The following is a 72,089-nucleotide window of genomic DNA, read 5'->3' as shown; positions in this document are numbered from 1 at the left end:
TGGCAAATTTGTGATTAAGAACTGTTAGCAAACTAGAAAAAGAAGGGCACTTTCCTAGCCTAATAGTGAAATCTTAAAACACCAGCAAGTAACATATTTTTTGGTGAAGAATGCTTTCTGCCTCCCATCCCCACCCGTGATGGTCATGAAGAAGACAAGAATGCCCCCCTCACCTCTGTTATTCAATATCACACTGGAAGTTCTAGCAATACAATCTGGAGAAAAAAAGAAAAAAAGGAGAGGAGAGGAGAGGAGAGAAGAAGAGGGGAGGGGAAGGAAGGAGAGGAGAGAGGAGGGGAGGAAGGGAGGGAGGAAGGGAGGAAGGGAGGAGAAAGAAAGAAGAAAAGAGAAGAGAAAATGAAACAAAGAAGGAGAAGAAAGGAAGAAAGAAGACTTATAGATAGATACATATTACGAAATAAAACCGTTTTGGGTCACAGATAAATTGCATGTCTACATAGAACATCCCAAAGTATCTGAAAAAAAACAAAAAACAAAGAAACAAACAAAATCCCCCAACCTCCCCAAACTCCTGGAACTAATAACTAAGTGCAGCAAGGTTGAAGGATATAATTTCAATATATAAAACTAAAGTATATTTCTATGCCCTTATACATCCATACTTCTATAATCCAGCAGAGGACAGTGGCACAAATATGACAAAATGCATGTTGCCCCATAATTTGCTTTTACTGAAGAACTTTATGCATATTATGTTGTGGAGACTAATAATAATGAATGCCCATGTAACCCTTCAATTTGTCTTAAAGTACAGTATTTTATAGATTCAGCTGAATCTTTTTTCTCCCAAATCCCATTATCTTTAGTGTATCACTCTTTTATATTGAGATTTCCCATTCCCATGTTTTTAGAAATAATTGCACACATAAATGTTTATCTACAAATAACAAATTGTACTGTTCACCTGTTATAAAAATGTGTATGAATAACATACTGAATTTATTCTTCTGCAAATAGATTTTTTTACTCAACATTAGGTTAGTGAGTTTAACTGATATTTGTATAGGTAGTTTTTCTTTCTTTATTTAAATTGGTCTATAGTATTTAGTTGTGTAAGCATATTCTCTTATATGTTTCATTGTATAAGTATACTCCAAGTTATATATCTATTCCATAAATGAGTTTAAGTTTGTTCCATATTTTACTATTGGAAAGAGTGCTGCAATGGATAGTCTTTTCCATCTTATTGTGTACATGGATAAGACTTTTTCTGGAACAGTCAATCCCAGAGTATGGGCCTTAGACCAGCAGTATCAGTATCACTTGGGAACTTTTTAGCAATGGAAATACTTAGGGCTCACCCCAGCCCTCCCAAATTAGAAACTCTGGTGGTAGGGACAGGAATCTGTTTTAGCATGATCTCCAGCATGATCTGGAGGCCAAATTTGCTACCTCGTGCTTGAGAAACTATATCTAGATGTGAAATTACTGCATCAAAGCCTATGTGCATACTCATTTTATAAAATATATATTATATAGTTCACAACTTATTGGTACTGCCTTTCTTCTGTATCATCTCCAACACATTAAAAATTTCATATGTTTTATATGAAAACACTCAATGTACATGAAATGGTCTTTCTTTTAATTTATATTTCTGTTTATAAGTAAAATGGAACATTTTTCATACATGTGTTTGTCATATATGTATTTCACATTAGTTTATTGATGTTTTATGTTATATAAATCATTCATGTTATTTGTCAGATTTTTAAAAATTAATTAATTAATTAATTTATTTATTTATAGCATGAGCAAGGGAGGCAGAGAGGGAGAGGGAGAGAGAGAATCTTAAGCAGGCTCCATTCCCAGTGCAGAGCCTAAGTCCGGATTGACCTCACAATTGTGAGATCTAACCTGAGCTGAAATCAAGAGTCTGATGCTTAACCAACTGAGCCACCCAAGTGCCCCAATTTTCCCCATATATTTGTTATTGTTATTATTTTTTAATGTTTATTTATTTTTGAGAGAGTGCAAGTGGGAGAGGACCAGAGAGAGGTAGGACAGAGGATCCAAAGTGGACTCTGCACTGACAAGTTGACAGCAATGAGCCCAAGCCCGAAGTGGGGCTTGAACTCACGAACCACAAGGTCATGATCTGAGCTCAAGTTGTTGCTCAACCAACCCCGCCACCCGGATGTCCTCCCCCATATTATTAAAGCTGGGGTTTTTGTTTTTTTCTAATTGATTTATGAGATTTCTTGTATAATTTGGATGCTAATATGTTCAGTTATTTCTGTTACATAGATCTTTTCTTAATGTGCTGTCATTTCTTTTCTTAATGGCATATTTTTCTATTAAATTGAGATTCTTACTCTATCTTACACATATTCTTCGAAGCAAAAACATAAAGTTAAGGCTCTTCTGGGTATAGCTATGTTAGAATATATAGAATTATTCTCTTATTGATAAGTCTACCAATCAAGATCCCAGATGGAATGAAATGGCATATTCAAGCCGAAAATAATTTAATAAAGGATGTAGAAAAAATAACAGCATCAACAAACAACAAGGATTTCGTAACACCAGAGAACCACTAACATCAAAAAACCAGAATGGGCAGGAGAAGGGAGCAGACAGCAGAATTCAGAGATAGCAGCAGGAGTTGTGGGCTGGAGTTATGGCCTTTGAAGGACTTAACCAATCCATGGAAACCTAGCAGGGAATGAGTCTGGGGAATAAAACCTTGAGCTTTGGGGCACCTGGGTGGCTCAGTCAGTTAAGCGTCTAGCTTTGACTTGGGTCATGATCTCATGGTTCATGGGTTCGAGCCCTGTGAAGGGCTCTTTGCTGACAGCTAGCTCAGAGCTTGGAGCCTGCTTCAGATTCTGTCTTTCTTTCTCTCTTGATCCTCCCCTGCTCACGCTGTCTCTCTCTGTCTCTCAAAAGTAAATAAATAAATAAAAACATTAAAAAAACCCAACTTTGAGCTTTGCCCCTCTCTTCCTTCCCCTGACTATATAAATATGAATGGAAGAGTCTGTCAGAACGTAAGAAATCTCTGATTCAATTCATACAGATCAGCCTCCCAGGTCACCTCACAAGTAAGAAAAATGAAGCATGGCCCTGACTTCCAAAAAGCACAGTAGCTACTAGTCTTTGAATTTGTTCTTCATTATAGAAACAATGTTGCAGTAAACATTCTTGTTTATTTATACAGTATATTGATACTTTTATATTGCATGACTGATCCCCAAATTTGGGATTGTGGGGTCAAAATATACTTTTTCTGTTTTTAAAGAGATAAAACATTTCTTCCCCCAAATGTAGGAATCCATACTGTTATAAACAACACATGAAGATGTTCTAATTCTTTATGATATTTTCAATTTTGCTAACTTGAATAAAGACTGTAGACATCTCTTTTTTTAAATTTTTGGATGGTGTTGACCATTTTTTTATTGACTATACCCATTTGTCTTCCGCATTCTCGTCTTTTCTTCTGTAAAGATACTGTCTAGATACTACTTTTATTTTTAAATTGGATTTTGTCTTATAGTTTGGCAGATATGTAGATATATTATTGGCACAGTTTGATTGCCTTCAGAGTTGTGCATTTTGTCTTCTAGTTTATTGCTTTGCTTCACTTATGATGAAGAATGTATGAAAGAGGGATACTGAGAAAGGATAGGTCATGTGAATGTTTGGGAGATTTGGCCATCAGTTGGACTCCAGTTATAGGTATCGCTAAGTGGCTTGGCACAACTTTAGCCTACATTATTGGATAAAATAAAACTTTCATGTCAGTGAATGACACTGAGTCATACTCCAGCCATAGTTTAGTCTTATTCCTACAAAGATAATTTTGGACTCCTCTTGAAATGAATAATTGAAAGTGAAAAAGAAACTCACAGGAATTTTCATATATGTTGAGAGAAAAGCATTATGTTTCACAATGTAATTAATAATTGACAACTTAATATGGGAGTGTGAAGAAATTTTGTATTATTTGTGGTATAACTCTTGTTCTATTATGTTACATGCATGTTTACTGGTGTCAACAGAAGCTATTATTTATTGATGTGGGAAAAGAGACTTAAATGTCTTTACTTGTTAGGTTTTCTAGATCTGGAGGATGTTATTAAGGTCCTGAACATGCTGATCTTTTCACTCTCCAAAGGACTGAGTCACTTTATTACAAAGTATAACAATAAGGTTAGTGTAAAAAGAAATTGTGCTTAAAAACATCATAGGTAATGCATAAGTGTGAATACAATTTTTCAGAGTTAATGCACTTCCTAAGACTAAACTATATGCTCACCCTTGAGACTCCTGATAACCAGGGCAAGTCAGAAAATACAATGAATGGAAGGCACTTAACATACACTCTAGGAAGACAGTAATTTTCCCATGAGATACTTCTAAGTAAGTTTGAGATGAATGTTTTCTAGCCAGATCGAACATTTAGCACTGTCCATAAAACTATTTCCATATTTTTGTTAATTTTTAAATTTTTTTTAATGTTTACTTTTGAGAGAGAGACAGAGAGAAAAACAGAGAGAGAATGAGTGGGGGAGGGGCAGGGAGAGATGGGGATACTGAAGCAGGTTCCAGGCTCTGAGCTATCAGCACAGAGCTCAAGGCGGGGCTCAAACCCATAAGCTGTGAGATCATGATCTGAGCCAAAGTCAGACACTCAACCAACTGAGCCACCCCAGTACCCCCTCCATCTTTATTTTATGTCTCACCTCAATAAAAGTGTGAAATTATTTAAACACCCTAAAGGCCACCTTCTATTTATTTAAGGAGTGTTTGTTAGGATGCCCTCGGTTTTTTTCTGAGTTCTTATTAAGCTATCTCAGTAATATCAGCAAGGAGACAGGATTAGGTCATGTTGGACATGCATTAAGTCTCTGCTTATATATATTTTTAGAATGTATAAATAGAATAAAGCACTAAACAATAATGATATAATGTCATAAGTAAATTTTCAAATAGTTTGTATTTGTTTTAACAAAAATATGTTGCAGTTATGCTCTTTATTAGGGGGTATTTTTCAGCTTTTTCAATTATTTCAATGTTTGCATTTATAAAGATATATTTGGAAGTGTTAATTGATATTTGTTAACGGAAAACCCAATAAGCAGACAGGAAAGTGCACACACACAAATTACAGAAGAATGAATTTAAGCCTGATTTAAATTTTATGGCAGGAGGTGAAATGAAAATAAAAAGGCAAACACATATGGATGAGGTGGGAAGATTAAGCATTAGTCAGTAAAGGTGTTTATAAGCCAAAAGCAGAACAGAAACAAAGTATTTATACATAGTAGCAGCTCACTCACCACTATATTGTTAGGTATTCTTGTCTTTGGTCATTATTATCATATTTCTTGTAAAGAAAGAGACATAATAAAAGGTAACGTTATTCTTAGTTACTATATATGAAGCACTTTTATTGTTGATTTACATGTAATTGTCATATTTACCCTTCCAACATTTTTATGAAGTGGGTACTGTTATTATCCTAATTTTATACATAAGGAAATTTAGGCACAAAGAGGTTGAACCACATGTTCAAGATCACACAGGTAGTAAGTGGTAGAGTATGACTTTTAACTAAAAATATCTGACTCCAAAGCCTGGGCATTCACACTGGTTATTCACAGCACTGCACAGGTCTCTCAAGTCCCCCTTCTCAGCCAAAGATCATACTTCATCTCTTAATCATATTATTTTATTTAAATTTCACAACTTTACTAATTGATAATCACAACCTCTGGGATCAATAAACAATGAGAAAAAAAATTAGAGAAATAAACTGACATTCTCCATGATGTCTCTGTTGCATATATAACATTTTTATGACATATTACCAAGAGCTAGGAATGGGTAAGCTGATAAGACTCATAATGGGTAAATTTAATTCAGGCTCTAGTGCTTGCAAGTGTCCCAGTAAGGTCAAGGGACAACATGGGTATATCCTAGGTGACAGAAATTATGTCAAGGGTTGTCTTGCCTCAACATGAATGGACTATAAAGGAGGAAAAATAAGAAGGAAAATAAAATGTGTAATTTTCATGATTAAAAAAATAAATAGTCTGCTAACTAAATGGAAGAAACATTTAGGAGAAAAAAGTCCAGGTGAATGCATAGCGAAGAAGATAATATTGTATAATATAATTACTCTGTGGAAATGGATTTGACATGATTTCATGTGTAGATAGATGAAGTGTTATGACTAAAGTGGCTTACAATATAATTTTAAGTGATATAAACTTGATTCATTCATTCATCCAGCAATCATTTAATTGAAGGACTGTTTAGTCCCAGGCATTATTCAAAATCCTGGGGCTATAAAAAATAGCAAAAAAATACAACCCCCCCCCCAAAATAGCAAAAAAAAAGAAAAAGAAAAAAGAAATGAAAAGAGGGAATAGAAAAGGAAGCCTCACGTCTTAATTCTAGTGGTGAGAGAGGCACAATAAAAACATGTGAAAGTAGGCGTGCCTGAGTGGTTCAGTCAGTTAAGCATCCAACTTCAGTTAAGGACATGATCACACAGTTAGTGGCTTTGAGCCCCACACCGGGCTCCATGCTGACAGCTCAGAACCTGCAGCCTGCTTTGGATTCTGTGCCTTCCTCTCTCTCTACCCCTCCCCTTCATGTGCTCTATCTCTCTAGAAATAAACAAACATTTAAAAACAAATTAAAAAGTAAAACTGTGTAAGTAAAGCATCCTCATGTTAGATCATGCCCGATAATGGAAAGAAATAACATAGAAGGGTATAGGGGATGTTGAGGAGGAAACGGTATTTTCATATAAATAGGAAGTTTGGAGAAGCCATCAGCAAGGAGATTTGTGAGGAGACTTGAACTAAAGAGAGAAAGCTAGCCATCCAGAGATCTGGGGAGACCTACCCTGTAGAAAGATTACAAAGTGTGGAAGTCCTGGAATGGAAGTCAAGTATCTTTGAGGACAAAACAGGAGACTGGAATGACTGCAGTAGAATAAATTAGGGTGAAATAAGTGAGAATTGAGGCCATTCAGAAAATGAAACCCAAACCCGGGAGGGCCCTGGGGAAAAAATGGGTACGGAGCAAACCTGCAATCCTTATAGGGCAGTACATAAGGGTAGGAAAAAAGATGAGCCAATCACATATGGTGGTAAAAATGCCAATAACAAACTGTCTGGCAAATAAACTATCTGTATTTGCTAGCTAGCCAGAGCTCACTTGTCTATGGAATGCTTTCAGCGGGATATGCCTGATCTATCTAGGATTATGTATGATAAATAAACTTAGAACTGATGGCTTCATGTGACATAGTTCTAAGAAAACTGTTATGAACCTGAGAATAAAATAGAGATATTCTCATGACTCAAACAGAAATTTTTGAGTAAGTAATACATCTGCCTATTGTTACATAGAGACTTTTAGATATTACTGTGCACCAGCGCAAATCCCCATGTCCTAGACCTCCCCTTGCTTTGCCTGTGCCTCACGATTATTTTATTTTTGAAATCATCAGTAAAGCTTGATACTGCTGAAGACCTCTGATCCACATGAATCCTATTTGGCAATCTTATCTGTTGCATTATTGGAGGGACTTGCAGAAGACTACTATAGAGATTTTGGCTCTTTCTCTGAATGAGATGTCCACTTTGGAATGTTTTGAAAAACAGCATAATATACTAAGTTGAATTTCAAATGGAGAATATATCACAGAGGAGCAAATTCAGAAGCAGGGAAAGAATATTGCAACTATGGAGGCAAGAGCTGAGAGTGGTTTGGATCAGAGCTGTGGTAGGGCAGGTGGCAAAAGTGGTTGGTTTTGGGATGCAACAGCATCAAGAATGACAAGAATTACAATATAGCCTACTAGGAGAAGATGACAAGAACCATTCTTAGGTGGACAATACAATAATTCCGGAGAAGCACACAACTGTCAAGACCATCTAGTTAAATCATTAAGGTCTGAATGACAATAGGTGAGGTCCCAAAGGATAGTTAATTTCAAATTTGGATTGGTAATATTCAAATAGTTTAAATGAGCAGCAGGTATGAAGGGGAATTTTGATTTTATCATTGGCCTGGTTTATCTTTGCCCACTTGATTTTTTTGTGTGTGGAGGGATGGCATGGGGTAGGTTGATAGATATGAGCTTAAATTTCAGAGAAGCAGAATCACGTTTAGGTAAAGAGTGTTTCCTTTTACTGCTGAATGTTTCATTGTATGGATATACCATAATTTGATTATCCATTCATCTGCTGATAAACATTTATCAGACTGTCACACTTTAACATTATAAATAAAGCTGCTATGAACATTCATGTACACATTGTGTGTGTGTGTGTGTGTGTGTGTGTATGTGTGTGTGTGTGTGTGTGTCTGTGTGTGTGAGTAGACAGGTCTTTATGTTCCCCATTCAAAATAAGTGCTCTAATCTATTACTCTTTTATTGTATTGTTTTACTTAAGATGGGATTTAGTTCTTGGTAGCTGTTTTAGGTCAATTTTATGATAAACCTCTTTTTTCTTTCTTTTGTGCTGGTTTTCCCAAATGGCACGGCCTCTCCATGCAGTGGGAAAGTGCCTTCTCAGCTTATAGGTAATTTGATGATTGGATGCCGTCTTTCTCTTTGTAATGCCTTGAGTATAGGTTTTGCTTCATTTATTTTTCTTTCCTTCTTTTTCTTTCTGTCTCTCTCTCGTTCTTTCTCTCTCTTCTCTTTCTTTCCATATCTCTTTTTCTTTCTTTCTTTCTTTCTTTCTTTCTTTCTTTCTTTCTTTCTTTCTTTCTTCCTTCCTTCCTTCCTTCCTTCCTTCCTTCCTTCCTTCCTTCCTTCCTTTCTTTCCTCTCTCTCTGTCTTTCTTTCTAGAGAGGGTGCATAGAGAGGGAGAGGCATAGAGAGAGGGAGAGAGCAAATCTTAAGCAGGCTCCATGTTCAGCATCTAGCCTGACTCGAGTCTCAATCTCATGGTCAGTGACCACCTTCATGACTCTGAGATCATGACTTGAGCCTAAATCAAGAGTCTGACACATAACTGACTGAGCCACCCAGGCACCTTATCATTTATTTTTCTTAATTTCATCATTCTTGAAGAGCATGTTGGAAGATTTGAATTAAATTGTTAGCATTACTCTGGCTACCCCTATAAAGGTATAAAGAGGAATAGTATGATAGGCAGAATAATGTCCCCTCAAAGAGATTAGGTCTTAATCTCTGGAATCTGCAAATGGTCCATTATAAGGAAAAAGGGGGAGGGGAGGGTTGCAGATGTGATTAAACTAAGAATTGTGTGATGGAAAGATTGTTGTAGATTATGCAGATGGGTCCTAAATGCAATAACAAGTGTCTTTATAAGAGAAGCAAATGGAGATTTGACCACACATAGAGGAGAAGGTGATGTGGATTCAAAGCAGAAAGGGAACTGAGGATGCTGGCCTTGAATATTGGAGCCCAAGGAATGCCACGAGCTGCTAGAAGCTGGGAGAGAAAGGAATAGATCCCTCCCCCAGAGGGAGTGCATTCTTGTTGACACTTTGGCTTAACCCAGTTACACTGATTTAGAATGTCTAGCCTTCAGAACTATGAGAGGATACATTTCTGTTGTTTTCAGTCACCTAGTTGTAGTGAATTGTTACATAAACTAATATAGAGATTTTCTTGTTTAGCTTTGCCAAAGCTTGAAGACAGTAAAGTATAACTATAATGCGAAAAAGGAAAGTTAAAACCTAACTTCAGATATGTCTCTACTTCATGGCCACTAGACACGTCCATTCATGAGGCAATAGTTTTGACAATTTTTCTCCTTAGTCTACATGCTAGCATTATGTTACAGGGACTCTGTCTTACCCAACAATAGAGAGCCAACATATATCTGAGGGATGTTGAATGAATCTGTGCTTTTCTGGTATATTCTCTAACTTCTATTTCTGAAGCCCAACATTGTAACATTGATTATAGGAGCCAAAACAAAACAAAAGAAAACACCAAGTTTGCATGACAATAATCTCTCCAGAGAGGCACCCTTCTACCAGAGAAGTGAGCTATCAATAGCATCAGGTAGAATGACAAATTGACTAATCTGAAACACCTATACTTGAATTATTTTACTGACTCAGGTCTTCTTCAAGTAAATGAGTAATGAGGTGAAACAGTTTTAGGCTTAATTAATCACCCTTCACTAGGATAAAGAGTCTATCTTAAAGACAATTTTAGTTCCCACACTTAGAACTAATAAGAGGTCAGGAATATTCTAAGCTACCTCCAGAGCGGCCTGGTGCCACTATTAAAGGTATATAACTACCTCTTTCCTTTCTTTACTTTTATCATAATATAATTAGTACTTAAAGAGAAGAAGCAAATTTGGAACAAAAGCAGATAGGTATACACACACACACACACACACACACACACACACACACGTTTTCAATTCTGACAAAAATCCCAAAAACATAACAGAAAGAAACAAAAGGAAATAAATTGTGACTAACATGCAAGCAATTGATCAGTAGTTTCAAATTGCTCCTACTATGTAGGAAAATATAATCATCCAGTACTTAAAAATACTTTTCATGTGGGGTGCCTGGGTGGCTCAGTCAGTTAAGCATCTGACTTCGGCTCAGGTCATGATCTCATGATTTGTGGGTGGTTTGTGGGTTCGAGCCCCGCATCCGGCTCTGTGCTGACAACTCAGAGCCTGGAGCCTGCTTCAGATTCCGTCTCCACCTCTTTCTGCCCCTTCCCTGCTCACACTCTGTCTTTCTCTCTCTTAAATATAAATAAATCATTTAAAAAATTTTGTAAATACCTTCTATGTGGGTCACCTGTCTGGTTCACTCAGTGGACCATGTGACTCTTGATTTCAGGGTTGGGAGTTTGAGCCTCATGATAGGTGTAGAGATTACTTAAAAACAAAATCTTTAAAATAGTGAAAATACTTTCCATGTAAGTGCTATTTTAAGTATATCCTTTGATCATCACAAAAACTCTCCAAAAGAGACAAGACAGTCCATAATATGGTCATTTCATAAATGGAAAAAAAGTTAAGCTCGGAGTGTTTTGGTGACTTGCCTTTGAGTGGTATAGCTCCCTTACTATCTACATATCTAATGTCCCTTGCACTTAAGACATCTTTTTGAAACAGGTTAAATGTAGTAGTACTAACACTATGAATTCACTTGAGAAGGGAGAATATAATTCCAAAAGAATTCAAAATTAGTACCAGTGTATTGAATAATGTGTTAAAATTATCAATCCTTTTTCAATTGGGCAAAGCTATCAGTTTTGGAAAATTGATATCTTTCAAATTTGAACCTAGCCTTTGAATTTTTGATATTGTCAGAAATTATTCAATGTGAAATCATTTTGATTAGATTTTGCATATGTAAAATAATAACAATTAACGGAAGTAATATTTGCTTTGTTACTACTACAAAGCAATGCATTTTGTGAAATGATTGATTTTACTTCCAGGCCTAATACTTTTACTATAAAATGAGTATTGAGTTGCCTTTTTCATCTTTTCTCACATAACTGAAATGGATTAGAAATTAAAACTATAGAAACTATAGAAAAAAGTAAAGATTGGGTAACGGTTGAGAATCTGCAGAAAGGTTTCCATGTTTCCTCTTCGCTTAGCAAACTCTAAAAGCCAGTAGAAGAGTGTTATCTACTGTGATTTTCATCCCTGCTGCAATGCAGTGACTTTAACTGTTAATGGAGTTCTCTCTTCCTGAGCTGTGGCGTACCAGGCCAGAAAGCAGTCTTTTGCTAATCATATTGTATAATGCTGTGGTGACCTTGAATGCAATAGCACACGATTTGCTTTTTTGCCATTTCTCCCATTTTCTGTCGCCTTTCTAAACAAGTCGGAAAGGATATCGCAGCAGCTATTGTGTATGTAAAAGATGTGTAATTCTGCACATCCTTGCTTTAACAATGGAAAAAATTAATTTTTATCTTATTGTTTTTGTTTTCATTTTTCTGAGACATAAACTGTAGCTTTATCTGTGAGGCCTAGCACTAAACCAGAGAAATCCTTATCTTTTCTGAATATGAGAATATTCACCCACTTACTTATTCACTAAATCACTTATTTTCAATATATTATTCAATTATCAGTTAGTGATTGCTTACAATGTACAAAGTAGCCATCAGAGTTCTAGAAACTTAAAAGGCCAAACTATAGGTGGAGTTCTTAAGAGACTCAGTTTGTTATGAGAGGTAGATGAGGGACACTAATTCTGTTGTACAGAGTGCTATGTCAGAGGCATGTTTGGTTTGCAAAGAGAGTACCGAGAAGATTCCCACCTAACCTGAGTGTTTAAGGAAAAGTCTCTCAGAAGTAGTGGTGTTTGACATTTCCATAATGATACTGATTTTGTCCTCAACACCACATGTGGCCTATTTTATAGGCAATCTCCATTTCATGAAATTCTTTCATGAAAAAAGAGGTGATGCTCTTTGGTTTCTGTATCAAATGGATTTTTTTCTTGTCTTATGTTCATACTGTAGGATGATATGTGAGTAGAATTAATGACAGAATGAATTTCTGTCAACCTGTGCTCCCAGATGGGCTTCATAAATGAAGATAGGTGAAGGGCCCTATGTAACTATATCGTTGAAGCCACTTTATTTTTTTTGTTATATGGTAAATATGTTCTAAGCAATGACAGTTCATCATAAAATTACATTGCATTTAAAGTCCAAAGTCACTGCAAAATTATTTTAGAAACTGAAATCTAACACTTGAATTACTCGTAACACTCATTATAATGAAAATTTGGAAATTTCATAACAATTATTGTCCTTGGCTTTGAAGTTTCCTGATAAAAATCAATAACTTTTACTACAATGTACAGCCCTTTTTATTTGTCTTTGGTTTTAATATTCTGGTGCTCTCATCGTCCATCTAAAAATGTATTCCCCAGCACTTTGTTCAGTATGGTTGCTCATCTCTTCTAGAGAAGGCAAGGGAGGTAGGGTATGAACATTGCATCTTTCAGCCTCCCACACCTATAGGTATTAATGAGAGAGCTCTTGCTTCTTTTCCTTTGGTCTCTGATGATGACGTTTTCCTCATGTTGTATTCAAGTTAATTCTACCACCAATTTGGACTTTGATTCCACACCTACTTCTGGGACTTCATTATCTTAGTTTTCCCCTCTTTCTGTGCAATCTTCAAGCTCTTTCTTTTCTGACTTTTTCCCTTTAGCATGTAAAACTATTTGTATATTTTCCTTCCTAACAAAAGTTAACTATAAAAATCACTTAACCCTGAATACATGCCTCTGGCTATAACCCAGTTTCTTCCGTTGCATTCCCTCAAAGATGGTTTACTCCATTCTGGTCATGCTTTGTCCTCATCACAAAATGGCTAACACCCATGGTAACTGCCATATTACCAAACTCAATATTATAAAAATGAAACTTTCTCTTATACTTGGCTCCTTTGATCATTCTCTCCATTGGGTGTATTTTCTTTCCTTGAATCTTCACTTACTTGTTTCTAAGACAGCTTCATGTTTTTTAATTTTTTTTAATGTTTTATTTATTTTTGAGAGAGAGAGAGCATGTGAGCAGAGGAGGATCAGAGAGAGGCAGGGCACAGAAGAAACAGCTCAATGTCAATCATAAAGGCTACTGTGGTAACATCTCACCTCTTCTCTAATCTTTTAGGCCCACACATGACATCTCCTGAGCTATAAAAGTCATCTAACTGAAATGCAAATCTTACCATATCACTCCCCTTTTAAGTCAGTTGAAGACTTTACATCATCTCGAAAGTAAAGTTCTGCTTTTGCACTATTGGTGGGAATAGAAACTAGTGCAGCCACTCTGGTAAACAGTATGAATTTTCCTCAAAAAAATTAAAAATAAAACTACCTTATGACCCAGCAATTGAACTACAAGGCATTTATCCAAAGGATATCAAAAGGCTGATTCAAAGAGGCATATGCACCCCAATGTTTATATCCGCACTATCAACAATAACCAGATTATGGAAAGAGCCCAAATGTCCACTGACCATTGAATGGATAAAGAATATGTGGTATGTTTATATACAGTTGAATAATACTTGGTGGCCAAAAAGAATGATATCTTGCCATTTACAATAATGTGGATGGAACTAGGGTATATTATGCTAAGTGAGATAAGCCAGTCAGAAAAGACAACTATCATATAATTTCAGTCATTGGGGAATTTAACAAACAAAACAGATGAACATCAGGAAGGGAAGGAAAAATAAAATAAGATAAAAACAAAGAGGGAGGCAAACCATAAGAGACTCTTAATACAGAGAACAAACTTAGGGCTGCTGGAGGGGAGGTATGTGGGGGCATGGGTCAATGGGAGATGGGCATTAAGGCGGGCACTTGGTTGGGATGTGCACTGAGTGTTGTATATAAGTAATGAAACACTAAATTCTACTCCTGAAACCAATACTACACTATATGTTAAATAACTTCAATTTAAAAATAAAAAGTAAAGTTCTAACATCTTAAAAGGGAAAGTCATGTCTTTCCTGATTTGACCTTGACTCTCTGGCCTCAGATCCTTTTTTTTTTCCTTATATTTTTGACTCATAACTTTTTGTGCTCCCAGAATTTCAGTCTTTACTTATTAGTCAACCATTCTCCTGAATGATCTTATTTGCTTAGGCCTTTACCTTTTTGAAAATCACTTCATAATAACCTCAAATTCATCATGCCAAAACTGAAATGATACTTTCCCACCTAAAAATGTTTACTTTGGCTCATTTTTTTTAACCCTTATGTAAGACAAATCATTGTTATAACAAACAAATGCCTGAGTAAATGCAATACAGTCCAATACAGGTCAGTAGCAGTAGTGAGGCATTTTTCCTTGGATGTAGATTCCTTCTATCAAGGGCTATGCTCTTCCCTGGGGTCTTGGAGCACTTCTTAGAACTTTATGCATTCAAAGGAGTGAAAGCAATAACTGCAAGATTGTAGAGGTTTTTATGAGCTGGGACCAAAGATAGCAAATGATAATTCTAACTATATCCTACTGGTCAGTATAAAGTCATAAGGTCTCCTCAACCGCAATAAGGCTGGAAAATGTAGTCTATGCACGAGCCTGGGAAAAAAAGAAACGGAGTATGCTGAACACACAGTATTATCTCTGCGTGCCAAATTGTTTCTTCCTCCTTTATTTCCTAAATAAATCTCAAGTCTGTTACCTCTCCTATTCCTTACCCAGCTAAGGGTCAGATATCATTTCTCAAAAGAACCACTACAATAACCTCCAAACTGTCTTCTGGTTTAACTCTTCCTATCTATCACCCACACAGCTGCAGGAATAATCAAGGTAACATGAAAATTTTACCTATAAAATTCTTCCATTTGAATCTTTTCAGTAATTTCCCATCATGTACAGGACAGAAATAGTAACATCAGAGAATGAAAAAATAATCTCCTTGACATCTGCCTATTTCACCAGCCTCAATTCTGGCTACACATTTTCATTTTGTGCCACATTTTTCACTTCTGCCATTCTGAATATACCATGCAGTGCCTTTGCTCATTCAGTTTCCTAATCTGGAACATGTTTCATGTCCTTACTCCATAACCCTTCAGGATGAGTTAGCTGCATCTCATCAAGACTTACATAATCTCTGGTACCTCTATTAATTAGTGATTTACTTCATCACACACAACAATCTGTGCAAGAGCCTAAATAATTCATTGACCTATGAGATCTTTGAAAACAGGGGCTATGTCTTGCTCATTTCCATTCCCAGGTCTAAGAGATACTTGGCACATAGTAATCATCTATAAATATGTGTCAAATACGTAAACTGTTCCTAAGCAGAAACATACCTTGAAACTCATTCCTTTGCCTGTGTCCCTCATACCCAATTTATGTCTTGGCATTAACTTCCATTGCCCTTCCCTAGTCCACCAGCTGGAGTTTGGTTTTGTATAGCCTGATTACAAGATAATAATCATTGCTCTGTTACATTCCCCACGTTTGTGCTCCACCCAATAATATTGAATACCCTGGCACCACATGAGCTTCATATGACTCCTGGGCACTATGTTATAAGCCCAGAGAAGCCATTTAAGTTTTCTGCGATTAGTCTCTTAAGCCAAGTCAGCTTTTTGTAGCCCATAACTATCTTGTATAATAGAGTCCTGCTTATAACCTCAGCTGCAACTCTGTGCTCATTCAAGTAACTAATAATGTCTCACAAACAAAGCTGTTTCACATTCTAACAATAGATACTTAAAAGATGTGCATTTCTACCACACAGCGGGATCAAGAGTGTAACCATGATAATAGTACAAAACAATACAAAGAAATTCAATTGGAACAACAGAAGAATGTGGGCAGCAATCTAAATGGAATTTCCTGTTTTTCTCTGAATTCTAAAATCATTGGTGCCAATTACGAACTGTATTTTTAAAAGCAGCCCAACACTGAGTGGAAAGTGCACTCAATCTTCCTCCATTAAGTTTTGGTCCTACTTCAAAATGGTAGAGCCAAGGTTTCTTCTTCCAATATATTGATTGATAGCTTTGAAATTATGATTGGGGACCAAGTACATTAGTTGTACTTGTGCCTCACAAAGAGTACATCAATCTTCACTAATTAGTGCCATTGAATTAAGTTAAATTTTGAGGGAAAATGAGACACAAAAGCATAGCTTAAAGTGCCTGGATGTTTAAATAAATATTGTTTAGAGATTAAGTATTGAGAATTTTTGAAATATAACTGGATACCTTTTCTTAATATACCAAGGAAGATGAGAAAGCATTAAAATATCTGAATTTAGGGATATTTGGGGAAACTTATTTATTTTGTGTTTCGCTTTTAAGGAGACAACTTATATGTGCGGTTTTTTTTCTAATAGACAATCCCCCCCACCACACACACATAATTTCATATATATGTGGGGAGGTGTGTATGTGTACAATGTACACACTGATACCCACACACATATATATCACTTCACTTTGAAGACTTGAAAAATATATTTCCTTTGGTTATTTCAGAATAAGCATAACATAAAGATTATACTATTCCTTTTAAAATAATGAATTTAATATTTCAATGTTTGGTCAAATATAATAAATAACTCCACAAATATAATAAATAACTTTGACAAAATCTTTGCTTCATCTCAACAAGCAACAAATCCATTTCCCAGGCTATGCATTAGACTTTGGCCAGTCCTGCGACAGATTCTAATGTTGGCCATTCATCTTCTGTCAATTATCTTTATAAACACCAGTTTTTCCGGGACTTATAAATAGATCATTTAAAAACAAAATAAACCAAGGCGCATTAATTCTGTCATGTATTTTATACTAATGATAAAAAATCATTCTTGAGTTAGTTTGGGAAAGTAAATGTAAGATTCTAAAATAAAAGATCTTATTTAATGATAACTCTGTATGTTAGGAAAAGATTTTACAATGTCAGTGTTTTCAAATCTCACATTTTCCTAAGAGTTCATAAAATATCCCATCATTGTTTATTTCTGTATCCTCTAAACAGACACACACAGCAAATTATTCAAGGCACTCATCCAGAACTCAGAAAACATATACTCATGCAAATTGTAAATTGTTCCAGATTGCTCAACACAAGAGCATTTTATCCATACAATAACTAAACTAAAATTAGTGGGAGATCATAGAGCCTCTTTGAGTATTGATGGCTCCTGGGAAACAAATGAAAGGTTAAAGCAGTGCTGAACACCCAGACGTTTTATCATGAAGATGAGGATGGAGAGCAAAGTGTCTAGTTCTTCTACAACAAGGAAAAGGAGTAGTTTTTAAAAAAGGAACTGTCAAAGAACTGTGAGTATTATTATTTCACAAACATTAAATGCTTACCTACAAAGCTGCATATATTCTTCATAGTATAATCCCAGTGTTGTCTTCTCTGTCAAATGTTTCCCAGAGCTCCTAGCCCAAGGGTGAATTGGTAGTGCACTCCTGTGTATTTCCATGTCAATATTTTATGAATATGCTCCGTTAGAGCAGTTGTCACAAAATTCCACGACATCTCTCAGTCCTCATGTATTCGGCAAGGATTGTGCCTTTTGTGCCCTTATTTGCCCCTAACAAATGCCACCACCATTGCTTCAGCATGTTAGCACCATGACAAGCATGAATGAGTGTAGAACAATCTAAGAACATTAAATGTATGTCAGGCTGAGTGGTTTAATCATGGACCATGGATAATGGGGAGCCAAAAAAACCCATGTTACAAACTCAAATTCCTAGTAGGTTGCCAAGAAAGTGACAAAATGTAACAGGAAAGGGCAGGGCAGGGCAGGAAAGGAAAAGAAAGGAAAGGAAAGGAAAGGAAAGGAAAGGAAAGGAAAGGAAAGGAAAGGAAAGGAAAGAAAAGGAAGGGAAAGATTGTCTAGTATTTAAAAAAAAAGTTGTAAGATTAGCTGTAAGTTTGATGACAAACCCCGATCATAGTTGGTCATAGTATCAAGGAGACAAGACAGAACAATATGTCCTGTGGGAAAGACCTTCTCTGGCCTGGAGATAATGCCTCTTTTCCAATCTGTTGTGGCAACAAGGGAATCTGGTTGCATATTGTTAGATGTTACCAATTTCTAAGAAAAGCCAGAAATCAGGCAATTACATGACATAACAGTTTTAACATGTTGGCTTTAAATATAACAAAACACACTTTGAGTTTGAAACAGAGATCATCAGAATTTTAATACCCTCTTAAGTGCTCTTTGTAAGACTGACAAAGCTGAATCAGTACTTTAGGGTGTTTTAGTTTCATACCAGGCTGTTTAAATATTCCAGGCAGACCCACAAACATATTCAAATCTGATTCCCAAGGTATTGTTTACAAGCACGGTGACAGTGGCTTACATGTAATAATTTTATAGTCTTCTACTACTGTTTCCTGTATTTGACTCTCCTGGGTGAGCACCTCAATGGTACAGACAAGTTGGTTCATTTATCAGGATGTCTACATATCAAACGTTTTTGTTTTTCCCCTTTACTTTGATCACTGCTATTGAGTTACTGTTTCTTACTACATTTCCCATAATTCCTCACTATGTTCATTTCACCCAGCCAGCTCCTTTTTTCAACCTCCCTAGAATCTGACAGGCCACAGAAATATCTGATTTCAAAGAGATGCTCGCATTCTATACTGATGCCATGTAGGAGTGTAAATGCCCAATTCCACACTGCCGAGTGGAGAAAGGTAAGAAAAATCATTTCTAGTCTTTATATTCTCTAACGTTTTAAAATCTCTTGAAGAGACAGAAATGTTTTATTTTTAAACCACTGTCTTAGTTACTTTTTTTTTCACTCCATCTGTACAAACCAAAATGTAGTAACATTTTTGAATGATAGAACTAGAATGTGTACTCAAAATATGACACCAATAAGATTGCAAGGAATATTGAAGTAAGTCTTCGATAAGACTGACAACGACTCTGACTCCAACAGCATGAATTTGAATATAAATCTTATACAAATAAACAAACTACTAAGAACAAATTAAGCTGCTATCCTGCCTGATTGATATACCATTATAGTAATGCAAAGACAAAGAGATTCATTTAAATTAGGCTAGAGGCTTGATTAATTTTTCCACAACTAACAAAACATGTATTAAGTTCCTACGCTCAAATAATTTCATGACATGATGGTTTTTCACATTTTGCAAATAAAGAATCAACACTTAAGACAAGAGAAAAAAGCAAAGAAAATTTGAATTGGCTAAAGCAAAATTAAGTTACTCTAGTAGTCACAGGACATTTTTTAACTAAACATGAGTGTAAATCAGACAATCCTATTTTCCAACTGGTGGAGATTATGGATCTCTATTAAATATATGCATTTGAAGATTTTGTTTGATTATTTACTGCCTTGGATTGATATAAAATTGGTATACTAAAATATGCCATGTATATGGTTAACCCAGTTGCAAATCATTAAACCATTACTTAGTAATTAGCAGTGTTCTCATAAAAAGAATGAGATACATGCATCATTTATTTCCAATGCAGCTTTGCATAATTAGAATAATATGCAATTTGATCTATTAAACTACTAATTAAATACAAAATATTTAATATGTACCAGAGAGTTGTGCTCTGAAATTGCACAATTACCCATTGTGTGGTTATTTCCTTCACTAACCCTTCCTCCAAAGCATGGGGGAGTAATCCATAAACTACTTTCAGGGAAAAGAGAGTATTAAGAAACAATGAGAGCCTCAAAGATGTCCTGAGTTGTCAATAGTGTTACACTTCTCCAGGCAAGTAGAAGAATTTAATTTGTTTTCTACCTCCTTCCCAAGCCCTTTCTTTGTGCCTTTGAATGTGTGTATAATTAATAGGATGGCCCCAAACAGTAAGAAAAAGGAAAAGAGGAGAAGTTTAAGTGTCTAAATTATTGAAATATTGGAATTTTTTCCAGTTTTATTGAGAAATAATTGACATATATCACATCATCTGTATAAGTTTAAGGCATACAGCATGAAGAATCATTACAAGATTTTGATTACCACAATAGGTTCAGTCTACATATATTTTTTCATTTAGGTACGACAAAAAGAAAAAAAAGAAAGAAAATAATAAAAGGAAAAATAATCTCTTGGTAATGAGAACTCTTAAGATCTACTCTCTTCAGAACTTTCCTATCATATAGCAGTGTTAGCTGTAGTCACCATGTTGAACATCACATCCTTAGTACTTTTATATAGAGTGTTTCTTAAAAAACAGGAGGTGTTTTTTTCATTCTTTATCTAGGGAGTCTATCTTTATGAAGATTCAGATCCTTGGCAAGAGGTCGAAGCTATATATTCTTATTATTCTCTTCAAATTTAGTTTCAATGTGCTATCAGATGAAATCTTATCACTTTATTCATAATTTTTCACTTTGCTCAAGAATCTAACACTGTCTACAGTATCAAATCCAACCTCATATATCATTCAGCCCTTCCTACCTTTAGAGTAATAATAATGAGAGTGAAAGCAATAAAAACAAATGTCTTCCTAGTTATTGTACCAAATGAGTTACATTATCTCATTTAATTTCCTGAAGTAAAAAAAAGCAAGGGGGTCTGAGATTGTGAGAGGTAACTTGACTTGGCTTGAGTCTTACTGCTCCTTTGTTGCAAACCTGAGCCAAATCCAAGGTTATGTGATTCAGAACTATTGAGTGTTCTTAACCTTCCACTATATGCTACAATTTCACGATATCCCAATGATCCTCAAATGTCCTCTGAACTCTCTCTAAATGAATCAGACAAGACACTTTCATGTACTTAGTATTGACTTACTTCTCCGTGCCTTAGTTCATGTTGTATCCTCTCTTAAAGCGTGTACTTTGTCACTTAGCCAAATATACCTCTTCTTTGAAGGCATGAGTCACATGCCTTCTCCTCCACAGCGATTCCACCCCAAATCCACACCTCAGATCTAAATCCATCCCCATTCAGAGGGATGGCAAAACCTGAGAGACTATTGAATACTGAAAAGGAACTGAGGGTTGAAGGGGGAGAGGGAGGGGTAAGGTGGTGATGGAGGAGGGCACTTGTGGGGAAGAGCACTGGGTGTTGTATGGAAACCAATTTGACAATAAACTATTAAAAAATATAAATAAATAAGTAAAAATAAATAAAATAAATCCATTCCCATTCCCATAGTGCCTTGTGGAGGTACAAAGGTGATTATCTCTCAATAAGTGTATTTCCCTGAAAGCGCTAAGAGGAAAGACACAAATAATCCATTATAAAACCAAGAATGTCGTGCACATTTGATTCCTTGTTACAAGAGATAGGTTTGCTGCCAGACACATTTCCTGTGCCAGCTTTTCCATCATCAACAAAATTTTCAAAAAGATTTTCATTCACTCTCTGACTGTCCTTGGCCTGTGTCCAATTTCTTTTTTCTTAAGAGCTCCCAAATTTAGTTTTCGCTTCAAGTCCAGCTGCTGAATACTAGCAATATAGAGTCAGAGCAGGAGTTTTCCTTGCAGAGAAATGGGATTTATTTTAATTGGGAGACAGAAGAAAGAGCCATGAGGCGGTCGCATCTGTTATGTTATCAGGAATGGCAGGCTCCATTCCTCCTCTGGCTTTTCCTTCCTAGAATTCCTGGTCCATTTACCCTCAGGTAACTGGTGCATTAAATCACTTTAGAATCAGGAGCATTAACCACTTCTGGGGCAAGTCCTGCGTGGCCCTGATAAGTAAAAGGCCTCTTGAGAAGGTGGTGAATTCACTGAAGCTCCAGTATACTCTGGTTTCTCTTCAGATCATATAAATCTTTCGCCTTTTACTAAAGCTCCAGTAAAGTTTATTGTATGTTATTCTGACACCATTAGCAAAATCTTAACCTTCTGATGCCCAAACTCCTTTTTGTCTCTCTGATGAGACAGGGCACGGCTGGCTGCCAAATTCTCAGGCCAGTGAGTGCCTCACTCTGCACCCTCCACTGGCTTGACTTTGTAGCACAGTCACCATTTCCTTTTACTAGGCATCATTAGGAAGATAGGTATCATTTCAAGGAGGTCAATTTAGAGTCACTGTGCAATTGTATTTACAGAAAAGGCAGCATGGTGTGGTGATTGAATGGACACTGGAGCCAGACTACTTGGGTTCAAATCCCAACTCTGATACTTACAAGCTGTGTAACTTTGGCCAACTTATTTGATATCTTAATACTCACTTTTTTTCCTGTAAAAACAGGGATTATGAGAGGTCCTACCTCATAGGGTTTTTGTGAGGATTAAATGACTTAATCTTTGTTAAACATGTAAAGCAATGATAGCCCTCAAGAATGTTAGCTATTATTGTTTAATCTTTGTTGAGTAAGTAAATAAATAAATAATAACAAATATATTTTATAAGACAAATTTTTTACCTCTTTCCTTCTTCCTCAAGACCCAAACTCTTGGAGAGCAGAGAGCGAGTATTACCCATCTTTGTATATTCTCAGCACCTAGGATGTTACATTGTATGTGACAATGACTCTCTGCTGAGCACATGAAAGCTGTGATAATTTGAGAGAAGGATAAAGTGAAGTAGAGTTTAAGGTTGTGATAGTCCAAAATGTTTAGGAGTAAGGAGACTATTATATTGTTAGACTTCCCCTCATCTTTGTTGAAGTCACACCCAGACCAGAGAGAAGGAAGTTGATAGAGTGAGGAGAGGCATTAAGAAGTAGGTGTCAACAGGGGCAGCTGGGTGGCTTAGTCGGTTAGGCGTCCGGCTTCAGCTCAGGTCACAATCTCTTGGTCCAAGAGTTTGAGACCCGTGTTGGGATCTGTGCTAACAGTTCAGAACCTGGAACCTGCTTTGGATTTTGTGTCTCTCTCTTTTTCTGCCCCTCCCTTGATCACACTCTGTCCCTCTCTCCTCCTTAAAAATAAAAACATTAAAAAAATTAATTAATAGGTGTCAACAGGTCTCAAGGGAGAAAAAAAGTATGAACCAAAAACATAAGATGGCATCAGCATGGAGATGAGGTTACACTGTGGGCACAAACTATATAAAAAATTTTCCATGGGGTGTCTGGGTTAAGTGTCAGACTTCGGCTCACATTATGATCTCATGGCTTATGACTTCAAGCCTCACAGTGAGCTCTGGTCTGAAAACTTGGAGACTAGAGCCAGCTTCGGATTCTGTGTCTCCATGTCTCTGCCCCTCCCTTATTAACACTCTGTGTCTCTCTCTCTCTCTCATTCTCTCCAAAAAGTAAATAAACATTAAAAAATTTAAAAAACACAGTTCCATGAAAAGGAGGTTATATCGCCAATTGGCACTTGGGGAAGTAGAGGTAAGCCAATACTTGTATATAATGTGTGAAGTATCCATTTGCAATAGCTGCCTTCTCTCTCTCTTTTAAAAATATTTTATTTTTTCAGCAATCTCTGCACCCAATGAGGGGCTTGAATTCATGAACCTGAGATCGAGAGTTGCACACTTTAGAAACTGGGCCATCCAGGCACCCTTGCCTTATCTCCCTTTCAATGTTCTACAGTAATTTTCAAAACAGAATCTTGATTACTTTTATTTCCTCCCACCAAAGACCTACATATTAATAGCAACATTATGAGCTGAATTATACCCCCTAAAAATTTGGATGTTGAAGTCCTAGCCCCCGGTCCCTCAAAATGTAATTACATTTGGAGATATGATCCTTAAAGAGATGATTAAAGAGTGAGGCCCAGTCCAATATGACTGATGTCCTTATAAGAAAAACGAAGCGTGGTCACAGATGTGCAGTTGGAAGGGTGCAAAGATATGGGAGAAGTGCCCATCTACAAACTAAGGAAGAAACAAACCTTGCTGACCCCTTGGGCTCAGATGTCCAGCAACTGTGCACATACATTTCTGTAGTTCAAGCTGCCCCGTCTGTGCTCCTTGACATGGCAGCCCTCCAACTAATACAAACGGCAAAAACAATCTATTCTTCCCCTAGTCTTGTCATTTCAGTAGCTGGTACCTACCGTTAACCTTATGGCTGTTGAAGTAAAAAACCAAGAACTTATTTTTTTAACTTTCCTTTCTCTCTTGCTGTTTGTACCTACACCTTTCGGCAACTTTTTAAGTTTACTTTGAAATATGTCACCAATCAATGTAGTAAACTCTACACCCCTCGTGTAAGCCACAATCACATCTCCTTGTCTACTGCTTCACCCAGTTTCCTATCATTCTACTCTGAAACATTGTTACAGTCACACTGATCTTTTTCTCTTCTTCATATATGCTAGGTTCATTCTCAATCTTGGAAGTTTTTACTTTCTCACTAGTTATTTCTTCTGCTTATAGTTACCTTTGCCCTCCTCCTCCGAGATCTCTACATCATCGGTCCATCTTGTCATTTGGGTTTCAGTTAAATGTGTTCTTAATGAGACTTTTATAACTTCTTGGTCTAACAGCCCTGACGTAACCTAGCTCCATCTTCATATATGTTTTATTTTCTGATATATGCCATTTATTATTGGGCTGCTATAGAATGTTGATTGGGATTTATTGCTAGGCTAAAGTTGGCAACTTGTTTGAACTTGAAAACAAAAGATATTAAATATCAATATATATTTTTCTTTGTTAAGAAAGATCATTTAATATACAAGCATCCCATAAAGAAGATGGCTGGGGAACAGAGAGGGAGGGGGCTCTTATTCATCCTTCCCCCAAAGCCAAATATGATAAAGGTTAGAAATTGGGGGTGTCTGCAAGAAAGAAGTATCAGCATTCCATTCCCCACTGTACTCAAGTGACAGTGTGTCCAACTAAAGATGGCAGTGACTTCACAACAGGAGAGAACAAATAGCATTGGGCCCATCTGTGATCTTATCGGTAGTTGAGCAAGTATGTGGATGTTTCCCATGAGTGGACACCCCATAAGGTAGGTAGGCTTTAGCTGTTTTGCTTGTATCCAACCACAGGACAGCAGCCATGCTAGGCCAGGGGGTGTACCACTGGTGAAGAGAGCAGAGGCAAAAACAGCGGTAAAATAATCTCCCACATTATGAGGGCATATGGACAGAGACCTCAGAGTTTCCTGCGAAAATCTCATACCAGGGCCTGACATGAGAGGCAGAATATGGATACTTGCCATGTGGAAGGTACCAGACACAACATAGCATTTGCAAAAAAGTGACAAGAAATGAACACAAGTTGCAAAAGAGACATTTGTCTCCCTGTCTCTCACTCCTTGCTGCTCCCAACAACTGCCTATAGATGAAAAAGAGAACTGTAAGGCTGTGAATCAGATATGAGACTGGAATTTTAAACATGGAGAAGCTAACATTTATTAAGCAAAAAGTGCCAGAGAATTATGGACTTTTCCCTTTAAGACAAAAAAAATGAATTCAATAGAAAACAGATAAGAGAAAAATTCACATTTTTATACCATAGATTAGAGATTTCTTAATATACTAGCTACTGTCTATTAGGATAATATGTAATATCTCCATGTACTCTTGTGTTACCTCTATGGACATAATGCCAGGAAGAGTGTCTGCACGTAATATGATACAGAAGACTTGGTGATTTTGCATTTTGGTTTGTAGTAGAGAATAATAAAAATTCAAACCATAGGGGGATAAGGCAGGTTTGGTGTTCTAGGCATAGTCAGGTTGAAACAACCCAAACCTTCAGGTGATGTGGTTAGTCTATGGCCATGGTCAGCAGTTGACTGAAAGTCCCAAAAGGGGTTTACAGAGAAGTTCCCCTAGTAGCCTCCAAATACTCACCATAAACACTTGAACAATTGATTACCACTGAGTATACTTCTCTCTGATGGAATAACAGCATCTTCTGATTTGGAGGCCTTAGGCTTTAATACTGAAATTAGATTATGATGGGGAGCAAATAAGTCTTGAAGACTACTCTGCTCAAGTGGTTAAAGAAAGAGTTTTGTGGTATCAAGGATCTCCCTCCACAGAATGATGGGCATGGGAATATTTTGAGGAATGACCAATTAAGGTAATGTATAAGACACAAAACTCAAAAAAGATGCAGGGCATTAATATGCATATGTTACCGTTTGGGTGCCTACTTTACCTTCCAGACTACTCTTGAGTTTCACATTGAACTAATTTCTCCTGGGTGAAAATGTGAAGGCAAAAGAGATAAAGACAGGTGGATAAGGGAATGAAAGAGGCTGATGGTCACCTCAGGGGAGTGTGACATTATTAGACTCTCATGTGTCCTAACAAGAACCAGTTTACCTGCTGTGTAGAGCTATCCATGACCAGTCACTGGTTATCAGCAGAAACACCAACAGCTAACAGAGGACTTACCAATGACCAGTTAAGCAAAGAGGTGCTTGCCTATCCCTTCCCTTCCCCCAACACCAATTTTTCTCAGGGTGGATTCTTGCATATAAAGGTTTCTGAATAGTTAAAACAAAAAGGAAAGGATGATGAGGGATACACCTGTGAACACACTTACTCTCTACTCAATTTTTTATCCAAAGTCTTTTGATTAAAAAAAATCTTTTTACAGTGTCAACATTTTTAAAAACATTCAAAGACTAATTTAAAATTTTTGATTTAACAGGTTGAAGTTTACAGCATAATTTTTTTTCATTATTTTTAATGGCTTTCAGTGGTTCTTTTTCAGCAATCCCTTTTATGTGTTACAAGGAAGAGAATACAGACAGTTAAAGTCATTTTTCCCCATAACTGAATGCTCCAACTTGAAGGGATGGCAGGGTATATACTGATGTGATTAGCAAACATAATTTTCTCTAAAATTGGGCTTTAATTCAATGCTTAGTTAGTAGAATCATGGAAGAAAATGCACTCATCTATGGAATCAGGAGATTTCCAGTCTAATCCCAGCTGAGTTGACTGTTTTTTTTACATATATTTTGGCATGCATTAATTATATCTTTCTGGACTTTAGATATATAAAATAAGAAGGCTGATCTAGAAAATATCTGCCATCCCTCCCAAATATGAGTGTCAGTGACTACTTGGGGTGGGAATCACCCTATGGCTCTTTTTTGGAGCTCCTTCCTATACAGCCTTCTTGCTGTCTAGCTCCTCTCATGGCATTTCCACTTATAAATGGGCCTGAAATGGAAGCCAGCCTGCAACCTCCTTAGCCTAGTATAAATAAATCATCACGGTTGCCAAATTGTCCTGAGCTATAATAAGTCATTGGTTTTACCTATGGAAACAATTAGCAATGCTTCCTATTTTGGGAGCCATAAGAACATGATCTGACAAGTATTTAGAAATTCAATTTTGAAATTGTCTACGAGTGAGAAAAATGCTGTTAGAACTTCCAATTTTAACACAAAGAAGTTTTACTTCATACTATTTTTGAAACACATATGGAAAAGAAAGTAAAAGATGTAAAAAGGAACTAAAAGTTTCCCCCTTCACTTTTTCCAATCTATTGCCTGGAGAGAATGATTATTAGTATTTACTGAATGCCTCCCATGTGCCAGGAACTGTTGTAGGCACCCAGGATATAGGAGAGAACAACAACAAAATTATCTTCCTTCATGAAGCGTCTACTTTGATTGAAAAACATACATAAAAAAATAAGTGAAAAAATATAGTGATAAGTCGTAAGGAGAAAGGTGACATTATGATGGAGATAGGAAGTGTTAGGGGAATACATACTGAAATCTTAGATTGAGTGGCTGAGAAAATTTAACACAAGAATTGATAAGTCAGGCCTTGCAGACCTCTGGAAAAGAACGTTCCAGGGAGATAGAGAAACAAGTGCAAAAGCTCTGAGCTGAGAGTGTGACTAGAGGTTTAAAGACAGTTAAAAGATTTGTGTGAATGAAGTGGAAGGGAAGATAAAAAGGGAAGTGATAATTATTACCAGGTGGATATGAGGTTAGGGAGGGGGCAAGGAAATATGTTATAGGACGTACTTTGATTTTTGCTCTCAGGCAGATGAAAAAAAAACATGGGAGGATTTTGAAAAAAGAGTGAAAAAAATTGACTTTAAAGGGTCATGCTGGCTGTGTTGAAAAAAAAGACTGAAGGGGTAAAGTGTGACTCAGGAAGACAATAAAAACTTCCAATAATTCAAAAATAGGTATGTAGCAGTGTTGTCCTAGAAATGCTAGGACAGTAGTCTCTTGCCCCCATATCCAGGGGAGATTTGTTCCAAGACCCCTGTGGATGCCTCAAACCGCAGATAGTACTGAACCCTATAATATAGTCGTTTTCTTCCTATACATAAAACACCTACATAAAGTTTAATTTATAAATTGAGCACAGGAAAAGATTAACAACAACTATTAACAAAATAGAGCAATTATGGCAATATACAGTAATAAAAGTTATATGAATGTAGTCTTTCTCTTCCTTTAAATATCTTAATGTACTGTACTCACTCTTCTTGTGATGAGGTGAGATGATGAAATGCCACCAGAGGAGATGACATGAGTTAAATGATGCAGGCATCGTGACATGGCATTAGACTACTGTTGAACTTCTGATCCTTCTTCAGGAGGATCATCTGCTTCCAAACTGTTGTTGACTGTGAGTAACAGAAATTGCAGAGAGCAAAACAACAGATAACATGGGATGGTTGTAATTGAATTTTCAGGATGATTTGAAGGTAAGGCCAGCAGGATTTGCGAATGGTTTAGATGTGGGTTATGGAACAATGCAGAGATTCAAGGATGCCCTCCAATTTTTAAAACTTTATTTCTTTTTGAAAAAGAGAGTGAGACAGCACCAAGATGGAGGGGCAGAGAGAGAGAAAGAGAATTCTCAGCAGGCTCTATGCTCCATGTTTTCAGCACAGAGACCAATGCGGAGCTTGAACCCAGGAACCGTGAGATCATGACCTGAACTGAAATCAAGAGTCAGATGTTCAACTGACTGAGCCACTCAGGCGTCCCAAGGATGCACCCAAATTTTTAACCCTAAGAGGTTGGAAGGACAGAGTCGCCATAAAGTGAGATGGGGGGACTGTTAGAACAAATTTGGGATGGTTTAAGAAGCAGAAGTTTGATTTTCGATGTGTTAACTTTGAGATTATTATATGTCACCTAAGTGGAGAAGTAAGTAAGCAATCATATACGAGTGTGGAGTCAGGGAAGAGATCCAGAATAAAGATATCAGCCTAGGGGTCATCAGCATATAGGTACGTTTCAGATAAAGAGAAGATGAAGTCTCCAAGGAAGTGATTGTAGATGAAATGAGAATAGATTTAAGAACGAATCTTTGGCTGAATTTGAAGTTTAGAGGACTGAAGGAGTAGAGAAACCAGTGAAGGAAAACAACAATGAGGAGCCAGGTAAGAGGAAAGAAAATTAAGTGAGTATCTTGACTTGTAGGTAAGAGTAAAAAAGTGCTCTATGTATAGGTCATATATGCATAATCAAATGTATATTTATAAACACAAATGCATATGTGTTTGTTTATGTGGGGGGCAGTTCTTATTTTATAAAATGGGATCATGCTATACCTAATCATCTAAAATCTACTTTTAAAAATTAACTTATCATGGAAGAAATTTTTGTATCATCTTCACTCTGAAGGGTAAAGATGTTTTATTTTCAAGTCTTTGATAGTTCAGGATTATTAAAACAAAATACTATGATAAGGTTAAAAAACCCACTACAGTGAAAATATTGGCTGCGAATTTTTAAACACTTGCTCTTTTCTATTTACTTAGCAAAAATCCTTTTTGCAAAAATTAAGAAACCAAAGAAAAACCAAAATTAGGAATGAGGAAGTAGGAACCAAGTAGGAAATCTATGTAATTTTCTTTATATCTTACTGTTGGTATTAATACATAAATGCATGCTGATTCTCTTTTGTTAGAATGAGGAAGTCAACTTTGAAAAGAGCATAATTTTTTATGAAAAAATTTATGAAACATTTGACAATTTCTACTCTTTCTTACCAGAGTTAAAAATGCTTTTTTTTCCCCTCTAGGATTCTAAGATCTGTTGCTTTCACAAAGACAAACTCTATAGCAAATCACCTGTGTGGGAGCCACATGATCTTCTTTAGATAGAAGAGATTAACAATAAATAAATTAACAGTAGTTACACTGTGTTACTATTCACACATGTAAGCAGCAAAAATATGGTGTATTATTTCACTGCATCTGGAAATCAATGAACGAGTTGAAGGTATTCTTTTAGAAGATGTGAAGAGAGTATCTCTCAAAGGCTCTTCTTAGTTTGCCCTTAGGTTTCCCCCAGATGGTGTCACTTTTTAAACAGTGAATTAGCTGGGTCAAAAGACATTTCATTTACTAAAACATAAGTGAGAATCAAATACATGATTATCAACCATTGGTTACATATAAGAAACCAGTATGCAGTTTGTTCTTTGTCTAAGGTTTTGGATTGCTCACTGGTGTTCAGAGTGGAGGGAATCAAAATATTTAAAATATAGTTTTAAAAGTAATTTTTAATGTTCATTTATTTTTGAGAGAGAGAGAGCATGAATCAGGGAAGGGCAGAGAGAGGGAGAAGGAGACACAGAATCCAAAACAGGATCCAGGCTCTGAGCTGTCATCACAGAGCCTGATGTGGGGCTCGAACTCAGGAACAGAGAGATCATGACCTAGGCTGAAGTGGGACACTTAACCAACTGAGCCATCCAGGCGCCCCAAAAGAAATTTTTTCAAAGGGAATAACAAAAATCTTACGGTGCATACTTTAAGGACTTTGTTAGTCAGAAGTAAGTATACTGCCAAGCACAATTTTTCAACCAGCAGTTCTAATGATCCAAGAGCTAAAACAAGTTTGACATAGCATTTGACAATTTCTGAGTATTTATAATAGACATAAAAACAACATTCAAGCTGCCTGTATGGAAAACTGTCACCGAATAAAAATAACAGAGGTGGGCAGAGTTAGTCTTTTTTGTTTTTTTCTTCCTCAAATGCCTGTTAAGCGCTTTTCTCCTTCTTCATTTATAATTTTATTTTACAATATCAGCTGAATTGAAGTAGATTTCATGTGCAAAAGTGCTTGCTGAACAGATTTGTAGTAAACAAGTAAGAAAGGATTGCGTGTTGTGGAAAAGATTTCTAAAGTATTCTAAATCAGGCATGTAATCTCAGCCCTGCTGCTGACTAGTTCATCTTGTCTTTTAGGTCCTTATGGCCTCTGTTGTCTTTGTAAAATGAAGAAAGCAAACCGTGACTAAGCATTTGTTCCTGAAAACAGGCAATGAGATGCTGAGCTGTAACTTCTAGATTAGAAACGAATACAGTTGGAAAATCCTTTTATGGGATATATTTTCTTCAGAAGTCTGGAGATTGAGAGGAATTTATTAGGATATGTGACCCTTGGTTCTATTTTTAAGAATTATGGTCACCCGTCAAAGACTTGGTTCATTCTTTTTTTTCTTTTCCTTTCCTACAGAAATGGTTTCTCTTTTAATTTGTTCTATTTTATCTGAGAATTTTTATTTATTTTCAGATTTTACTTTGCATTGTTAGGTTAAAACATTTTTTGGTTTCCATTATCTTCCCTTGTTTTTATATTTTTGTATCTTCCATTTGTAATTCCTCTGAACTGACTTTCTATGTTATATGTTATGCAATGCTCACCACAATAAGTGTAGTTACCGTTGGTCACCATACAATGGTATTACAATATGATAGACTATTTTCCTTATGCCACACTCCTCACCTACATGACTTATTTACTATATAACTGGACGTTAGTACCTCAAACTACCCTTTATCAATTTTGCCCACCCTTTCACCCACCTCCCTTATGGCAACCACCAATTTGTTCCCCATATTCAAGAATCTGGTTTTTGTTTATTCATTTTTTTAAGTTTCCACATATAAGTGAAATAATATGGTATTTTTCTTTCTCTTTCTGACTTTTTTTCACTTAGCATAATACTCTCTACATCCATCCATACTGCCATCCATTTTATGGCTGAGTACTATTCCATTATGTAAATGTATACTATACGTAAGCACCTGAAGTGGGTTCTTTACCCATTCATCTGGCAGTGGGCATTTAAGTTGATTCCATATCGTGGCTATTGTAAATAATAAGCATACCGGTGCATCTATCTTTTTAGATTAGTGTTTTCATTTTCAATACCCAGTGCTAGAATTACTGGATCATATGCTATTTCTACTTTTAATTTTTTTAGAAACCTTGATGGAACTGAGACGTTCATCCCCTTCACTACGTATTTGTTCTGCTCTAGCTTACTTTACTGATCCCCACTCGGATCTAGACCAGGAAGCCAGGTTGATGCACAAGGATCCTAATTTGCTTTGTGATATTCAGTAGAGCTTTATTGTAGTAGAGGTGGTAAACTAAGGTTCCATTCATGCAGGACCTCTGACCTGGGAAATTCTTCTTCCTTTTCTACAGAATTGTTTTGTGTTGGTCTCAGCCTGTCAATAACCAATGTTGTAGATGGACTGGCCCTTGCGGTTCTTGCTATGGTTGCAAGATGCCCTTAGAAAGTACTGCCAGAAAACTTTAAAAGGGACATGGTTTATTCCTTGCAAGTTTTGGAAATTACACAGCACACCTGGGGCCACGTAGTGAGGGCCTGAATAGAGAGAAAGAGAGTGCATAGGCCTGTGGTTCTGCTCTTATTGGGGTCAAGGGTGGGAACCTAAGATTTTGCAGGATCGATCTTTATTGGTGAATCGTAATCATAAGAGAAGGAATTTGAAGCACAGAAGGAGGGGGAACCCTAAAGGCCAAAATGGTCAGTTATCACAATCAACCAAGATCTCTAAAACAAAGGAGGCTGGGAGGCTCTATATATAGTTGATTGGCTGGTAATACATTTATTAAAGAGGATGCCTCAGCAATAAAGCTGAAGTCAGACACTTTACAAAAAAAGGAAAAACAACTGTTAGGGCTTACACTACAAGCATAAAGATAAGTAAGAAGCACTACACCTCAAAGCACATGGTGTTTCTGTTCTTCCTATCTTTCCTGACAGCAATGGCTTTTTTCTTCAGCAATATAACATCACACTTTACAGTGTGTTTCTATACATCATATCCTACTTCCTGCCATGCCACCTACAGTGTTATATCACTGAAGGCATCCAGGTAGAAAGAAAGCTAAATAGCTCTGCTAAGCATTTGGGGTGAATATGAGTGAATTTGGGAATTTTGTAGGTCAAAGAGTTGGGAGAGTTGCTGGGCAATAAGATAGTGCTGAGGTGAATATGCTTTTCAATCTCCCTCTTTTTTTCTTTTTTCTTTTCTCTTTTTTAAATTCTGAGATAGGGTTGGGGGGTAGGGAGAGAGATGGTTCCCTGCCATGTTGTAATTCACAGGGAGGAGGTGTGTTGAGTATTCCAAGGTTGAATATTTCAACACATCACCATGGAAAAGACACCAAGTAGGAATAAACCTCTGGACTTTACCAAAGAGTTTTTGGTTACATTTAGTTTACTCTGCTATTTTCAGTTTTTGACATTTTAGTCCTTTTGTGTGTTTTCACGGATATTTACTGTGAAGTTGAGAGAAGTCACATCATGTCTACTTGTGAACCAAAGAGATTTGAAGCTCATCTGAAATCAAAACCAGTATTCCAGATTGCTGGTTATATATGCCCATATTTCCTCTAAGACTCTGTGACAGTTATTAGATTGGGCTATAAAATTTTGAGAGTATATTGAAAAACACATAAAGAAGCACTTTCATGTAGAAATGCAAGGTCATAGCTATAAAGAATCCAGGGTTCCCACTTTTATATTAGTCTACTACTGAGTTCTTAAACAAAAATATACCATTCCAGGTCTATAAAATTTAAAAGGTGATGAGAATCAAGAGAAAATATTTATTTGCATTTGTAAGGAATGAGTTCCAAATTTTCATACATTCACATTATTTTCTGAATCCAATTGTAAATAAATGCCTGTTTGTTATGTTTACTATAAATAAATACATAATACACTAGACAAAAGAAATAACTTTGAGCTTGAAATCAAGAATTTTCCAACTTCATTACCAACTACATTGTGATATTGATCTTTAACCAGAAATGATAAAACTTTAAAAGTTTCTTCCAAACCAGTTAGAATGATGGTTCAATGCACTCTAAGTACCACAAGCTACATTGTCTTTTTGATAAATTTACCAATGTGATGCCTCCTCTAAGAATATGGTGACTTTTCCATCAGATATTTCTTGCTTTTTATTGATAATCACTATGTAATTAATTATTTCCTATTCAAATTGGTGTAGAGGCTGTCTAGCATTAGTGTACATAATTTATCCTTGCAACTATAAAAACATAATAATAAACATGCAATATAAAAGTACAGTGTAGAAATTTTGACTTTTCCCCTCAGTACTCTTCAGTACTCCTTTATGGAAAGGAGTCAGGAAGTAATTTTGTTTCATTTTGTTTTGTTTTAAACAAGACATTGACACCTCAAGGAAACTTCACGCCGTTCCTGAACATCTAGTGTTAGGTAACTATTGAACAATTGGAAGTATCTGCCCCATAGACTCTTGTGTTGCTGTTGACTTGAATGGATATTTGTAGTAATTGTCAAGAGTAGCTAAGTTAATGGGATATATTATTAAAGTCAACTTCAAATTATATGACTTTTCTAAATTTTTATTAACTGCTTTGAAATTCTTCTAGTACATATGATCTTTTCCTTTTAAATTCATGTTTCTATTGATAACCAATGTTTTCTCTTTTCATACTTCAGTGATTGATTAATGGTAACTCTATAATGATGGGTATTCTTCACTCTTTATAAGAGCATTGTACTAGGCCTACTGAGTGGCATATCTGAATCAACCCATGGTAATGTTTATTGATTAAAGTCTTATGAGCATTAGAATGATCTTTGATGATTGTAAGCTGCCAATGTTATTTTTAAAATTAAGCCATTCCCTATGATAATGGCTTCATATATTCTCATTTAACATATATTCCAAATTATAACAACCTTAGGATGTTTCTCCATTTTTGAAAAGAGCTTATCTTTTAGGATACCTTCCTATAGTATTTTTTTTTCTCCAATGACAGGTAAAAGTTGAGTATCAACAAGATAGTGACATATTCTTGGGGAAGTTGTAGACCACAATGATTCTTTGTTTTCAAATAAGTATATATTTATGCCTTAATGAATCAGATTTGAGGTTATAATTAGGACTTTATTTTGGAATTTAAAGTGCCTAATGAGAACTTGTGGATGAATAAATGGAAAAGTGAGGTGAAATTATCCCTACTGTCCCTTTCAAAAAACATTTCTAATACATTAATGATCACAGAAAAAAATGGTCAAGAGACCTCAAAGAACAGTTTTCTAGAACATTATTTTAGAATCTCTTTCATAAAGATTTCTGTTTATTTTGTCCTCATGATATCATGTATCTCACCAGCTCTCAAAAACTTAGCAGGTAGAGTTCCTTAAAAAGAAGGCAACAGTAAAAATAGTCAAACCTAAATTTCTTTTACATGAGAAACAATGTTTTTAAAGGTATTGTGTTCCTGGTCAAAATTGTATTGTGTTCCTGGCCAAAATTGTAAGACTCACAAAACTGTAAGACTGGTTATGAAAATCATATAAAATTAGCTATGAATTATGGGTAGGGAAGACTTTGTGTAATGACAACAAGTAAAATTCACATTCCATTGAATCTTTATTCTTAAGAATAAAAATAGCAGTTCCAGGCATTGTAAGTGACTTGTACTTAATTACTGTGTCTCAGTATTCCTAGCTATAAAATGGATATAATCAAAGTGAGATTATTGTGTAATCTCATATATCTTTGAGATATTTGTGTAAAGGGTTTGAGATTATGTGTAAAGCGTTTATTAAAGTGCTTAGAATATGGTATGTATTTACTTATGAACTGCCATTAGTAAGTGCTGCCCTCAATAGTAAAATAAATATGGATCATCAAGTTAGTACATGCCATTTATCTTCATATCATTTCCCCCCTTTCCTTATTTATTCCAAGGCGTCACCAGACTCTCTCTGAATTACCAGTTGAGAATGAGTATGAACTGTGATTCAGATATCCATTTACACATTTTATGTGTTTTTACAAACTACCATCCTCTATTTTTTTTAATGTTTTATTTATTTTTGATGCAGAGAGAGACAGAGCATGAGAGGGGGAGGGGCAGAGAGAGAAGGAGACACAGAACTGGAAGCAGACTCCAGGCTCTGAGCTAGCTGTCAGCACAGAGCCCGATGCGGGGCTCGAACCCATGAACGTGAGATCTGACCTGAGCCGAAGCCGGAGGCTTAACCGACTGAGCCACCCAGGCGCCCCTACCATCCTCTATTTTATACAACTTCTGTGTTAACTATACCTGCCAGGAAAAGTCTAGGTTATGCCAACATTCTTTGGTAAATATGAAATACTTTGGAATAGCTAACTCCTAATCTAAATCCTTAACATATACATGTACATACACACACACATACACACACATGTGCTTTGAAGCACTTTTACCAAAAAACAGATTAAATTGATAGAAAAGCATAGTAGAGGCCTTATATATAGTGAAAAGGGCCCATGCTACCAATACTATAATTGTTCTCCACATAAATTATATTAATTAACCAGGTAAAAAGCTTGTCTGCTAAAATTTAAAACTGTTGCTAAGCTTTGGGTAGGTTTTAATCTTGGCAAGAGTAATTTAATCTCCTCTCCATTGCTATGTGTCTAGTTGTAGACTCTCACTGAAACTGAACCATCTTTGAGTGAAATGTTAGGGTATCATGCAAACACATTTGGTGAACAAAATAGGAAGATATAAAATGGGCACTTATACTCATTAAGTTTTGATATTATTATATTTCTTAAATATATCTATTAAATAATTCCAGATCATTAGGAACTATGTTACCTATCTTTGTATACATATGTATATATTGTATGTGTGTTGATTGTGAAAGAAAGACATAGCTTAGAGTTTTCTTCATATGCTTTATTATGCTCAGAAGAATCAGAATTTTATCTATGTATTCACACAATTTCAGAAAAGAAGAATTTAGCTGTTGGATATTTAAGGGTCAAATTTTCATTGCATGCAATAATGAAGTAATACAAATGCAATTGTACAATACTTTAACCCAATGTAACTTTTCATTACATTATTGATATCATTTCTCCTATTCACTCAAACATAAACGGTTGAATTTCATTTCTCTGACAAAGTATTTTTCTATATTAATTAATAGTAACTCGTATTAATCAAGAGGACATAATTTTCTGATCATTTTTAATAGTGATTCTTTTAAGTTCCGGCAGAAAAATATTTTCATCTGTGTTACAGAGATGCTAGGAATATTATAAATGCATTGATGAAATTAAATTCCAAAAGTGTTGCTCCAAAATAACCAAAATCACTTTAGTAAACTATCTTGTTTGTGTATCATTACTAAGAATAGAAGTGAAATAAAGAAACTTAATCTTAAATTGGTAGTAAAAGTTAATGAGCCTCTTTTCCTTTCTAAATTATACTGCCAGCATGAATTAAAACTAGTTTAATAGTCTGTGCAGAATATGTAGACACAAAGTCATAAAGTCTATTATTAAAAATCCTATAGCTCACTAAAATTAGTCATTGAGTAAGGAAACCAGGGTTTACAAATCTGGCAGTGGGCACAACAGCAAAAAAAAAAGAGCATATAATGCAATTGCTATTGTAACTCCAAAATAGTAAACTATGTATAAAAGAACCTGTACCTAATGCCAGATTATCCAACCAATCAAGAAATCTCACACCACTGGATATAATCAGCATATCATATCTTTTTAGATAGTTGTTGAAATATCATCATTTAAGTATAAAAAATTATATACTGTTTCAAACATTTTTTAAATCAAAAGATTTTTCAATAAATCTAAGAATATTGACCCCAACATTTTTCGAAGATTCCAAAAAGGTAAACCATAAATTAAATCTGTTTCTTTTACATATTCCTTGCTGTCAATATTGTAAAATATTAAAATTAACATAGAAAAAAATTTTGCAACCAACCATTCAGTTTTCAACTAATTATATCATTTTGAAACAATTTAGTTTTGGAAAAGCAAATAATAAGTACCTAAAGTGAACAATAAGAAGAAATATGTTGTGCAATAAATGACTACATGTGGATTGAGAGACATGCATTTTCTTAATTTGCATGAAAAAGTTTTTATTTAAGCATAATTAACAGTATTATATTAGTTTCATGTGTACAATATAATGATTAAATAATTCTATACAGTATTTGTTGTTCACTACAAGTATAATCACCATCTGTCACCAAAGTTAATGCCAGATTACTGACCATATTATATTCCCTTTATGTAATTTTCATCTCTGTGATTTATTTATTATGTAACTAAAAGTTTGTACCTCTTTAATCCCCTGTATCTATTTCCCCATCCCTCCACTCACCTTGGTCTGGCAACCAGTTTTCCTCTTTATTTAAGGGTGTGTGTTTCATTTATCTCTTTTTTCCTTGTGTTTTGTTTCTTATATTCCATATGAGTGAAATCTTGTGGTATTCGTCTTTCTGCTTTATTTCACTTAGCGTTATACTCTATAAGTCCATCTATGTTCTTGCAAGTGGCAAATCTCATTCTTTTTTATGGCTGAGTGTATTCCATTGTGTATATATACCACATCTCTTTTGTCCATTCATCTATTAATGGTTTCTTGGGTTGCTTTCCTACCTTGGCCTTTGTAAATAATGTTGTAATAAACATAAGGGTATTTCTATCTTTTCCAATTAGTGTTTTCATTTTTAGGGGTATATACCCAATAGTGGAATTATTGGGTCATATAGTAATTTTTAATTTTTTGAGGAATTTCTATATTGTTTTCCACAGTGCTGCACCAATCTGCGTTTCCATCAAGAGTGTTCAAGGGTTCTTTTTTTTTTTTTTTTTTTTTTTTTTTACTACCTTGCCAATACCTGTTATTTCTTTTCTTTTATGCTAGCCATTCTGACAGGTATAATGTGATGTCTCGATGTCTCATTGTGGTTTTGATTTGCATTTCCCTGATGATTAGTGATGCTGAACATCTTTTTATTTGCTGGCTGTTTGTATATCTTCTTTGGAAAATTGTCTATTTCAGTCCTCTGTCAATTCTTTAAATCAGATTATTTGTTTCATTTGGTATTTGTTTTTGTTTTGGTGTTGAGTTGTGTAAATTCTTCATATATTTTGTATATTACCCTGTTACTATATATATATAGTTTGCAAATATCTTCTCATATTCAGTAGGTTCCCTTGTCATTTTGTTGATGGTTTCCTTTGCAAAGCAAAAGCTTTTCATTTTGGTGTAATCCAAATAATTTATTCTTGCTTTTGTTTCCCTTGCCTGAGGATACCTATCTAGAAAAATGTTTCTATGGCTGATGTAAAATAAATTATGCCCCTACTTTCTTCTAAGAAAATGTATTCTAAATACAATTCCATTCTATCAATGTTGGGAGTTTGGTCCTGGGGTTAGATTAATTACATGTTAGGACTCCAAAACTAGTTTTATCACCTAAAAGTCATATAACCCAAAGGCAAACTGACTTAAATGAATGCATATTCCTAAATACTGTTAAAAATTATCTGTTTTATTTTTCTATTACACAATTCAATATGCAGCTGAAAACAAAGCATGAGTTTTCCTGATCAAAAGTTAATCTTTCAAAGTTGTAAACAAGACTTAATTCTTGAAGGGTAAAGAGTAAGGCAAGAAGAAAATAAGATAATTAATAATTTTATATACAGGTTCTTTCTTAGACATTACAAAGCCTCTATAGACTTAGTGGGCACATAAACATAATACCATCACCACTAAAATCTTTATTAAAACTGAATGGTATTCTCTGCTCCTGAAAAATGGAATACTACCAAAGTTCAATTCTATCTGCTGTACTGAACAGAGAAACCATTTGCAAGATATAATGAAGCAAGAATCTCTTTAAAAATACATGAAGGGCAAATGTGTTTTCTTTATGAGCTTCACAAATTTGATGCACGTTCTAATTTCTTTCTGTAGCTTCCAGGGTTCCATTGATCTTGTGGTGTGGGAGGACTGTTACAGTATGAATCTGTTACCAAAAGCTATATGACAGCATTAATTAAGTTGTGCTTTGGGAAAATGAAAGCAAGCAAGATGCATATTTACTTTTCTGCCAATAAATGCTTAAGTATAGCAATGTGCAGGAATTCCTGGTACATTAATCAATTTGATATTTTTCTTCTTTTGTTGGGTCTTTTATTCTTTATCTCTTTTCTTCCTCTGTTCTTTCCTTCTTTTTTTTTTTTCTTTTGCTTTAATGATGATTTCTATATTTGTAATCCAAGGGCAGCTACCAGGGACGAATATTAGGCATAGATGCATTACAATCCCTCATTTATAGAGAAATTTTAAGAAAAACACATACACTAAAATTGAGGTTCAAAAACTATTGGGGCCTATGAACAGCCTTCTTAAATAAATTGCATTTCTTAATACATGTGTTGGTGTTTTGTTTGTGTTTTGCTGGGAGAGAAGAGCTGCTCTTTATATCTAAAACTTACTATATAAGAATCATCCAGAGTCACTATTTTGAGGAACCTGATTCCTCTTCTCATGATCGTCTTCCTAAGTATCTTTCTGACATTCTTACTCTTATTCCAAAAGAGCTTTAACTTAATTTGCCAAGTTGCCTTCCAGAAAACTTTTTTAAATGATTAAGTTCACAGGTGTTTCGTTGTTGAGGTTGTTGTTGTTGTTGTTGTTTAACCCTTTCTGTGTAGGGGCGCCTGGGTGGCTCAGATGGTCAAGCATCCAGCTCTTGGCTTTGGCTCAGGTTGCAAACTCATAGTTCCTGAATTTAAGCTCTGTGTTGACAGTGAGAACCTTGCTTGGGATTCTCTCTCTCCCTTTCTCTCTCTGCTCCTCCCCTACTCCTTCTCTCTCTCTCTCTCTCTCTGTCTCTCTCTCTGTCTCTGTTTCTGTCTCTGTCTCTCTCTCTTTTTCTCAAAATAAATAAATAAATATAAATTAAAAAAATAAAATAAACTATCTGTGTAAAGGGACAAAACGTAAGGTTAAACTTCTTCCATGTGCTGACTTAGTCCTATTTCCCTCTCCAATCTTTTTTTTTTTAACGTTTGTTTAATTTTGAGAGAAAGAGAGAGACAGAGCATGAGCAAGGGAGGGGCAGAAAGAGAGGGAGATACAGCGTCTAAAACAGGGTCCAGGCTCTGAGCTGTCAGCACGAGCCTGATGTGGGGCTTAAACTCATAAGCTGTGAGATCATGACCCAACACTGAAGTTGGACTCTTAACCGACTGAGCCACCCAGGTGCCCCAACCCCTCTGCAATCTTTTGTCTGGCCCTCCCTCTACATCAAGATATGTACAGACTTATCTTTTCCTGTGATGTTCCTCATGATATGCTGTTTTATTTGCCACATTCCATCCCCTGCCCCCTTGAGGATTCTTACTCATTTTTAAGGTTTGTCACATGTGTCTCCCCTACCTACACCCTTCAGCCTCTCTCAAGTAAACTAGCCTTTTTTTGGGGGGGGGGCTATTATATTGTGTTAGTGACATCATGGACACTGCCATATTTTATTTTCAATTATGTTTATATTTATACATATATATTTATATGGTCTCCCTCTGGGGCTATGAATTCCATGAGGACAGGGAATGTGTTCAGTTCATTAATTTTCTTTTAGATATACTTGTTATAGTTGTTATTGCTCTACCAAATAATACTTGCAATAAATTATTTCCATATCTTTGTCTTTACCCCCCTTGCCTTGAACTTCTATTAGAGTGAATAACAGATATGTTCTGTCCCATTATTATAACAAGAAATATTTACTGAATGCTATTGTGTGTCAGGGCAGGCACTGCTCTTGGTGAAACTCATACAGAAGTGAATAAGACAGAACCTCCAATTTAGTGGGGTAAGTCTTCTATGCTTAAGGAGAAATTGGTTATTTAACATTAAAATAAACAGATTTTTCAGTATCAAGGTTATAAAATATTGAAATCCTGCATTTCTCAAAACTAGTGGGAATGGATTTGAAGAGAAAAAGAAATCTATATTGGCACATATGTGTCACTTAAATGGAACATGTTGTCAAAACCAAATGCATTACCTTTTCCTTATTTAATTAATTTTCTCAGAATAATGTTACATTTTATTTACTTCTTATTTGGATTATGACTTTCCAGCACAGCTATCTATTTTTCCTGGTATTTCTAATTTCCTTTGGTCTTCTTTTGTTTTTCAATTATTATTTTAGAGTAATTATAGAGTAAGAAGTAATTACATTCAACAATCACTAAATTGATCCATGGTTTAATAATCTATTTGTTAAAAGGACAATATTGGGCAGACTTGTTAGGCTTTGGTAAGTCTATAATCCAGAGATTTTCTTTAATTGCACTTGAGGCTTTTTCATAATTTATTGATTACCTGAACTATATTTGGCTTTGCTAAAGTATATCTTCGAATAATACTATTTATAAAATGAAGACTTTCTTAGTCCTTGAATTCTAAAACCATTATTTTTTTGTTCACACTTGATTGATAGTTTAGCTGGGGATGGGATTCAAATTTCAAAGCAGTTTTCAATGAGAATATTGGAAGTATTTCTGCATTTTCTTTAAATGTTTGGTTTTTCTGGGGAGAAAATAGTTGTCCTTTTCTATCATACCTCCCAAATATCAACTAAATCCTCCACATGCTCTTATCCCGAGAAAAGAAGGGATCACATTTTTCTTATAGTGAGTCTAAGGGTACTTCTATTTGAACAGGTACTCAGAAAAGACTGTTATTGGTAAGAATATGATTATGATAACATGAATGATTTTATATTAATGTTTAAGAAATAATCTAGTCACAAACCTTTCCCCCACCCCTTTTTCCTTAATTTAAAATTCCCATTTATTCAGATATCTGGTAGCCATCTGACATCTTGCTTACACATATGATCAATTCATTTAATTTGTTAGCATTTATTAATCATCTTCTGTGTGATAAGCACAACTCTAAGAGTTGGGAGCAAAGTGGCAAAAGAAAAAAATGCGAACCTCAGTGAGCTTCCTCTCCATTATCCTAGCAATACAATAAATTATCTTGAATGATATACTTCTTTGCATCTCATATTTGCCTTGCCCTTCCCATTCATATACTGAAGCCTTAATCCCTCATGTGATGGCATTTAGAAGTGGGGACCTTTGTAATGTAATCAGGTCATGAGGGTGGAGCCATCATGAATAGGATTAGTGCCTTTATAAAAAGAAACATGCATGCTTTTTATCACCAGGTGAAGATAAAGCAAGAAGCAGCCATCAACATTCCAGGAAAAGATCACCAAAATGCCACCTTGCTGGCACTCTTATCTTAGACTTCCAGCCTCCAAAACTGTAAGGAAAACATTATGTTGTTTAAATCATCCAGTCTATGGTATTATTTGTTAGAGCAGCTTGAGCTGATTAAGATAGTAGTCTTTGTCACCTATTTTTGGAACTACTAAAGTAGACCTCTTCTTGCCCTTCTAATATACACTTTCAATAATCCACAGTCCTCAGTAGACCCTGCACATCTTTCATCATACTATCCTCATCCTCACCAGCCTCTTCTATCTCTCCACCTGTAATGCATATTCATAGTTCTCCTTATTTCCGTTAATTTTCCTGGTGATCATTGTTACCAATGCCTAGCTATATCCTCACCACTCCCCATGCATCAAACTCCTGGTTAACCCTGGGTACAATTCATTTACCTATCAGTTTTCTTCATGCTCCCATGCAGCTGAGCATGGCTGGAGACAAACTCATAACTCTAGCTTTCATCTCCTACCTTCTGTAGCATTCACCAAGTTCTTTCCTCTTTGGCACTTCTGTCTATGCTCTTCCCTTTTCCTGGAATCTCCTCCTTTGTTTTCCATGTAAGTGACAGCTCTTCATTCTGTAGCTCTCCGTTCAAATATCACTTCTTACAGAGCTCCTTCCTAACTGGCATTTTAAAATAGAATGTATATTCTATTTTATATTGATATATTTTCATTTCATTGAATTATCTAACAATATCTTGTTCTTTTATTTCACAAAAAAATAGGATTAGAAAGAAAATACATTATATTAAAATGATTTTATTATGGTATTTAAAACAAATTTGATGCAGTAATATTTGTGCTTCTTCATTGCATTTAATGGCATAATCATACTTTGTATCTAGTAATTATACTTTCTCCATAGTGATGGGAGTATATCATAACCTGGGATGCCCATAGCAATTGTGACATAATACAAAAAGATCTGTGATTTCTGTCTGTGAAAAATTCTCAGGTAGTGCTGATATTATTAGCAGTTTATTGAAGGAAATGTTAAATTTCACTTAGAGATTTTGAAAATAATTTTTCTCATTTAGTTTCATAGTTCCCATGAATTTTACCATAAGTCTCGTTAGGCATCTATGGTCTCCTAGTTAAAAACACTGACTCATGAGACACCTGGGTGGCTCAGTCAGTTCAACGACTGACTCTTGATTTTGGCTCAGGTCATGATCGTAAGGTCTGTTAGAACAAGCCCCGTGTGAAGCTCTTCACTGACAGCATGGAGCCTTCTTGGATTTCTCTTTCTCTCTCTGTCTTAAAATAAATAAATAAGCATTAAAAAAAACTTGCTCATATAATTCCCTCATCTCATGGATAAGAAACCTTTTACATTCTAAGGTTTGGTACACGTAAGTTGTGCATAAAGATGAAAGCCTGTCGTCTCCCATCTCCCTCCAGTGCTGAAAGACCACAAGCATCTCTGAAGTCAGTAGTACAGGATGGATGCACACTGAAATACTGGGGGACAGCGTCACACATAGCACTGCTTTGTCAGATCCTTAAAAATCTATAGTTGCAGGTTTACATATTAAATTAAGCATCAAAGTACTTGAACCTGACCCTATCACTGTTCTACACTACTCCTCCCATTTTATGTATTTCCTTGGGCCACTGGCCATTAATGAAAAAGCCTTTAAGATCGCTAAAATACTAAATATCTTACTTTGTTTTTTGTTTACTCTCTTACTGTGTACCCTATTAGAATGCAGGCTTCATAAGAACATGGACTTCCTAGGTCTTTCATACCACTGTATTCCTTGTGGAAACAGTATTGCCTGGACATAGTAGGTGCCAAATAATAGTGTTGAATGAATGAACCAAAGTATACAATCTGTTGTACAGAAGATCTTTGTATTAAAACATTGTCTTTTTTCACAATTCAAAAACAATATAAAATGGCTTAACGAGTAAAATTTAAAATTTCTTAATTGCCAGCTAATGAAAAGGTAAAGCAAAAATCACAAACCAACGTGATGTCTGTTAATATAAAAATATAGTACTAGAATGATTATACTTTTTTAAATTTTTATTTATTTTGAGAGAGAGAGAGAAGGTATGGGGAACGGGCAGAGAGAGAAGTGGAGAGAGACTCCCAAACAGGCTCTGTGCTGGCAGTGCAGAGCCCGATATGACATTCTAACTCTCAAACCATGAGATCATGACCTGAGCTGAAATCAGAGCTGCACACTTACTCAACTGAGCCACCCAGGTTCCCTAGAATGATTATTCTTAATATAAAGGGTAACAAATGTTTATGATTTGAGGTCAAATCAAATCAAATGAAGAAACATTTCATAATTTATTGATAAGATTCAGTAACTAAGGAAGTGTATTCATTTAACTACTCGCATTTAGATGAGTATATATGATATTGGGAATACACTTAACTGGAAAAGCAAACCTACCATTTTTCAGAGTGAATTTGCCTGAGAAAAATATACCTATTTATATATCAGCAGCTAGAATTCTCTAAAGGAATCTTCCAATCTTCATGCAGGTAGGTGGAAGATGCACTTGTTTCAAATGAAAGGACACATTAGAGAAGCAGGTAGGAGGAATGAGTGAAATGGTGTAGGCAGGCACCAGAGCACAGCGATGGGAAAGAGAGGTATTTGACCTTGCTGTGGGTGGTGAGAAGGCAGTGAAAAATGTGCTTTCGGAATAAAAATGAGAGGTGCTTAGAAAAAAACGCCTGAGTTTTAAAGGATCATTCCCTGTAGGGCCAGGCAAGCCAAAGGCACAGGGAAGACAGCCCTGGCTGCTCACCCGGTTGCCTCACAGCCGGCAGGAAAATGCTTCCTGCCGCTCTCATTGAGGACAATCCGTTCTCGGACCTCTCCTGACATGATGATCACTTTATGAAATGAAAGATTTTTAAGGAAGACTAAAATCATGCTATAAAAGCCTCTAATTTCTTTATTATTTCTTTTCCCCCCCAATCTATTATTTCGTATTAAAATTCCTACTCGGGCCTGGATGACTCAGTCGGCTAAATGCCCAACTTGATTTCGGCTCAGGTCATGATCTCACAGTTTGTGGGATCAAACCCTGCCTTGGGCCCCGCACTGACAACACAGAAACTGCCCTGGATTCTCTCTCTCCCTCTCTCTCTCTGTCTCTCCCCTGCTTCTGCTCTATCTCTGTCTCAAAATAAGTAAGTGAAAAATAAATAAATAAAAATAATAAGGATCCCTCTTGATTACAATGAAAACTAGTAGAGTAGTTAAAAGAATTGACATTGAAATTAGTCTCCGCTCCACGTCTCCCATTTACCAGCTCTGCAACATTGTGCAAGTAGCAAACTTCCCTGTCTCAGGTTTTGCTGGAATAAAATGAGCCATTGCAAAAGCAGGGCTAACATGAGGCCCAGCACACAGATGATTAGTGTGGGATTGCTAATCTCCAAATTAGTACTGGGGATTATTATCATTTTGCTGCTCTTATTACTATTGTTTTTATTATTACTGTGTGTCAGATCTAAATCGTCTTGATTTTATTTGTCAGGTTTTTTTTTCAGTTGTATTCTAAAAAATGTTTGGAGAAAGAAACTCTATCACTTTTTGTTCCAATATCAAGAAACTAGTATTATACTTATGTTAATTTATTTCATAACTTGTCATTGCTTGGAGTGACTAAATATGTCTGAATTTACTAAAATTTATTAAAAAATATAGAGTTTGAGTGTGCCCTCTCATACTCTCTTTTTCTCAAAATAAGAAACATTTAAAAATGAAATGTAATGTAATATAATATAATTAATATAATATAATAGTGAATATGTGGACGTGTATAAAGACAAATTCATGGTAGAAAGTTATGGTAAAAGTGTAAAATGTTTACTGATCTTCTCAAGGCATTAAGCTGCCTGTTATTCATCTGGTAACAAGAAATTGTTTTAATGAAAGGTTTAATTTATTTAAAATAAAATTAAGAAATAAAATGAGGTTTTGAAAGTTTACAGTAGGAATATGCATACATTCATAAAATATATGTATAAGAATATTCATAACATTTATATACTACAGCCCCAAACTAGAAACAGCCCGAATATCTGTCGAGAGTAGTATAGGTAAATGAATTGTAGTTTATTTTTATAGTAAGATTATACACAGAAATGAAAATATTAAAAATTACCAATATTGAAGATAATGTGAATGAGTCTCATACAAATAACATTTAATAAATCACAAGTAAAAACATGTGATTCCATTCATAGAAAACTGAAGAACCTGTACATAACATGCATTATAAATATCTGTTTTTAGAGGTTACAATATAGGTTCCCTGATGGAACTGAGCTGAGAGGTGGGGCATTACCAGAATGTTCTGGTAAAAAATGTTGTGTTTATGGTCTGGGTGTTGCTTACACAGACATTTCACTTTGTGAAAACTCACTTACCTGCATACTTGTAATTTGTGCACTTTTCTATCTATGTAAAATATGCTTCAAAATTTTTAAAAAGGCAGTGGAAAAGCTAGAATGTTCTAGAATTCTGAATATATAACCCATTGAGTCCATATCATCTATCCTAGGACTGGTTGACATCTTAAACTAAGCTGGTATTTTCAATTGACTCCTCTCTGAAGATTATAATATTTTAATTCATAAAAATACTTCATAGGTGTGAGCCATCTGACAAGACCATTTAGTGCTCCATTAATTAATACTTTGACTAAAGATTTCAAAGAAATTGTAAATAAATGTAAACAAAATTTAAAGGACTGATACACCAAAACTATTAAAAATTATGGTAGTATATCACCAAGTAGATTCCAAAAGTTCATATATGTTTAAAATCAAATTAATTAAAGGAATCTAAGCCAGAAAGCATACACTGCAAAGCCAAAGTATTCTTTTATATTTAACATCTGCTTCATTTCAGAAAAGTTACTTTCACTCTATATTATTGAAAGTAACTGTACACATTTTGACACTCCAACTTCTTTTTGGATTGGTAAAATAATTCAGCTAGTTTCCACACAAATATAGATTAGGTGTTTACCACAACCAAGCCAAAAACATTTCTATTTCTTAAATTTTCTTAATTAGTAAGAAACTGGTTTTTCCTCCACAACATGCTACACCAAAAATTATATTCACACTATGACCCCCAAAAGAATCTATCTGATTTTGAACATTAGATGTGTTTATATTAGCAATCAAGATGTCAGAGGGTTCACCTTTGATCTAACAAATTTCTTAAAACACTTTTAGATTACACAAATTGGATGAAACAATATCACATTTAACAGAATTGATTTCATAGTCTATTTGTAGTTTCTGATAACATATAAAATTCATCTTATTTAACTGTCCATGAAGTTCCTCTGTTAATGGAACTAGTATAATGGCTATTATTCCTTATTATTCTGTATATGCACAAGGGAGCTTAGAATTAAAAGAAAGGAATTTGATCCAAATGCAAAATCAAACTTTACGAAGTAAATTGTAACCTGACTTGCTAAATGGTCTGGGTTCTGAACTCCTAATTGTTGTAGAGATGCTGAGGTTTTGCAGCAGTTTCTGGTCTCCATGTATTCAGTGGTATCACTGTGGCTCCCACAGAAGTGGCAAATATCAGCAAACGTTTTGTGGAAGTTACATGTTTATCATTCACTTTCTAGAGATATTAAAATGCAGTAGGCATTTTACTGGACATTGACTTGTGTTTACACACACTGTTGCCAAAAGAGCTTACTGTAAAATGAAGAAAGAAGTGTTACCAAACCAAAAAAAAAATATTCATAAATTAAGAAAAATTGAGAAAAATCACTATAGCAAGGATGTCAAGAGTTTTTTACTACAAGGCAGGACTGCTCAACCTCTAAGCTCCTGTATGTTTTGTCTAAAATTCAGAAGTTTAAGTCTAGCCATTTTCATTAGCTCTACCAACTGGTGGCTCCAGGTACAAATCCTGGGGTTCTAACAGAGGCCACTACTAAACTGCGTGGTACATGGCAGAGTCAATAGGAAAAGAATTCCTAATCCTACCTACACTGGAAAGAGTTAGTTGTATCTGGCCACCTCTTTTTTTTTTTTAAGATATATTTATTTTTGAAAGACAGAGAGAGAGCACAGCAGAGGAGGGGCAGAGAGGGAGATACAGAATCTGAAGCAGGCTCCAGGCTCTGAGCTGTCAGCACAGAGCCCGATCTTGGGGCTCGAACTCATGGACTGTGAGATCATGACCTGAGCTGAAGTCAGATGCTCAATCAGCTGAGTCACCCAGGGGTTCCTGGCCACCTAGTTCTGAGAGCACTTCAGTTTGCTATCACCCTGAACACTGTCTTGAGAAGGAGCAACCTTATTTTCCTCTAACTTGGAAAAATTCATCTGGTCATCTTTTAGATTTACCTGGTTGTAATAAGAACTCTGTTTTTTGCACAAGTATCCCATGACACTGCATTGGATCATGATCAAAGTTGGAGGTGCAAATTGTTTGCCTACACAATATATCTAATCTTATTTTAACTCAACAACAAAAAATAATATTTCATTGAAAAATAAAAACTCTGGGACAGATACTAAAGGACATGGAATTCTGGGACAGTAGGTGGCAAGTTAAGAACCCTTTCAAGATTTTAGGTTGGAATTCATGTAATCACTTTTCAAAGAATGAAGCTTTTCTGGTAACTTTTACATACCAAAATGTACCCCTCTAGTTCCTATCAATCTCTTTTGTAGCTATTGGAGTGAATCATTACTTTTTCATAGTTCTTCTCAATGTGGAAGTGAAAGAAAATAAAAGGCACATTAAAAAGGAAAAAAAAAGCGGCCCATAAAGAAAGATAAGCAGAGCAGTTTTTCCAGTTGCCCAACAATTGTAAGTGGGTGTAGGGTAATTGGAAGTCTAGTGAACTTCTATTGTTTTTTTGTTCATTGGCTAATAGATGCCATATTGCTTTATTCTATTAAGATTGACAGCAAATTAATTATCATTCCCTATTTGATACATAGTTCACTAGATTGCTTCTATAGGAGATAATTCAATAATTTTTTGGTTTCCATTTGGAACTGGTAGCTTTTCTATTGATTTACTACTTGGTGTCCAATTTGCAGACATATGTTGCCAAGGGAAATTCTACAATATAATACCCTGAATATATCTGCAGTACCTATGATTGATGGGACCAATATATCCAATCGCCTGTTGACATCTTACTTAATCTGAATGTGTGAATATTAAAACAAACACGTAGCAGAAATAATTGTCTTCTAATAAAGTGGCTGAACCATCCATTATTATTTTTTCCCTGTGACCTCAACAATCTTATAGTAATAAAAGCCTTTTGTTTGTGACAGTGGTAATAATTATGTTTCAGGACCCATAGAAAATTCCCCTATAGGATTTTATAATATAAATAAAAAATTGTAGTTTTATATCATATTGTTTTGGAGAAAGAATGAATGTGATTCTCAAAATAGACAATTCTTCAAAATATAGTAAGATAATTTCCACATTTTCAGACAGTCATTGCTTATTACTCTCATTTGCTCAGCCTGGAGTCCTCCATATATGTTTCCTACTGAAATATAATTTAAGCAATTAAACTAAAGCATATTTTGCATCCTTCTTTATTTTTCAAACTGATTTTCATTTCATGGCTGTCATCATGACATGACCAAATTAAACTGTGAATAATTGAACATTTTGTATTATAATAATGACAATAATGTTGGCTGATCATCACATAGTCATTTGGTTTGTTCGATGCAACCTAGTTATTAAGATGGGAAAGATAATTCACAAACTCAGTTTATTATTTTTTAGCAACCTATAAAACTAAGGGCAATAGTTTTTGTACATTATGACTTTAAATAAACAATGTTTTAGGCAATCTTCTTCTATATCTAAATTGCTGATGGTTTCTGTAGAAATTGATGGAAGAATAATGTAGAACTGATTTATAGGGAAACTCCAGGAGACCAGATGTTCATAAGAGCCTTGGGTCAAAGTTCTGATGATGCCATGAATTTACTCTACCACTTGAGGTGAGTCATTTTAAGACCATGAGTCTTAACCATAAAATCAGAGGTAGAATATTCTCTCCAAGGTACATTCCAGTTTGATATTTATCAACTGAGGTGTGAAGGAGGAATTGATGTATATCTGAAGAAACTCTTAAAGTCTTAGAGTGATTTTTTTCCTCCAAATATAATTTTTGTTTATCTGGCTAATTTCTCAATCTCCCGGTCATAGCTAAAAACCATAGTCTGTCCTCCCCTTTGCCTCCTCCATTACTTCTGAATAAGCTTGGTGGGCCTCCTGTGTTCTCCTATAGTACCCTGTACTTACTCCCATCAAGTAAATTATCAGTCTCAATTAATTTCCTGTTTATCTATGTATTGTCTTAAAGACAGGACCAAGTCTTATACACACTGTATCTCCAACATCCAGTATAATGTTCACCATTAATAAATATACAATAAATGTGTTGAAGGAATGAAACATTAAATTTTATATTTATAAAGTAGGATGGAGGAGGGCACTTGTGGGGAAGAGCACTGGGTGTTGTATGGAAACCAATTTAACAATATTTTTAAAAAGTAGTTTTCACAAGCTCCACTACTTTATTTTATTTTATTATGTTTGATTATGTTTATTTATTTTTGAGAGAGACAGTGACAGCACAAACAAAGGAGAGACAGAGATAGAGGGAGAGACAGACTCCCAGGCAGGCTCAATGCTGCCAGCTGTGGACCTCAATGCAAGGCTTGAAGTCCTGAACCTGGAGATCATGGCTTAAACCAAAACCAAGAGTTGGTCACTTAACCAACTGAACCACCGAGGCACCCACACTTTATTTATTTTTCAAGTTTATTTATTTATTTTGTGAGATGGGGGAGGCACAGAAAGAGAAGAAGACAGAATCCCAAGCAGATTCTGCACGATCAGCATAGAGGCTGATGCGGGGCTTGAACCCAAAAACCATGAGATCAAGACTGGCCAAAACCAAATGTCAGATGCTTAACTGACTGAGCCACCCAGGCTCCCCTTCATAAGTTCCACTTTAGAAGTATCAAGTACAATCCAAGTAAAGTGAATAATTTTGCACCAAATGCAAATAAACATTTTGAATAAGACCCTTATGCAGAAAATTATACTTCTCTTCAAGTTTTTGTATTGCCTTTGTGTGAAAGATAATGAATGACCAGACATTTTGTTGCACTTGAGTAGATTGAGCGAATGCTTTCTTAAGGTATTTTAAATGAACAAAGCATATTTACTATTAAAAATGACACAAAGTGATTTTTACCTAGGAGATTTTAATGCATACGTGCAACTTACATATTCAGCCTGAAGAATAAACTAAATATATTTGAAGTACATAGCAACAAAGTTACTTAATTGCTCTTGCCTTCTGATTAATAATTATGATGACTAGAGGAATACATAAAAACAGTAAGAATGCAAAATAATACTATCTGTCTTTGTAGTAATCAAAAAATTCATAAGATAGTGCCTGTAACCAATCCACAAATATATCTGCTGAAAGAAGCTGGGCTATGAACCTAAATACATATATTGTTCAATTGTATGCATGCTCACAATGTTTTAAAAAATCTTACAAAAGATGGATAAAAGATGACAAGGCACCCTTATTCTCTTTGCTCCAACTTCCTTGAAGTGCATTCTTTTATATATCAAAGGTCAAACTCACTGACTTGCTGAACACAGAACATCAAAAACAAGTTCTAAGAAAATAGGTCACAAATGTTAAATGCTTTAGGTCGTGAGGCGCACCCAAAAGGGATTTTCTAACAAGATTCAGAAAATGCAGACAAGGACTAGCACAATGCAAACAGGGTAACCTTAATCAGAAACATTCCTGAGAGAAACTGTCTTTACATCATGTAAAAACCTCACATCTAGAGTTGCAATACATTCTCCCCCCAACCCAGGACAAAATACAATAAAATAATGCTTTTTTTAGAAACTGTTTTTAAATCTATATCCACTTTCTCAGGCTCAATTTTTTTTTGAGAGACAGAGAGAAAGCGTGAGCAGGAGAGGGTCAGAGAGAGAAGGAGAAACAGAATCTGAAGCAGGCTCCAGGTTCTGAGCTAGCTTTCAGCACAGAGCCTGACTCGGGGCTCAAACCTACAAACTGTGAGATCATGACCTGAGCCGAAGTCAGACACTTAACCAACTGAGCCACCCAGGTGCCACCTCAGGCTCAAAACAACCACATAACTTGCCAAAATTTGAAAAACCTTATAGTCCTATAAAGTAGATCTAGATATTGAACTGTCCATATTATCTGAATATAGAGGAACTTGTTAACAATACTAGAAAATTCTGCAGTGTGACTTTATATAATAAGAACCTAATGCAATTTAGATTATTAAGGTGTCTTAAAAAGTAAAGGTTATCTTTCTGAGTGGAAGATGTAAGAAAAGTCTTATGGATGACCTAGCTTAAGTTATTTAAGATGATTTAAATTTACTAATTAATAAGCATATATTTTCTTAATCTTTAAGAAATGTAATATGCCAAAAGGATGTACTCATTTTTAACTCTTGACTACCCAAACACATCTCTCTAACATAGGTGAAACCTTTTAAGTATATTTGAATTACTTTTGGAACACAAACATAGGCATTAACTGCTCTCTGGCAGAAGATAATAGGACTTAGAACCAATTACTGATTCTGAAAGGAAGCACCTGAATTTACTTGCTCTATGGACTTAATCAAATTATAAGATGCTCTTCTCTAAATATCTGACAATGAAGATAAAACAAATCGACCAATATGTAGCAAAAGTCGACATTCAATTTCCTCTCTCTTTCCCTTCCATGTGCAAAAAGCTCTATGTGATTTAAGTGTCTATTAATGAAGCATTAAACCAAAGAATATTTTAACTTTTATTGTTGTAAATGTTCTTATGTGCTACAAATTCAACTCCATCTTTTCATATATGACATAATACAGACCCAGGATAGTTGGGTAACTTGGCCAAGGTCATGAGCAGTGAAGCCAGAAATAAAACTTGGTTCTCTAAACTTACAGTCCAGTGTAGTTTCTAACTGCACCTTCTTCAGATATTACACTGTCTTTATAAAATTCTTGCATGCAACTTCTTATTTAAGCAATGAGTCTACCAAACCACACTGTCTTGGAAATGTTGTTTGAATTTTTCTTTCCATTCCTTTCCTTGGTTTACTGAGTGACCAAGTTCAGTCAAAATTATTTATTACCATATCTTCTTCTCTAATGCGCAAATGAAAATGCTCACTAGGATAAGGATTTGTATTCTAGAACTGTGCATTGTATGCAACCACAACATGGTAATGTCTGAAAAAAAGTGAAAAGAGAATAAATGACCTTCAAGATTGAAATTACAAAATGTCAATGAACTAAAAAGGACACATTAAAGAAATTCTTTTAGATGAGAAAGCACAAAGTAAAATCGGAAATATTATGCAACCAACCTACAAACTTTTTTCTTAAAAACCTAAAGGCATTGACAGCACACTGACATAAGCTCTTGTTGCAGAAAATTCAGGTTTGAAATACTGCTCTAGAACTACTTATTAGAATATCGAATATCATGTAGGAGGAGAGAGAAGGCAGTCTTTTTATTTTTCATCCCACTTAGAGATAAATTAAATTCTCATCAGGCTGATTTATAGAGTCTACTAGATAAAAGTTTTCCCTAGATAAAAAAAAAAAAATCAGTCTATTAGTTATAACACAGAGAGAAAAGTCCCATGGGGTGTCCCTGTGCACAAAACTGCCTCAGTTATTTGCTTATAGAACTCCCTTCTATAAGGAGAGCATCATTTTCTTGAAATGTAGTTCTCTTGATATTTCTGTAAGAGTACAAATCTCTAACCAAGTGGAAATATTTAAGACCTAAAAAGGGGGGGGCACCTGGGTGGCTCAGTTGGTTAAGCATCTGACTTCGGCTCTGGTCATGATCTCAGGGTTCCTGGGTTTAAGCCCTGAGTCTGGCTCTTTGATGACAGCTCAGAGCCTGGAGCCTGCTCCAGATTCTGTGTCTCCCTCTCTCTCTGGCCCTCCCCCAATTGTGGTCTGTCTGTCCGTCTCTCTCTCTCTCTCTCTCTCTTTTTAATGTTTTATTTATTTTTGAGACAGAGAGAGACAGAGCATGAGCAGGGAGGGCCAGAGAGAGAGGGAGTCACGGAATCGGAAGCAGGCTCCAGGCTCTGAGCTAGCTGTCAGCACAGAGCCTGACGCGGGGCTCGAACCCACGAATGTGAGATCATGACCTGAGCTGAAGTCAGAGGCCCAACCGACTGAGCCACCCAGGCGCCCCTCTCTCCCTCTTTTAAAATTAAAATATAAGCATTAAAACGTTTTTTTAAAAGAAGATCTAAAAAGGATAATACAGAATCGATAAAAGGGAAAAATGTTTGAAGACCAGATTATATAACCGAATGCCATCCATTTCTCTATGTTTTTGGATTTGAAGCTGAATTCAAAATAGTGCACTTCTTATGGTGATTAAATGCTAATTTTGTCTGCTAGCATTGGCATGATTAGAAATTTTCTAGATGAAAATTTAGTCTTGTTGAGAAGAGGGAATAAATACAATAAATAATCCTTAAAAGACAGTGGAAATTTCAAAAATTTTGAGGTCTAATAGAATTATAAACTGAAGCTCAAATGGATAAGTTATATTTATTTTTCACATTACTTTGGACAAGTGGTTACTCTCTACACGTGAATTTGGAAATCTCTTTTTAATCCAGCATTAATGTGTTCCCATTATAATTCTTTTAGAAAGTAATGATTATGAAATGTCCCCTCTACTAATTGTCAGGCATGTTTTTTGCCTTTATCCAATTTCACTCTCAAAGCAGTCCTATGAAATTTGCATCATTATTTATATTATATAAAGGAGGAAATCAAAACAGCGATAAGTAAATTATTTGCAGAAATAACAAAGTTGGGATAACACCTAGATCAGTCATTTTGATTTTTTCTGTATATGTGATTTAAATTATAATTTAATTCATATGGACATATTAGTCTAACAAATCTTAATTTAATTATTCTTAGTATAGTTGAAAAACAAATGACCTAGTGTTTGCAACATATACAAAGTTCTTATAAATAGCCATGCAATGGTTTAGTTCTAGAAAGCTAAGGTCTGTAAAGTCCATATTTTGGCAATATATGTGCTTTCTTTTTATCCCAGCTTTATTGAGATATAATTAACATAGAACATTGTATAAGCTTGTGTTGATTTGATATATTTATGTATTATAACATGATTATCATCATAGCTTTAGCTAGCAATGCCATAATGTAACATAATTCCATTTTTGAGGTGAGGACATTTAAGATCTACTCTCTTAGCGACTTTCAAGTATATAATACAGTCCTGTTACTTATATTCATAATGTGTATACTTGATCCCCAGAACTTATTCATCCTCCAACTGGAAGTTTGTACAATTTGACCTATTTCTCCCATCCCTTATTCCCAGTAACCACCATTCTACTCTGTTTCTATGAGTTCAGCTCTTTTAGATTCCACATATAAATGACATTGTATGGTGATTTGTCTTTCTCTGTCTGATCTACATCAGACTGTTAAATGATAATGCTCTCAAAGTCTATCCATGTTGCCTTCCTTCTTATGTCTGAATAATGTTCTATTGTATACATAATAAACTGTCTTTGTCTTTATCCATTCATCCATTGATGGACTGTTAGGTTGTCTCCATATCTCGGCGACACTGCGCAGTGCTGCAATGAACATGGGAGAGCAAATATCTCTTCAAGATCTTTTTTTTTTTAATTATTTGAATATACACCCAGAAGTGAGATTGTTAGGTCATATGGTAGTTGTTTTTTTTTAAGTTTTTGAGGAAGTTTCACACTGCTTTCCATTGTGACTGCACCAATTTACATTCCCACCAGCAGTATACAAGTGTTCCGTTTTCTCCACATCTGGCCAACACTTATCTCTGGTCTTCTTAATGATAGGCAATATAACAGGTGTGGGTGATATCTCCTCATGGTTTTGATATGCTTTTCCTTGGTGATTAATGATGCTGAATACCTCTTATGTACCTGTTGGCTATTTGTGTATTTTGTTTTTGGCAAACAAAATGTCTTTTTAATTCATCTGTCCATTTTTTAAAGTTTAAATATTTATTTTTGTATATGTATGTATTTTAGTAATCTCTACATCCAATGTGGGACATGGACCCATGACCCTGAGATCAAGAGTGGCATGCTCCACTAACTGAGCCAGGCAGGTGTCCTATCTGTCCATTTTTAAATCAGATGGGTTTTTTGATTATTGAGATGGAGAGTTTTTTGTATATTTGTCATATCTATTGTTTGAAAACATTTTCTAACATTCCATAGGTTGCTTTTTCATATTGTTGATGGTTTCCTTTGCTGTGCAGAAGCTTTTTAATTTGATGTAGTGCCATTTACTGATTTATGCTTTTGTTGCTTGTGCTTTTGTTGTCCTATCCAAAACAATTGCTATTGAGACCAATGTCAAGGAGCTTTCCAAGTTTTCTTATGAGACTTTCAGGTCTTATGTTTAAGTCTCTAATCCATTTTGAGTTAATTTTTGTGAGTGGTGTAAGGAGTCCAGTTTCATTTTTATGCCTGTGGTTACCCAGAACTTTCAACACCATTTATCAAAGAGACTCTCTTTTTCCCATTGTGTATTCTTGGCTCTCTTGTGAAATATTAGTTGTGCATGTGGAGACCTCTTTCTAGGCTTTTGATTCTTTTGTTATTTCCTTTGCCTATTTGCCTGTTTTTATGTTAGTACCATATTGTTTTGTTTACCATAGATTTACAGTGTAGTTTGAAATCAGAAAGTGTGATGCTTCTAGCTTTGTTCTTTTTCAGGACTGCTTTGCTGTCCAAAGTCTTTTGTGATTTCATATGCATTTTAGAATTAAAATTTTTATTTCTGTGGTAAATCCCCATTGAGATTTTGATAGGGATTCCATTGAACCTATAAGTGATTTCAAGTAGTTCTTCCAAGCGATATGAAAAGTTTCCAGTCTCTTTTTGTTCTTAGTTTAGTCATCTGAAAAAAATGACGATATAATAATACTTACTTTCAGAATGATTATTTATGTAAAATGCTTAGAGTAATTCTCATCATGTAGTGTACTCTTTATAAAGGTTATTTTTCTCTAGTTTAGAACTATGAATAGCTTTCCTTGAGTTGGATACAATTTAAGTAATGCTGAGTAAATAAAATTAAAAAGTGTTTTTAATGAACAAACAAGTTATAAAGATCTAACATTACCACTTCCAATACATTTAAGTGGTTTTCTAATGAAGATCATTATAATTTGGCCTAACATCTGTGATGCCAAAATATGGATTTTACAGACCTTAGCTTTCTAGAACTAAACCATTGCTTGGCTATTTATAAGAACTCATGAAATATAAAAATTGGTACTTTTTGACAACTCAATGGAAGTGAAAGTTAAAACATTTCTCAAGAAAACATCAATAAATAAGTAAATAGAAGAATAAACTAATATAACTAAAATTAAAAATTAAACAGTTCAAATATAAATAAAGACTATAGTTTAATTAGTAGTGTTGTGTCAATCTCCTGGTTTTGATGATTGTGCTATGATCATTTAAAATGCTATCATTGGGGAAAGATAGGTGAAGGGTATATTGAACTGTATTATTATAAATTACATGTAGAGTTTAACATTATTTCATAAAACAAAGGTTCTATTTTGAACCTAAATATGGTAGAAAGGTGCTGTACTTGAAATTAGAATATTTTACTCCTTGAATTGCTTAGTCCATATGTTAGGAAATCGAGTAATGAATCACTGTCATATTTCTGATTTCCAAGACATGTTTCTCTGTTACCACCAAACCTCCTTATTGATACTGTAATTAACTGTGCTAGATGTAGAAGAGAAATGATATACCCAGAAAACGTCTTGAGTATTTATTCTCTTGCTGCATTTAGCTCTCAAAATAATCAGGTGGTCCAGAATATCTCACTAAAATACTTTGGGGAGTGTCGTGTAAAACAATGATGTTTTCTTAACTAAGGTCTTAAATCCATGTTTCATTTTTCTACCTCTGAAATAAATCTAATTACATTAAGCTAGCTCCCAATGAGATGGCATCGAAAGGATTTTTCTAGTGCATCATTCTTTCCAAAGCAGTTTTTATCAATGTGTATGCCAAGAGAAAGGGTCATTTTAAGGAATACATGAGATCTTATACATATCTGTGTGTTTGTGTGTGTGTGTGTGTATCTATCTATATATAGGTCATATATAGATCTTATATAAATATATAAGATCAATATATACATACTGAACATTTTACAAACTCTAAAGCAAAATACCCATAAAAGTCTTATGGTCATTTCTGTTTGAATCACTCTACCGATGTGTTCAGAATGATTCTGAATGCAATCAGATGAAAAGTGTATGACCTCTTACTGAAAGTAAACAAGGTTTTGCTGTAGCTAGATGAAATTAGACAACCCTCAATATGTCTGCATCTTAGTTTCCTATGAAAATAGGGATACAGAATCTGGAATTGTTGTGAAGATTCTGTTACATAATAAGTCTAAGTTGTCTAAGACATTTGTTAGCATATATAAGAAACTTGCATATAATGAATCTTATTCTTCACTCTCCCTACAAAAGACAGAAATAAAATTGCCCTTTAACAAGTAACTTGGAAATTCCTTGAGAGAATGTGTCCTGTCCATTATTAAGCTCCAACTTCTACACTCATTTGGATATAATGTCTGAACTATTTTTGCATTGACAATTTAAGGATTAACAAGAACCCTGAAGCTTTGAAGATGAAATCCACAGACTATGAGTAACCCAGGCAGCATTTCCTGTTATTATAGATATACAGTAATACATCATATTGATTTGAATTTTTATAATCCTGAATTTTTAAAAATATAGCTTTCATTGTGTAACAAAATTCTACTAGACTGTAATAGCTTCTGATTATCTCAGCATTTAGCACAGTGCCTGACACATAATACTCAGTAATGTTTGTGGGATGAATAAATAATGAATGAATGAAATACTTCTCTAGTGATATTTGTGAAAAAACAAGTGATTTAATGCATTTCTTGTATGCAGCTATAAGAACAAGTAAGACATAATTATTAGGACATATTGTGCAATTTTTATAGAAAAGTTTCATAAGAAGATCATTGAACAGGTCACCATTTGAATCTAGACCACATCTTCTAAAATTTATAACCTCCTTTTGTATGGTTCTAGGTAATTCATTTATACATACAGACACTGATAATGGGAGTATGTGCCAACAACATTAAAAAGGAAGCCATTTGCTCAAAGTTATCAATGAATCTTTTTAACAAAGTGACAGACTTAGAATGCCTAATGGAAGAATTTAGAGGTCAACACCAAATGGTTGCTAAAGAAATGTATTTTCCTTGTGAATACTTAATGAGATATTAAGAGTCATCCATTCTTTCTCAAGATGTTCAGTATCCATCTTTTATCCTTCCTTGCCCCTTGCTACAGGAACTGTTCCAAAGTTTGAATCTTCAGGACCCGCCCACTGCGTCCTCAACTGCTGCTTGCTCAAGTGTCAGTGTCTCCATCACAGAACACTGTAGCTATGCTCAGATGTATAGTCCTCAAGTGACATGCCTTCTACAATGAGTCCTCTCATGTCTCCTAGTCCTGTTAGCCTTGATCACCAAGAGAAACTCACAGGTGTGCCCCTTTCTAGTCAATCCCAAAACTCCATAAACAGCATTTCTTTTGTTACTATAATAGGTTAGTTAGTAGTACTTGTTATTAAACTTCATGTAAATGGACTCATCCGGTATCTGCTTTTATGTCTGGTTTCTTTCCTTTTGCCTGACACAAGGAGTTTGAAATCTATCACTCTGTTGTATCAATAGTTTATTCTTTTTATATTAAGTGTTCCATGTTTTGAATACACTATAATTTATATATACATTTTCCTGTTGTTAGACATTTGGGTTGTTTCTAATGTTTGGCTATTATGAATACAGATACTATTAATATTCTCTAAGAAGTTTTGTGAACATATGTTTTCTTTTCTCTAATAAATCCTGTTCCAGTTGGTACATATTTAATTAGTCTTTTAAATTTTTTTATATAGCACATTATTTTACATCTTCTGTTATAAATCTTTTGTTAATCTTTATATTTTTTATTAAATACATTTATATATAAAGAGACAGAAACCAGATAAAATATATATAATATACTAATATATACATACATTTTCCTTCCCTGTATATAACTTGCCTTCTTCTTTCTCTGAGGTAAGCTTTCCATAAGAAGTTTTAAATTATGATCTAGCTCAACTTTTCTTTACTGTGTATGTGGCTCGTGCTTTATGATTCTTCCTAAAAAATTATTTGCCTCCCCCAAGTTTGTGAAGGTCTTCTCTTGTTATTTCTTCAAGAAATTTAGTAGCTTTACCTTTTATGTTTAAATCTATAAACCATCTGCAGTTAATGGTAGTCTGTGATATGAGGTATGAGTTTAAGTAGATTTTGTTTTATCTGGAAAGTCAGTTTGGTTTTGGAAAGTCCATTTGTTCAAAGGATTTATTTTCTTATTTATTGCTTTGGTTGAATATCAATTAACCATTTGAGTATCAATATATCTTAGAACTCTCCATTCTGGTCCACTTATCTATATTTATAGCGTTAGCCATCCTGTTTTGATAAGCTTAATATTAAAGTAAGACTTATCAGACAACCCAAATGTCTAACAACAGGAAGATGTATATACATTTCCTCCATATTTGTTATCTTACATGATTGTTTTGTTTTTTGCTAATCATTTGCATTCCCATATAAGATTTAGGATCACTTTGTTAATATGTATAACAAAAACTGATGAAATTTGGATCAAGAGTGCATTGAGTTTACACATCAGTTTAAGGATGAGGGAAATTTTCATTATCAATTTGTCTTTGCAATATGTTACAGTTTTCAATGTATAAGTCTTTCATGTCATTTGTTCAACTTGTTGATTTTATTCCCCATCATCTTAGGTTTTCTTGATGTTATTGCAAATAAATATTTCTTTTCTTTTTTTCTTTTGAGGTTGTTCTTTTATTTTGTTCACTCAAAAATTGCTTTTTATTTTTTATTTATTTTTAAATTAATAATTTATTTATTTTAAATTTACATACATCCAAGTTAGCATATGCTATAACAATGATTTCAGGAGTAAATTCCATAATGCCCCTTACCCATTTAGCCCATCCCCCCTCCCACAACCCCTCCAGCAACCCTCTGTTTGTTCTCTATATATAAGAATCTCTTATGTTTTGTCCCCCTCCCTGTTTTTATATTATTTTTACTTCCCTTCCCTTATGTTCATCCGTTTCGTATCTTAGAGTGTTTATATGAGTGAAGTCATATGATAATTGCCTTTTCTGACTGATTAATTTCACTTAGCATAATACACTCTAGTTCTATCCACATAGTTGCAAATGGCAAGATTTCATTCTTTTGGATTGCTGAGAAATACTCCATTATATATATATTCTACATCTTCTTTATCCATTCTTCTGTTGATGGACAGCAAATAAATATTTCTATTTTAATTTTATTTAATAATTTTCAATTAGCATGTAGAAATACAATTAATTTCTATATATTACCTTGTATGCAATGAACTTCCTTCATTTTCTTATTATTTCTAGTACAATTTTTATAGATTTCTTAGGAGTTTCTTTGGAAACAGTTACATTAACTATAAATAAGACAATTTTAGTGCATTTATTTCAATCTTTATTCCAATTTGGTAATTTGTATCTTCTTATTTTTTGTAGGTAAATCTGGCAAATTTATTAACCTTTAAATAGAACCAAATTTTGACTTTTAAAATTTTTGTCTACTGTTATTTAGTTCATTGCTTTCTGCTTTTATATTATTTTTGATAACTTTTACTCTGGGATTAATTTGCTCTTCCTTTCTTTGTTTCTTAAAAACTAAGAATTATTTCTTTTGTTATTTTATTTTCTTAATATAGGCATTTAAAAATATAAACTTCTAAGAAATTATTTTGTTGCATCCACTAAATTTTAATGGGTTTGTTTTCATTATATTTGGTGAAAATATTTTCCTACATTTTGGTGATTCTTTAAAAATTCTTGATTTACTTACAAGAATGTATTTAATTTCCAAATGTTTGCATATTTTCTAGATATTTCACTGTCATCAATTCAAATTCAAGTCTATATTACTTTTAGATCAGAATTTATAAGATTTTAATCTTGAGTTAGACTTACTTTATAGACCAGCAGATAGTTTACCATAGGGAACATGCTCATTTAAAGTTTATGTACTTTGCAGTCATATTCTAATAATATCAGATCAAGATATTTAATAAGACTGTTCAAGTGTTTTAAATTTTTTTTCTAGCAGACCTTCCCATGATTCACAGATTCCTATATCCAAATCTCTGTTATATGTGTCAACTTTAATGTCTAAAAGATATGTCAGACTTCACAGGGAGCTTTGCCCAAATATATCCTCACACCAAGTCTCCACTAATTCAGTAAGGTTCCACCATTATTCATCTCTTTGTCTTCTGCTCACATCAAACACTAAGAATAATCCTTTACTTCTTTTCTCTTTTTAATCTTCTTTTAAAGTTTTTTTTTCAAATAAAAAAGAGCCAGGTGATCTTGTTAAATCCTGCATTGTCTTCTTTTGCAACCAGATTAACATAACTCCATATCATGGTCCACAGATCCTATAGAGCTGCCCCTAGATATTTCTCCAGCACTCAATACTCTTCTCTTTCTTCATTATTCTCCAGACATGGTGGCATTCACCCCACCCCCCTTACTATGTGAGTTTGAGAGCTTGGCACTTCCCATTTTTTTTTTCTACTTGGAGTAGTTTCTTCCAGATTATCTGATTACTTCCCTATGGAAATCTCAACACAATTATCAACTCTTCAGGGGGACCTTTCTTGACTTCTCAAATTCATGTACTACCCACCATCATATCCTCCATTTTATGCTATGTTATCTTTTTCATGACCCTTTTATTACCTGAAACTATTTTATTTTGTTTATATATTCCTCACCTTCTTCATTCCTGTAATGCAATATTATAAGGGGAGCAATTAGGTAAATTGTGTTCAGTGTTCCTGTTGTATACTTTATCTCTTGTACAGTGCCCAAGACATAATGTCTACCCAGTAAATATTGATTGATTGATTTTTTGACTCCTTGCTGAGTTTAGAAAGGAGCCCTAGGCATTTGACTTAATTATCAGTGATAACTATTTACAGATTTCACTAGCTACATGGCTTTTTCATAGAAAGCCAAGAATGGGAAGATTCCTGTAAGTGATTCACTTTTTAAATAACCCTCACTTTTCCTGTTTTACTTAAATTCCTTCACTATATTCTTAATCAGTTCCTCCTGTCTCAACCCAGTTTATCAAAAACGGCTGGTTGCCTCTCTTTGTACCTTTCCATCATTCAAAGACCATCATAAGACCAAGACTAATTTTGCCATTAAAAAAAGATTTTCTACCATTTTTAACACTTCCTAAAGTTTTGTATGCCTACTCTAGAAATCTTTCTTTGGACTCGCATCCTTTTCCAGTAGAACTTTTTGCTACAAGCAAATGTTCTGTATCTGTGCTGTCCAGTACAGCAACCCCCAGCCATATGTGTGTAAATGAGCACATATTTCTCACTTGAAATGTGAGAAACTAAGGGACTGAATTTTAAAATTTAATTTTATTTATTTTTAATTTTTAAGTATTTATTTATTTTTGAAAGAAAGACAGAGACAGAGACAGAGCATAAGTAGGGACACAGAGTCTGAAGCTGGCTCCAGGCTCTGAGCTGTCAGCACAGAGCCCAACATGGGGCTTGAACTCATGAACCACAAGATCATGACCTGAGACGAAGTTGGACACTTAACTGACTGAGCCACCCAGGTGCCCAAAATTTTATTTAATTTTAATTAAAATAAAATTTAAATATCCACATGTGGTGGGGTGCCTGGGTGGCACAGTTGATTAAGCATCCAACTCTTGACTTTGGCTCAGGTCATAATCTCATAGTTTGTGAGTTCGAGCCCCATATCTGGCTCTGCACCGACAACGTGAAGCCTGCTTGGGATTCTCTCTCTCCCGCTGCCCTCACCTGCTTGCTCACACACACACACTCTCTCAAAATACATAGATAGACTTAGAAACTTAAAAATAAATAAATAAATGTCCTGTAGTTAGTGGCTACTGAAATCACACAATTCTTTTGGAAACTGTGGAATATTCCATATACTCTGAGGCATAAGCACATTTTACTTACTAGCTGGTGACCCATATTAAATATGAAATAGGATATTATTTTTAAAGTTTCTGGGGAAAAATGTTCCAACACCTTATTTACAGCAAATGTTGAATTTAGGTTGTCTTAAACATGACTTTAATTATAAAATTGATGTTAGAACATTCATTAGCTAGATAAAAGTCCCTTTGTTTATAGAAGAGGCTGACATTAAGAATCTTTATTTCTGTATTGTAAAAACTTCTCTGATGTTCCTCATATATGGCACTTGATATTTTCTTGATGAAATGGAATATATATAACTATTTGGTTTTCCTAGTATTTTAAAGTAAATGCCATTCAGACTAGATTTTCTTCAGCTACCATTTAATGATGCTATGTTTAAACTTCTTAACACTAATCAAATGCCTTGATCCTATACTTATTTTCAATTTCAAGGTAAAGGATGTATGTTAGAGATAACTGGAGACATTTAAAATTCAACCTCACATATCTGGGTCATGGTTAGGTCGTGATATCTAATGTACTTTCTGGCTGAAGTAAGTCTTCATTAAACAAGTAAGCAAGATTTATAACAGTTTTAGCTCTCAAACACATTTCATATTTCCAAATTCCTGTTATAATTTACTTCTGATTTGAGGTATTCAAATGAGTGCTACCTTTATTTTATTTTTTTGCAAATAAGAAATGTCTTGATTTTTAAAATGAGTATTTATATTTGCTAATTTATTTAATTGAGCTCTGCATAATACTCAGGTTCCAAAACTCATTTATGCTGTGTAAATTGGATATAAAATGTAAAACCAATGTATTTTACATTGAAACGTTAGGACTGCTGCAAGTCACAAAGCATGTTTGTACATTTCTACGCCACTTCTAATACCTCAGCTTTATTTAGCACAGGGATTTAAAAAAAATTAAGGACAGTAAAACCTTCCAGATGTCATCTGTGTTAATTTTCCCTAGATAGGAAGCAGAACATATGGTTTATGAAATAAAGGAAATGGTGGGCCACCATATATTTAGGATTCCTTGAATGTACCATCTCAAAGCCTCTTATTTTCCTTTCCCCTTCTTCACTGAATTAGCAATCTCTGACTCAATATGGCAAAAGTATAACTTTTAAAGAAAATTAGCAATAAAGAAGTTAGTGCTTCAATATCATTGAAGTATCATTTAAATTCATTACCCTAGCTCTGGAATGTTAATAAATTAGGGGTAACACATTTTACAACCATGTCTCTTTTGATCTCTTTCTGTCTCTTTCTCTCTTTGTGTGACACAGGCAAACACACGTGTGGCATTAAAATATCAGCTTTAGCAAATGTCAGTTCTTTCATACAATATCTAATCACCATTTGTGAGTATGAAAAGATTGTAATAAAACCTCAGTAAAATAAACAGTGTTTTTGTAGAGTAGGAGACTTCATAAAAGCAGGATATCCCCCCAACCCCAATATAGAAGGTGGTATTGCTCAAAAGTCTCAAATCTCATTAGTGCCAAGACAATTGAAAGCTGTGCTCTCAGTGCTCATAAATGTGAAGCATTTTTCACTTACTTTTCACTTATGTTTATTTTTGAGAGAGAGGGAGAGGGAGAGAGACGGAGTACAAACAGGGGATGGACAGAGAGAAGGGAGGCTCAGAATCAAAAGCAGGCTCCAGACTCTGAGCTGTGAGCACAGAGCCAGACGTGGGGCTTGAATTCACAAAACTGCAAGATCATGACCTGAGCCACAGTTGGTTGCTTAGGGCTGCCTCTGTACCTGAAGTCCCTGTGCTGGGCCCTAGCAATCATGGCCGTGTTTCTGGCCGTGTCTGCAGTCGCCATTGTGGTCCTGGCTTCTAGAACAGGGGTCACATGCCAGCCGTGCCCCCCCGGGCTGGATGTGGTGTGAGGAGCATTGCTACTACCTCTCTGCCGAGGCTCGGGCCTGGGAGGCCAGCCAGGCCTTCTGCTTGGCTCACCACGCCACCCTCCCCCTGCTGGACCACACCAAGGACATCCTGAGCAGATACCGGCTCACCAAGCACTCCTGGCTGGGGGCCCGGCGAGGCCCCCAGGGCTGGCACTGGATCGACGGGGCCCCACTACCACCCCAGCTACTCCCGGAGGAAGATGAGGACCAGCCGGGTCTCAAGTGCGGGGGCCTGGAGGAAGGCAAGCTTGTGGCTTGGGACTGTGCCTCTCCAAGACCCTGGGTCTGCGCCAGGGGGACCAAGTGATTCAGGTTCTGCCCATCTGGGGACTTCAGGGCATGTGGCCCCGAGTAGAAGCCAGGTTGCCAGCGGGGGTAGCCACTCCCCCCCCCCCCCCGGCTTCTAGATGTACCTGCTCTGCGCTGAGGGGCCCGGTCTGAGTGAACCCAGGACCAGACTTCCGGTGCATGCAGATCACCACCAGGGGAACAAAGGTTTTCTGGGGCCCCGGGCAGAGTATTTTAGCCTCCAGCTTCGGAAGTGGATTCGTTCGGTTACCTTGGGATAGTTTCTGAGCACTTTGGAGCCTGCGTTTCTCCCTCATTAAAATGGCGTTTCCCACCCTAAAAACAAACAAACAAACAAACAAACAAACAAACAAAAACTGAGCTACCCAAACACCACAACTTAACTTCTTTCATGGTGCATGCAAATGACATCTCATGTGTTGTGATGAATAGTAAACATACAAATGACAGTTTCACCACTGTCAGCAATGAAAATAAGAAATTAATTAGAAGGTTTCCCCATGAAAATTCCAAATTTAACTAAATGAAATCTATTAGAAAGTGTTTCAGAGATGTCACAGAAAAAGGGCAGCTAGTGACATATCTATCTATATACATATGATATCATAGATAAAGAAATAGTTGATATTTATATATATAGTTATAGTTATAACTATATATAACTGATGAGAGAATTAATATACCACTAATACACACAAACACACACACACACACACACACACACACACACACATGTACATACTCAAATTACGTATATATTTTTTGATCTGGAAATTGAGAATTTACAAATGCCAGCATCCTTTGCATGTGCTAATCCATGGTAATTTTTTTACCCTGCTAATCTACACACACATACACACTCATACACACACAGGCAGGCACACACACATAACATCTTCATCTATAAAGTTTTCTCTTGCTGTAGCTCTTAATTTTTTGACTCAGAGAGTTCTCATATGGATCTTTCTTTGTATATATATCTTGTGTTTTCACATCTTTCTTGAAGTCTTACTAGGCACTTTTCTTCAGCAACTTGAAAGAGAGGCCTTTCAAGGGTTTCACTACCTCTGGTACACTCAGTAAAGGTTTATTGAGCTGAAATTTTGTATCTCCTAAATAAAATAGAGCTTTTTCCTTTACACAATTTTAAATTTAAAATGCCTTAAGAGAAGAACTGAAAGGTAATTTTTTCCTTATATGGCAAATTTTATTCTACAATATCTAGTTTCCATATTGTTAGTCTCAAATATAACCTTAAATGCAGAAAAAATTTAGACCCCATAGTGTGTTTACATTTTATTAAGCAGATACAGATGTTAAATGTTTCCATCTTAAGATCTGAAGTAATATAGACATTATCTAGTAGAATCCAATGCAGTGTTTAAATCACTTTGAGAGATTTATCTGATTTCTAAAATTTAGGGTGATTTTCAGTCTTTATTAGTCTCTCCAAAGGTTTGTTGACTTATTCATCTTCTAAAAAAAAACAACTTTTGGCTTTGTTGAAGCTGTTTATTCCTTTGTTTACTTTCTATTTCATAAAATTCTGTTCAAAATCTTATTATGTCATTTCTTTTACTTTAATGTTACTGTGATTTTTTTCCCGATTTTCTGTTTTTATTTTTTAAGTTTATTTATTTATTTTGAGAGAGGGAGAGGAGAAGAGCATGAGCAGGGAGGTCCAGAGAGAGAGGGGGTGAGAGAGAATCCCAGGGAAGCTCCATGTTCAGCTGGGAGCCCAACCTGCAGCTGGATATCACGACGGAGAGATCATGACCTGAGCTGATATGGAGTCAGATGCTTTTCTAAATGAGCCACCATGATTTTCTGAAGTGAAATTGTAGTTAATTAATTTTCATATTATTTTACCTCATTTCTTTTTTATCCCCTTTTTCACAAATTAAAATGAAAAAAATATTGCTAGCAAAATGGAAACAAATGCAAAATATGCTTGTTACATGAGCTTGGCAAGAAAAGAAGATAAATAAAATATAAACAAAGACAACATGTAATTGAAAATATAAACCTAAACAGTCCAATGATGAGACATAGGCATGTGCAAAAGTAGTTGAATCTCTACAAACACACAATTAAGGAAACAAACACCAAAAGAACCTTCAAAGAAATAAAATTTAGAAGGGCCTCAAATTTATATTCCACAATAGTAAATACCAGAGGACAACAAATTTGAATACTATTTGTTTTAGAATCAGGGAAATAAAACTATTTTAAATGGAATGTGAATATAACAAAGAATGATAACAATGAGCAGAATGAATAGTAGAAATAGCCAAGGTATAGTGATACAAAATAAACTCTTCTACTAATTTAGGCTGGAGATAATAAGACCTAAACTATATATATATATATATAATTAGCAAATATGGGAAGGAAAAAAAAAGCTTGAGAATCACTGTATATCATGAACTAGTGTCATATGGCATAATGGGGTTAAGTATAAATCCTAAATTATGAATCATTTTACTCAACCTCAGCATACCATATGGTAAATGGGACAATTATACTAAGCTCATTATGTGAGATAATAGTATTATTTCCTACATATCTGTTTCTTCTCCATTTAATGAGATAATGTGTGGGAAGAAGCAATGTGAACTTCCAAGCTATACTTTAATATCAGGTATTATTCATGATTGCCTTTTTTTGTTTGTTTTTTAAGTAGGCTTCAAACCTAGTATGGAGTCCAAAGTGAGGCTTGAACTCACAACACGGAGATCAAGACCCAAGCTGAAATAAAAAGTGGGACATTTGACTGATGAAGCCAACCAGACACCCCTTATTCATGATTGATCTTATTATTAATGGTGAACCAAATGATTTGGCAACTCCTTTTACCTAGAATGTAAAGAAGAGAATACTCAAAAATTATTCCAGAATCCTAGGTCTAAATTCTAGAACAACAGCACTGTTTCAAAGAAAGACTGGGCTTATCATTTATCTTCTTTTTGAATTCAGATATATGTTCAAGGTATTAATAATAAAAATGTAGATATGTGAAAAAGAGGCAAAATTAGAGGAACAAAACAATTCACTACTCTATAGATGTGTTAACATCATGAGCATTTTGTGCTGCAACATTCTAGTGGAGGTAAAAATGCTGAAGTTAAGTAAACAAAGACAACTTGGATTTATTATTACACTGCTGTTGAATTTTTAAAGTTTATAATTATTTAAAGATTTAATCTACCTCCTCACTTTTTAGGTACAAAGCTTAGGTAAAATATCAGATTTAGAGATAAATAAAAGGTGCTTAATAAATGAATGAAACTAGATGAATAAAATGTAGTTCCTTGTTAATTTAAGTCTTGAAGTTAGATTTGTTGCTGTTGTTGTCTGTTTTTGGGTGACAGTGCAAAGTGAAAATAGAAAATCAGGATCTAATATTAGGCAAATCTGATTAGGCAGGTCATTAAAGTAATTTAAAAAAAATTAAATGAAGCAGTTGTAGAGGCTAGAGCACAACCAATGTATTGTAAGAGACAAGATAGGGCAGTTGCAAGTGAAAGCTCAATAAGACCAATAATAGGAGAAAAGTCAAGGGGAAAGAGAATATTAAATTAAAAAAAAACCCCTAATTTTGGAACAAAGAAATCATTGGCAATGTTCAAGAGAACAAACAGAATATTAAATTTAAAAAAACTATTTAATTTTGGATCAAGAGAAACCATTGGCAACCTTAGAGAGAACAATTTCAGAAGAGCCGTAATGATAGAAGCCAGTTGGCAGATGGTAGGCAGTGGGGGAGTGGAGAGGAAACAAAAGCATCAATCCTTGAAGAGATGTGGATGAT

General features: G+C 35.1%; 1 protein-coding gene and 1 long non-coding RNA gene across 4 annotated transcripts; both read left to right on the top strand.

The window, feature by feature from the left end:
* Positions 1–28,991: 28,991 nt before the first annotated feature.
* Positions 28,992–61,568, top strand: LOC115304461. Of its 3 annotated transcripts, XR_003914444.1 has the most exons (5): positions 36,746–36,759; positions 42,251–42,315; positions 43,684–43,783; positions 51,668–51,748; positions 61,266–61,568. It is a non-coding gene; the product is annotated as an uncharacterized LOC115304461 (long non-coding RNA). The 3 variants fall into 3 exon arrangements; XR_003914445.1 differs by lacking the exons at positions 36,746–36,759; positions 51,668–51,748 and adding an exon at positions 28,992–29,035; XR_003914443.1 differs by lacking the exon at positions 51,668–51,748.
* A 6,369-nt stretch (positions 61,569–67,937) lies between these two features.
* Positions 67,938–68,301, top strand: LOC115305111 (killer cell lectin-like receptor subfamily G member 2). The gene has a single exon (XM_029955447.1). The coding sequence runs from the start codon at positions 67,938–67,940 to the stop codon at positions 68,274–68,276; it is 339 nt and encodes a 112-aa protein (XP_029811307.1). The 3' UTR covers positions 68,277–68,301.
* Positions 68,302–72,089: the final 3,788 nt, after the last annotated feature.

This window comes from Suricata suricatta, chromosome 10 (assembly GCF_006229205.1).
Source record: "Suricata suricatta isolate VVHF042 chromosome 10, meerkat_22Aug2017_6uvM2_HiC, whole genome shotgun sequence".
Lineage (NCBI taxonomy): Eukaryota > Metazoa > Chordata > Mammalia > Carnivora > Herpestidae > Suricata > Suricata suricatta.
Note: the sequence above shows the minus strand (reverse complement) of the source record. Positions and strands in the feature narration are given on the sequence as shown.

What these genes read in the sequence shown, in the direction of transcription:
- LOC115305111 (XM_029955447.1), top strand. Translation starts at nt 67,938, where the DNA reads ATGTGGTGTGAGGAGCATTGCTACTACCTCTCTGCCGAGGCTCGGGCC.